The sequence below is a fragment of the Triticum urartu genome, chromosome 2A, assembly GCF_056163025.1.
Source record: "Triticum urartu cultivar PI428250 chromosome 2A, HENAU_Tu73, whole genome shotgun sequence".
Taxonomy (NCBI): Eukaryota; Viridiplantae; Streptophyta; class Magnoliopsida; order Poales; family Poaceae; genus Triticum; species Triticum urartu.
In genome coordinates, this window is record NC_141874.1 from 111,284,690 (window position 1) to 111,356,778 (window position 72,089).

At 45.8% G+C, this 72,089-nt stretch overlaps 1 protein-coding gene and 4 non-coding genes across 5 annotated transcripts; all 5 read right to left on the bottom strand.

The window, feature by feature from the left end:
- Positions 1–38,771: 38,771 nt before the first annotated feature.
- Positions 38,772–38,891, bottom strand: LOC125541995 (U5 spliceosomal RNA). The gene has a single exon (XR_007297781.1). It is a non-coding gene; the product is annotated as a U5 spliceosomal RNA (small nuclear RNA).
- Positions 38,892–56,014: 17,123 nt separating this feature from the next.
- LOC125542002 (U5 spliceosomal RNA) lies at positions 56,015–56,134 on the bottom strand. The gene has a single exon (XR_007297787.1). It is a non-coding gene; the product is annotated as a U5 spliceosomal RNA (small nuclear RNA).
- A 6,093-nt stretch (positions 56,135–62,227) lies between these two features.
- Positions 62,228–62,343, bottom strand: LOC125542007 (U5 spliceosomal RNA). The gene has a single exon (XR_007297792.1). It is a non-coding gene; the product is annotated as a U5 spliceosomal RNA (small nuclear RNA).
- Positions 62,344–63,554: 1,211 nt separating this feature from the next.
- On the bottom strand, positions 63,555–63,674 carry LOC125531262 (U5 spliceosomal RNA). Its single transcript, XR_007293128.1, has one exon. It is a non-coding gene; the product is annotated as a U5 spliceosomal RNA (small nuclear RNA).
- Positions 63,675–64,415: 741 nt separating this feature from the next.
- LOC125531261 (serine/arginine-rich SC35-like splicing factor SCL33) lies at positions 64,416–68,556 on the bottom strand. Its single transcript, XM_048699265.2, has 6 exons — positions 68,403–68,556; positions 67,155–67,309; positions 65,899–65,976; positions 65,073–65,231; positions 64,895–64,975; positions 64,416–64,780 (listed from the first exon to the last, which is right to left on the bottom strand). The coding sequence occupies exons 2-6, from the start codon at positions 67,301–67,303 to the stop codon at positions 64,630–64,632; spliced, it is 618 nt and encodes a 205-aa protein (XP_048555222.1). The 5' UTR covers positions 67,304–67,309; positions 68,403–68,556; the 3' UTR covers positions 64,416–64,629.
- Between the last annotated feature and the right edge of the window lie 3,533 nt (positions 68,557–72,089).

A 72,089-nucleotide genomic window follows, 5' to 3' on the forward strand; every position in this document is an offset into this window, starting at 1 on the left:
ACTAAAACTCTGTTTGCTTATCTCTAACTACCCCTAAAATATCCTAAACTGGTTCTCGTAACATGCAAAAACTGAGCTTTTGAAAAAACGACTATTAGTAAAAGCTAATTTTCCTACAACAAGTTATGACAAAACCGAGGGTAATTACTCGCTATCCAAACAACCACTAAACATAATAGTATGATAATAACATTTTAATATCATATGAGTAAAACATTTAATTTCTTCCGGCTTCATAATTTTTTTCATATCATACGATAACAATCATTTATTTACAAATAATAATATTTGCAGGGGCATGCACATTATTCACAACAGTACATCAATATAAAAAATATTAACAAAATTACGCTGTCATTTTATACCTTAGCTCCAATATGGATGTGCTTGCGAATGCAATTAAGAGTCCAAATAGTTCGAATAAATATCCGTCACCAGTACTATATGAATAGAGTCAACCTATTATCATATGAACATCAATATTAAACATGGATTTTTCTTTCTGCTATCAAAAGTATGAAAATAACACTTGCATGTATGTGGCCATCACCTCAAAAGGGACAGCGAAGATGGAAACACAATTTCTTCAATCACGTCATCTCCTCCTTGTTTGCTACTAAGATGAATTATTTTACCTAATTACATACATCATCAAGTACATTAGCACATATTCGTAACATATAAAATTTAGATTATTGCGACATAACAAAGTAGACCTACAGCCTCCTAACTATAGACTTATAAATAAACATACCACATGAAATAACATACCACATGCAATGAACAATTACAGTACAAGTGTTTCTTAATTACCGTATTAAGATTTCTTGCATGTCAATACTAATGGACGCACCTAACATTGATACAACATCTTCAACCTACTCTTCTAAAAAATATATTATAAATGCTACATCTGTCGTCTGAAATTATTTCTAACCTCTAATCACTAACATTGCATAGCTAATGATGAGCTAAAAGACTAACTAATTACCACCTTGCATGCACAAAAAAATCAATTTATTGCAAAGCTCATACCTTGATCTTCAACTTCGTAGTTCACTTCGCTAGGCAAATCGTACTCCTGAAGCTCTAAATGACTCCAAAAAGTGATGAAATAATGCCTAACAAAATAGATAACACATAGTTATGAACTAAACAAAAAGAGTAAAAACATCATGCATGCAAACGAAACCAACAAAAATGGATAGATCTTACCTTCGTCTATCTTTTCTTCAACTTCAACATATTCAAAATCGAACTCTAAATCGCCCTAAATCACGAGTGAATGTGCCTACTGAGTTTTTCTTTCTCTCTGTTCTTACACACTCAGAAGGTAGAAGAGGATGCCAGTGTGCTTGCGCACGGAGCAGAAGCATACTATATAAAAGGAAGAGGATCCCTGTAGTGTCGGCACAACAGGTTGCCGCAGCCTCGGATTCCCGCAGCGAGTGATTCCCGCAGTGCCATCGAATCTGCTGAAGCAATAATCAGCGAGATTCTCGCAGTGCCGTCGCACCCGCTGAGGCAAAAGAAACAAAAGCCAGAGTGATTCCCGCCCGTGAAATTCGTCGTCCTCCGCGTGTGGGAATCAGCCCAGTTAGCAACAGCGAGCCCGTGAAATTCGTCGTCGTTGCGCCTGGCAAAGCAACAAAAGTGTCATGCACGGGAATCAGCGCCTGAAAAAATGACGTGCACGGGAATCAGCGCCTGAAAAAGTGTCGCCGCGCGCGCCTGTCGGGCCGCATGCAGCGCTGCCGCCTCACCCGGTGGCGGCCGGGCCCGCTGTCTCGTCGCGCGCGCAGCAGGCCGTGTCGGCCGGGGAGCGACAGCGGCAGCAGAAGCCGCCTCACCCGTTGGCGGCAGGGCCCACCTGGCCCGGCCCGTTCCGTCGCGGCACACTGCACTGTACGAAGGCCGTTGTGCCCCGCGCGGCCGCCTCCTGCGGTGGCGGCAGTGGCGGAGCCACCTCCCGGCTACCCGGGGCAGCTGCCCGGGCTCAGCCATGCACTCTAGTTTGAATAATAGCAGTAAATGGAGAGCTAATCACCATATTATAGGGGCAAACAACTGATAGACAGCAGCTCCGTGTATTTTGCCCCGGCTCGCCGGCCGAGCTGGCTCCGCCACTGGGTGGCGGCAGGGCCCGCCGCCTCATGGCGTGGCGGCAGGTGACACGTGTCGCCTGCCGTGCCTGCCGCCACTGGTGAGGGGGTCTCTTTTGTCAATTTCATCCGCAGGGGATCTTTTTTGGCAATTTCAGTGGACAGAGGGTCTCTTTCGACAAAAAATCACGCGTGAGTGGCCAATACTAGAGTACAACGGCACAACTGTAGTACAGTACGTACATGCAACTGCATGCACGCAGCGCTGGATCGCATGAGTCGCTGGCTCGATCTGTTTCTCTGCCAAAGAGAAGACAAAACTGTATTACTGTACTTGTATTTCGACAGGAACCTTCCAAGAAGCTTCTCTTGCACCTGAATCTTATCGCCGGTGCATGCATGTATCCGTACGGCACCAAATCAGGCAGTAGCCTGTGCGAGCTTAGGGTACGTGTCGTTTGTTTATTTCTGCTCGCTGGGTTGTCTGTGTGTCATGGCCGGTGCACTTGTTTATACTCCTACATGCTGAAGTACGTTCCTTTCGGGACAGAGACGACAGATAGTAACGTGACAAAACCTGCCCAAACTATCGGGGCCAAGCAAAGAAAGGTGATCGATCGAGACCTAGATGGGTCTCTTTTAGTAGTTTTATTATGGGTGGTGACAGCTGGTTTCGTGCCTACGCAATGATCTGTAGATAATAGGCACCGTGTACATTTATACCACAAAACACAGAGTATATACGGGTCGGTGCTAGAAAAGCCAGCATGATTCGATGGAGCACTCTTTATATAAAAGGGTGCTTGGATATGTTTTAGTCTCATGACTAAAAGTAGTGGGACTAAAATTTGCTAGCCTCACCCATGCTTGGATCCAAATACTAAAGAGACTAAAATCAAATTAATGAGCATTTATTATCCTCCAAACCCTTCAATCCAGAACTCGCATGTGTTAAAGAGAGGAGTTAAATGAGAAGAGAGAGGACTAATCCACATTTTAGTAGGGGTACCTTGACTAAAACATTTTAGTCTCAAGACTAGTTTTAGTCCCTCTTTAGTCAGAGATGCTTGGAACTTTAGCCTCTTAAAGAAACTATTTTAGTCAGACTAAAATAAGTCCCTTGGATCCAAGCACCCTCTAAGAGTAAAGAGTGCGTACTAGCAATAACAAAGATCGATCCACCAAATAATTGGTGATGATATGACCTACTGTAGCAGTGAATGCAGTCGAGCTGTGCAATTATCCGTGCGGGTGCGTGGCATATCTGTAATGAGGCTGTATCACTGTACAAGTGTACATACATAGTATGGCTCTGGCCTCTGGGTACGAATTGTTTATGAGAGTTCGTCCAGCTTGATGCTGTCGTTGGTGTGGTCTTCTCTGGTGGCCAGTTGTTCCGGCAAGATGGGCACAGTCTGGGCGCATCGTCCTTGCACTTGCAGCGCCGACGAGTTCAGGTGCCTCCCACGGTATCTCGCGGGATCTTTACTGGCGCAGGACTTCGTGAAGCCGCATCATCCTCCACGTCGCACGCGCATTCCTATATTTTCTGGGCCAGAGTGTAGGCGCCGTATATTGAAGACTGACATATGAGCCTCTCTGATCAGTAATACTAAAAAGTTGCCAATGCAAAAAAGAGTAATAGGAAATTGTCTGGTTCTTGCCGAAGCTAATGATTTTTTTAGAGACAAAAAAACCAGCTATTCTCATGTGAAAATCCCGGATGAAAAGTGTTGCTCAACCTGGCGGTCAAACAACGACTTTTATGCTTCTAAAAGTTTTGGTTTCTAGCCGGTGATGATTTAGCATCTCTTTTCAGCTGGAAACAAACCATTCCAGACAAGGTACTAGGTGTGGATGCAAGGTCGGTACTTGACCCGTGCTCGCGGTGGTCAAAACCCAAGAAGCAGATGTGTACTAGATGGGTCGGCCACCTTTGCAGGTATTATGATGAGTTTGAGCCTGTGAGTGAGCACATGCACGCAGAAGAGAAACAGCAGATCCGAGCTGGTGTTGGATTCAAGGGGCAGGGTTGAACAAGTCAAAGCCCTCGATCGTCCCCAAGATAAAGGACGAATGTACGACCGACCAGCGACGTACTAGTACTGTATGGTGCTACAGTCGTGCAGATGCTCCATCTGGCTACAGGCGCAGCTGGACATCACATTGGATACCCATCCCCGTAGAAAGAGTTCGCCGGGATTTCCCGAATCTGATTCCTGGTAATTTAATGGACCTGGACATGTTTCCGGAATCTTGGGGAGACTGAGACTTTGTTAAGTTCAAGATATTTGAAAGAGAGCCGAGCTCACATGACTCATGAACTGAAAAAATAAATTGGATTTCATAGACAACAGATATGTTTGTGCTCTTTTTTAAATACGGTACAGCAGCATATGTCTACAGTCACGTACATACACACACTCATATGAAGCACGCCCGCACAATCTAACCCTATGAGCACCTCCGAGATGCTGAGCCGACATCATATTTTAAAATTGACGAAGTCACCACATGTGTCTCGTAGTCGACGGCAACATCTCCTCCATTGAACGAACCTCGACATAAATCTTGAAATAAGTGCAGGAAATGCAAGTGACAGTGTCAAGTTTAGGACTTCGAACCCTGGTGGGCTGGTTCCATCACAAAGAACCTAACCCCTAACCATATGAGTTACGCCCAGTTCGCGCATGCTTGTGTCTTCTAACTGCATGCAAAATTTCATGGAGAACCCCTGTAAAAACAAGTTTCATGGAGAAAAGACATGTATTTTGGTCTGGGCGAAAAGGAAAACATAACCAATATTCCAAAAGGAAGCTTCTTAGAGCACAATTTTTCTCTCAGACCAATAAGTGTGCTTTTAAATCAAGAAACATGACGTTTCTTGACGAATAACTAGATGAAGTTAGAAGACATGAACTTGTTTGTTTCCAATTCTTTTTTAAATTTTATTGTTGACAAGGAACTATGTGAGCTCTGAAGCCAAAACACCTTCTCCAAGATTGAGTGAATATTTGGATTGGTGACAAGGAAAATAATGATCCTAACATGGGTTACGAATTACGATCCATTGTAAAAAATAAAAGCAAATATCACCTTCCGTATTTTGGAAATAATGTAAAAGAATGTGCATGTAGAGAATAGCTACACTCATGCCCATGTAAATTTTGGGTAAAATAAAATTGTTAATGACCCATGCAAATTTGGCATAGAAATATTTGCATATTAATCTAAGTAGAATGATCAGTTAGCCTATTAGCCTATCTGTTGAAGACTACCTCATGTTAAGATTTTTGCACAACTCACTTAAACGGTCATATGTTCTAACTTAAAGTTTACATTGACATATCTAACATCATATTTGTTCTTCATAATATTTCGTAACTTGCTGATATTATTATTTTTTCCTTCTGAACTTGAAAAAAATGCACATCATCATAGAGAGAATTAGGATACCTTATATTTACAACCTGTTCAATAGATTGTGTGTACTTCCTGATGTAGAGCCTAGAAGATCGATGAAAATCTTCCTTACCGAACTCGTATTTGCCAAATTTCAAAAGCGGGGAATATTCAAGCGATGGTTTTAGAAAGATGATCATATGTGCAACTCCATGCATCGTCTTTAACCCATTTCTTATTCTTGTATAACTCTTGCTTTCTACTTCTTCGTGGTACCCAAGCAAAACCTCTAAAATTTTCTTGAGAGTGTGGTCTATGAAAATTAGTCTGGTGAATACATAATACCTCAGTTCCCATTGTTTTTCTTCTTGTAGTATTTGGATCATCCTATATAGGTCTTTTTTTAAAAGGGGCATAACCCTCGGCCTCTACATCAGAACGTGCTAGCTCCGCCTCGACACCGGGCGCACAGGGGTGCTGTCGCGTCTCGGCCAGAGATACCCTCGCGGAGAGAGGATGAGAGCCCACCATCCGCCGTCCGTCGGGCGAGCTTCGCTCACCGGCCTCCCCCGGCGTTGGTGGGGAAGCAGGGGGGAGGGAGGGTCAGGTGAACCGAGCCGCCCCTGGAGGCGACTCAATTAAGATATAAAATTCAAATAAATAAATTAAGATGAATATGCACTATTATCTTGTTGCAGCCATGGTTGTTTGGGTTGTGGCTTCTTCTTGGGCATAACATACGTGACCTGCTCCTTATCTCAGTCTGCGGTTGCTGAACTCTGATTTATTTTCTTTTTTACAAGAAAAAACGGAGGAGGACCCCCGGCCTCTGCATCTGGACGATGCATGCAGCCACTTTATTAATTATTCATGCAAGACCTTACAAAGTTATACAGCAGTAAGACTAAAGCCACCGTCTAGGCAACATCTGTCGCTACTCCTGTCCAGTTGATATAGAGATGCTGATAGTCTGGGCCTAATACCAAACAGACCTCGCAGGCAAACTATTATCTAAGACCTGAGGTCCCAACCAGAACGCCTGGCGGGTATGGACCACCAACCAGTCCAACGCACTTCTCAACCAGAACGCCTGCTGGGTATGAGGCCGCTGCAGCCACCTGCCACCAATCCATCTTCAGTGATGTACTGTTGCATCAACCTTGCCCGGTCTTGTTGCCATCGACACCACCACGACGTCAGACAGCGCCACCTCCCTGCGCGAGTCCATCTCCGCGCATTAGACGTCGAGTCTCCACGGCGCCATGCTGACGAGATCCGCCGCCATCAATGTGTAAGCTGAAGCACCGCTCCACCAAAAAGCCTTCCCGCTGGTCCTTCGGTCCGTGTACACCTCCACGAATGACGCCCCCAAGAGGGAAACGACATCATAGCGCCGGCGTCATCTGATCTACTGATTTAGGTTTTCCTTGCAGGTAGCATAGAGTGGCCTTGAACTTCTCCACGGCGATGCCTTCAATAAGGGAACGACGCAGACAGCGCCGCCACCGCCAGCCTTGGCAGCTAGCCGAGAGCAGGTTTTCATCCAGATCTGTTCGAAGATCCTCCCTCAAACATCTCATGCACGGACTGCCGCCATCTCTACCGGGGACTGGATGAAAGGAATCCAGGCTGCAGCCGCCTGACCGGCCATGGCACCACCACGGTGCCTATAGCCGACGCCGTCAGGCCCACCACGCTCGCCAGTAGATGCACACCGGAACCGTCGGCCCTCCCGGGCCCATTTGGGCAAGACCAGATCGGCGATCTCGACGGCCACCACAGGGGCAACTCCGCCGCGGGGAGGTTGCGCCTCCGCTGACGCCGCCGTCACGCATGCCGCAGGGATCCCGCCGCTCCTTGCCACCGGATCTCCGTCGAACGATGCGCCGCCGCCGCCCGGGAAAAACGTCTCCACCGTGCGAGGGATAAGGCCCCGCCGCCGCCATCCTAGGCCAGGCTTCGCTGGTGAGACCTCAAGCGGCGGCTGTTGGTGTCAAAACCGGCGGATCTCGGGTAGGGGGTCCCAAACTGTGCGTCTAAGGTTGATGGTAACAGAAGACAGGGAACAGGATGTTTACCCAAGTTTGAGCCCTCACTATGGAGGTAGTACCCTACTTCTTGCTTGATTGATCTTGATGAATATGAGTATTACAAGAGTTGATCTACCTCGAGATCGTAATGGCTAAAACCCTAGAAGTCTAGCCTATGTGATTATTGTAAGGGCATATTTATCCCTAAGGTGTTTTGGTGATTGATGACAATGCTTTTGCGGACTAATCGTGTTCCTTGAGTTTCCCAGACGTTTCATCGCTAGGCACAAGACGTTTTGGTGCCCCTCGAAGACTGTTGAAGACGACATTTTTTCTATGTTTCTTTTTGGTGGATTTGAGTCATAGGAAAGCCGTACTATTAAGAGGGGGTCCATGTCGGAAAGGTTTGGGTGGAATCATCACGTACACGTTTTCCTCCTTGTCCCCTCCTTTCCCCTGCACATTGGAGCATCCTCCGTTGATCCTCTTTTCCTTGTCCTGGCTGCTGTTGTTGGGCTTGCGGTAGTACTGCTCCTTGTTGAGCGGTAGTACCGCAGGCACCCGCGGTAGTACCGCACCTCGGTGCAGTAGTACCGCAGGTGCCCACGGTAGTACCTCTGGAGCCGCAGCTGGTAGGTGGATAACGGTTGGATATTCGTCCTAAGGTATAAAAGGGGTGTCTTCTTCCTCTAGTTGACCACCTCTTCCAACCCTAAGCTCCATTGTTGCTCCAAGCTCCATTTTCGTCCGATCTCACTCCCTAGCCAATCAAACTTGTTGATTTGCTCGGGTGTGGTTGAGAAGGCCCCGATCTACACTTCCACCAAGAGAAATTTGATTCCCCCCACTAATCCCTTGCGGATCTTGTTACTCTTGGGTGTTTGAGCATCCTAGACGGTTGAGGTCACCGCGGAGCCATAGTCCATTATAGTGAAGCTTCGTGGTGTCGTTGGGAGCCTCCAATTGAGTTGTGGAGATTGCCCCAACCTTGTTTGTAAAGGTTCGGTCACCGCCTCCAAGGGCACCAATAGTGGAATCACGGCATCTCGCATTGTGTGAGGGCGTGAGGAGAATAGTGGCCCTAGTGGCTTCTTGGGGAGCATTGTGCCTCCACACCGCTCCAACGGAGACGTACTTCCCCTCAAAGGGAAGGAACTTCGGTAACACATCCTCGTCTCCACTGGCTCCACTCTTGGTTATCTCGTGCCTTTACTTGTGCAAGCTTATTTGTGATATATCTCTTGCTTGCTTGTGTTCCTATCTTTGTTGCATCATATAGGTTGCTCACCTAGTTGCATATCTAGACAACCTACTTTGATGCAAAGTTTAAATTTTTAAAGAAAAGCGAAAAATTGTTAGTTGCCTATTCACCCCCCCTCTAGTCAACCATATCGATCCTTTCAATTGGTATCAGAGGATCATCTCTTTATTAAGGACTTTATCGTCCGAAGAGTATGGTTGACGTCGTAGAATGTGAGGAGGAGAACTCCGGTGCAAATCCGGTATCTTCTACGGGAGATGTGGGAACCGCGGTCTCTCGTGAGGAGTTCAATGTGGCGTTGGACACATTGAAAACCTCCATGACGACCGAGGTCAAAAGCATGTTTAAAGATTTCTTAAAAGAGCTTAAACTTTCCACCGCACCGTTGAAAGTGGCTGATCCCGCCAACAAGGTGACGGATGCTACCTCCGACAAGGGGGAAGCTACTAGCGAGAAAGCCCTTCCTACTAGTGGTAAGAGTGGCACCGGCATCTTTGCCCATGTGGAACCTCCACTTGTCTATGGTGGACCTCTCCCTTCCACTCATTTGAATCATGCCGGGCCGGCCCCTAAGATTGAGAAGAATGTTGAATTTGACTCTTGGGTCTATCGTTTTAAGCGTCATTTAAATCATGTGAACACTAGCCTTTGGAGAATCATTGAAGAAGGTTTCTATCCGCATGACCGAAGCAACTTCACTCCTAGAGAAGCCGTGGATAATCAATTCAATGAGAATGCTCTCTTCATCATTCAAGAAGCTATCCCACCCGAAGACCTTCCTCATCTCCGGCCTTACTCCTTGGCCAAAGATGCTTGGCGCCAAGTGGTTTCCCTCTACCGGGGAAGCGCAAGCATTCAACGCTCCAACTATGAAGTGGTGCAAGATGAAGCCGATGAGTTTGCAATGAAAGAAGATGAAGAACCTCGTGAGCTTTATCGGAGGGTAACCAAACTCGCGGTCTCACTCCGAGATCATGTAAGCAAGGACACGGATGATAATTGGATCAAGCGCAAATTCCTCAAGGCAATGATGCCCTACCACAAAGCCATGTCCTCCGTCATTCGTCAAAGGCCGGACTTCCACACCTTGTCCTCAAGTGATGTGTTGGATGAGTTCGTTGCTATGAGCATCTTGGACAAGACCGCCGACAATGCGGTACTTCGCTCTCAAAGAGTAAAGAAACCCAACCTTGCTCTAAAGGCCAAGGTTAGTATGGAGGAAGAGGACGAAGAGGAAGAAGAGGAGAGTAACCTTGAAGATACGAAGTATGCCTATCATGAACACATGGCCCTTGCTTCAAGGCAATTTTGGAGCAAGAAAAACTCAAGGCCCAACTTCAACAAGAACATTTCAAGTGGCACAAAGGGCAAGCAACGAGTGAGGACTTGTTTCAATTGTGGCAATGTAAGTCACTTTGTTGTGGAGTTCCCTTATGAGAAGAGGGAAGACAATGGTGGCAAGCTCATCTGAAAGGACAAGGCCAAGTAGTTCCCCAACAAGAGCAATTTCACCAAGAAGACTCCTCTCAAGGCATTGGTGGTACAAGAAGAGTACAATGAGGATGATGACGATGATGAAGATGGTGAGTCGGTTGCCATGGCCTCCATTGCCATTGCGACAACTCCACGGGTGTCTCTCTTCGACTCACCCAATGAGAGCATCACCGCCAAGTGCCTCATGGCTAAAGCCACCAACAAGATAACCCCCAACATCAAAACTACCATCAGTAATCATCCCTCTTCGACGGATAGCATTGATGAACATGAGGGAAATAATGTGGAGGTGAATGAGTTTGAGGCCTTTATGGGTAAACTCAAGGGTAAATCCAAGAAGCACTTTGTTGCTCTCTTGGAACAACTTGGTGAAGCCAATGACATGATCGAGGCTCACGAAGATACCATCTCTAAGATGGGGGCATAGTCGTGACTATGCCGATGAGATTTCAGATCTTTCCAATTCTCTTGAGGAAGACCGTGGTCTTCGTTTGGCTCTTGAGGAGTCTCACAACGATGATCATGCTAAATTAAACAAAGATCTTGATCATGCACTTGTTGTTCCTCGTGTGCTAAACTCCGAGAAGGCAAAGCTTGGAGTTGATCTTGCTAGACTCAAAGAGGAGTTTGACATTCTCGACAAGGCTCACAAAGTCTTGAAGGGTGTTCATGCTACCCTCAAGGAGTCTCATGATCAACTCCAAGTGAAGCTAACCAAGGAGAAAGCCATTTTTCCTCGTATGGTGTTAATGGATAATGCAAATGCTACTAACCCTTGTTGTGAGCATGTGCATCTTATTGAGGAGAATGTTCAGTTGAAGGAGCAACTTGAGAAAGGCCTTGTGTCATGCATACAAGGTGAGAAGAACCTAAACGACCTTTTGAGAAATCAAAAGGGAATTGTGGCCAAGGAGGGGATTGCGTTCGCACCCAACCCCAAGAACAAGAAGAAGGATAACAAGACCAAACGACCTCCTCCTCTCAAGCAAACGTTTGTGAAGGAGGGAGAGAGTGCTTCCAAGGAGAAGAAGAACAATGCGAAGGGTGACGGTGTCAAAAAGGGAAATGTCACCCCTCCCAACAAAGCCGGCGACTTTAATCCTTCTTATGTGTTATGTCGTGCTAGTGATGGGCATGTCTATGCCAAATTTGTTGGTTCTTCTCATGAGTACATTGAATGGTCTATTTGGGTTCCCAAGACCCTTGTTACTAACATGAAAGGACCCATTACAAAATGGGTACCTAAAACCAAGCATTGATCTCTTGTAGGTTGTGACGCCCGGATAATTAAGCTACAGTGAACCTCGGCTAATGATGCCATGTCACCTCGATTTCTATTGCTAATCTCGCATTAGTTCGAAACCAATTCAAATTCAAATTCGAATTAAAGGCAAACATCAAAAGTTTTTAAATATTAAAAACCAAATGTTCGGGTTGTGCCAGTTAATGCATAGAAGGTTATGATGAAGAATCCACATTTTTAATAAATGCACTAAAAAGATTTAAACGGTAGCAAAAACATTATTTCAATGCCTTTGGTAATTTTATAAAACACTAAACTATTTTATTTTGGATTAAAACCTTTTGTGGCAGAGGGTTATTTTGAAACCTTATTTTAGGAGCTATAGTCATAATCTACTAAGTAAAAATAATGTGGAATTAAAATTTAAACAGAAAAAAAGTAAAAAGATAAGTAATAAAAGAGAACAAAACAAAACAAAAGCAGAACCCCCCCCCCATTTCCCCCCCAGGCCAACTGGCCCAGCTACCGACCAGCCCAGTTGGCCCAGCCGGTCGACCCCCACTTCCTCCATAACCCCCCGCTAGCCCAAACCCTAACCTAACCGCACCCGATCCCCCCCCCACGAACGAATCCCTCTCCTCCCTCTGTTCCTCCCGGTCTAGATCGGGGGAACTGCCCCCGACGCCGCCAGTTGCCGCCCGGCCGCGCCTCCGTCCTCCCCCGCGGAGTCACCTCGCTGGCGCCACCCCTCCGGGCCTCCGTCCTCTTCCTCCTGCACCGCGTCGTCTTCCCGAAGCTCCCCGCACGCTCCTCCATTGCGTTCGCCGTCGTCCGCCGCCGACCCCGTCTCTCCGTCGCCGGTCATCCCCGAGATCACTGCCCTTGACCCTACGCCCAATGGTGAGGCCCCCGGCCTCTTCCCCTCTGCCCTCCGCCCTCGCACGCCGTTAGCCACGACCACGTGTCGCCGCCACCCCGTGCCCACCGTGCGCAGCCACCGCGCCCGTCCGCGCTCACCCCAGCTCCCCCGCTCGCGCCCAACTTCGTCCGCCTTGCCGCAGCGCATGCCGCGCCTCGCCCCTGACTCGCTCGCCTGCTGCATCCTTGCTGCCTTCTGCCGCTACCCGTGCCTGCTGTTGCCGTTGTTGCCGCTGCGCCCCGCGCGTGCAGATGCCTGTGCTGCCACCGTCGACCCTGCCGGGGCTCCCAGCGCCCTGCGCCACCACTACCATGGCTCCCTGGAGCCGTCCGCCGTGGCCAGCCATCGCGCAGCATGCACGCTCACCACTGGCTGCGGTCGTTGCCTTGCGCCAGCGGCCGTCCTCGCCGGCCCCGTCCACGGCCCCTGCCCGCCGGTCGGCGCCGGCCGCCCCTGCTGCGACCGCTACGGTGCGCCCAGGCAGGCTGGCGCCCGCGCCCGTTTGCCCGCTTCGCCTAGCGCCCGCAACCTCCCCCTGGGCCACTTACATGCGGGCCCCCCGCGCCCTGAGACGATTTAAAAAATATTAATTAATTAATTAAAAATAAATAATAAGTAAATAAAAATGTTAATTAACTAATTAATTAATTAACTAAAATAGTTAACTTAATTAATCCTCATTAGGTTAATCTAATCACTAATTAACCTAATTAACTGTTAGTTAATTAAACAGAGTATGACGAACGGGACCCACCTGTCAGGTTGACCAGGTCAACTGCTGACGTCATGATGACGTCAGGAGGCACTATTTTGGGTAATGTTGATTTAATTAATTAAATAAATCCTAATAATGATTTAAATCTTTTAAAATTAATATAAAATAAACCATAGCTCGGATGGAAAAACTTGGTACATGAAAGTTACTCAGAACGACGAGACGAATCCGAATACGCAGTCCGTTTGACCGCCACATGTCCCTAGCACAACGAAAACGCAACTTTTCCTCTCCGGTTCATCTGTCTGAAAACGCGAAACACCGGGAATACTTTCCCGGATGTTTCCCCCCTTCGCCGGTATCACCTCCTACCGTGTTAGGGCATACCTAGCACCGCGTATTGCCATCTTATACTTTGATTGCTCTGTTATTTATTGTGTTCCCCTCCGTTACTTCTTTCCGTTAGACCCCAAGACTGCCGGCGACCCCCCAGTTCGACTACGGTGTTGACGACCCCTCTCTCTTTCCAGAGCAACCAGGCAAGCCCCCCCCCTTGATCACCAGATATCGCCTACTCTTCTCTATACTGCTTGCGTTGGAGTAGTGTAGCATGTTACTGCTTTCCGTTAATCCTATCCTGATGCATAGCCTGTCCTTGCTACTATTGTTGTTACCTTTACCTGCAATCCTAATGCTTAGTATAGGATGCTAGTTTATCATCAGTGGCCCTACACTCTTGTCCGTCTGCCATGCTAAACTACTGGGCCGTGATCACTTCGGGAGGTGATCACGGGCATATACTATATACTTTACAGTGTTACATTACATGTGGTACTGTTCGGAGATGGGGGCTGAAGGGGCAGGTGGCTCCATCCAGGTAGTGGTGGGCCTAAGTTCCCGACGGCCCCCGACTGTTACTTTGTGGTGGAGCGACAGGGCAGGTTGAGACCACCTAGGAGAGAGGTGGGTCTGGCCCTGGTCGGCGTTCGCGGATACTTAAACACGCTTAATGAGATCTTGGTATTTGATCTGGGTCTGGCCACTGGCTTATACGCACTAACCATCTACGCGGGGACAATTATGGGCACTCGACGTCGTGGTATCAGCCGAAGCCTTCATGACATCAGCGACTGAGCGGCGCGCGCCGGGTTGGACCGCGTAACGCAACTTCCTTTGTAATGGAGGTTGCTAGGTCTGCTCACCGGCCGCGTACACAATGTGCAGGTGTGCAATGGGCGATGGGCCCAGACCCCTGCTCCATAGGATTTAGACCGGCGTGCTGACCTCTCTGTTTTGCCTAGGTAGGGCTGCGACGTGTTGATCTTCCGAGGCCGGGCATGACCCAGAAAAGTGTGTTCGGACAAAGGGGATCGAGCGTGTTGGGAAATGTGGTGCACCCCTGTAGGGAAGTTGATCTATTCGAATAGCCGTGTCCCTCGGTAAAAGGACGACCCGAAGTTGTACCTTGACCTTATGACAACTAGAACCGGATACTTAATAAAACACACCCTTCCAAGTGCCAGATACAACCGGTGATCTCTCTCTCACAGGGCGACCAGGGGAGGATCATCGGTTAGGATTATGCTACACGATGTTACTTGCTGAACTTACCATCTACTCTCTTCTTCTGCTGCAAGATGGAGGTGGCCAGTAGCGTAGTCTTCGACAGGACTAGCTATCCCCCTCTTATTCCGGCATTCTGCAGTTCAGTCCACATATGATAGCCTTATTCCTTTTGATACCAATGCATACATATGTAGTGTAGCTCCTTGCTTGCGAGTACTTTGGATGAGTACTCACGGTTGCTTTGCTCCCTCTTTTCCCCCTTTCTATACCCGTTTGCTGCGACCAGACGATGGAGCCTAGGAGCCAGACGCCACCGTCGACGACGACTACTACTACTTGGGAGGTGCCTACTACTACGTGCAGCCCGCTGATGATGACCAGGAGTAGTTTAGGAGGATCCCAGGCAGGAGGCCCGCGCCTCTTTCGATTTGTATCCCAGTTTATGCTAGCCTTCTTAAGGCAAACTTGTTTAGCTTATGTCTGTACTCAGATATTGTTGTTCCCGCTGATTCGTCTATGATCGAGCTCTTGTATTCGAGCCCTCGAGGCCCATGGCTTGTAATATGATGCTTGTATGACTTATTTTATTTGTAGAGTTGTGTTGTGATATCTTCCCGTGAGTCCCTGATCTTGATCGTACATGTTTGCGTGTATGATTAGTGTACGATTGAATCGGGGGCGTCACATAGGTGTTTGCTTCCGGTGGGGGGTCATGGTTGCTCGATGGTGGAGCTACAAATCATATGACCGGAAGCAAGGACTTGGTGGTGGACGTGCATAAGATTCCATCTATTCCCACCAATGTCGAGTGGGGTGATGCCTCATCTTCTAAGGTATTGGGACTTGGCAAGGTTGTCATCTCTCATGATCTCGCGATCGAGAAGGTCATGCTTGTTGAGTCCCTTGCATACAATTTACTTTCCGTTCGTCAACTTGCAATCATGGGCTTTGCCACTTTCTTTGATATTGATACCGTGGCCCTCTTGTGGAGCAAGACTCTTAAAGTAGCCTTTGTTGGGCATGTCGAGAACGGTCTATATGTGATTAACTTTTCAGAGCGACCCACTAAGACCGCGACGTGCCTAATGGCTAAAGTTGACGTGGGATGGCTTTGGCATCGCCGTTTAGCCCATGTCAATATGAGATCTTTGCAAAGTCTTCTCAAGGGGGACCATGTCCGTGGACTAACAAATGTTAGTTTTGCTAAAGATCGTGCCTGCAGTGCTTGTATCGAAGGAAAGCTTCATGAGAAGGCTCACCCTCCCACGACTATCATTTACTCAAAGAGGCCTTTGGAGCTCCTTCACTTGGATCTCTTTGGGCCTCCATCCTTTGATAGTCTTGGGGGTAGGAAGTATTGCTTGGTGATTGTGGATGACTACTCAAGATATACTTGGATGTATTTCTTCAAGAGGAAGAGCGAGACCCAACAAACCATCATTGACTTTGCAAATGAAGCACAACGTCAACACAATGCAAAGATCTTGACAATAAGAAGTGAAAATGGCACCGAGTTCAAGAACTACACCTTGGATGAGTTTCTCAGTGATGAGGGGATCATGCATCAATATTCCGCACCTTACACCCCTTAACAAAATGGTGTTGCGGAGAGGAAGAAGGACGTTGATGGATGTGGCAAGGACCATGATGGCGGAGTTCAAGTCTCCATACAAATTTTGGGCCGAAGCCATCAACACCGCGTGTCATGCATCCAATCGGCTCTACCTCCGCAAGGGCTTGAACAAGACTCCATATGAGATACTCACCGGTAACAAGCCCAACCTTAAGTACTTTCGGGTGTAAGTGTTTCATTCTCAAGAAAGATGTTCGGTTGTCTAAATTTGAGGCTAGAGCTTATGAGGGCATATTTTTTGGTTATGCTACAAACTCTCATGCTTACCGTGTCCTCAATAAATCCACGGGACTTATTGAGGAGACATGTAACGTCGAGTTTGATGAGAATAACGGCTCCCAAGTGGAGCAAAGTGGCACATGTGATGTAGATGATGAAATTCCTCCTCAAGCCATAAGAAGAATGGGTGTTGGTTTTATCCTACCCATTGAGGAACCCCTTGTGGCCGAAGGAGAAGGACAATGCTCCACTCAAGTGGAGCCATCACCAACCCAAGGCCCACACGCTTTCGAAGAACAAAGTGAAGGCCCTCATCCTCGTGAACAAGACCAAGGGCAAGATTATGCTCAAGTCGGTGTTGACACACCAAGTGATGCCCAAGGTCAAGTTCTCTTCTCCGAGCAAGTTCAAGATCAAGAACAAGCTCAAGACGTCGCTCAAGATGATCAAGTGACCGCTCCTCAACTCACCACCGAGGAGGAATTGGAGCGGCGGGCCGCCAAGATTGCTTCCAAGCTCTCCACCAAGGGTCATCTCATGAAGAATGTACTTGGAAGCATTCAAAAGGGGGTAAGAACTCGTAGACAATTGGCAAACTATTGTGAACATCACGTGTTTGTCTCTTGTGTTGAACCCCAAAAGGTATATGAAGCACTCAAAGATCCGGATTGGCTTAATGCCATGCATGAAGAACTCAAAAACTCCGAGTACAACAAGGTGTGGAGATTGGTGCCAAGGCCTACGGGGAACCACAATGTCATTGGAACCAAGTGGATATTTAAGAACAAGCAAGATGCTCATGGGACCATCATTCGCAACAAGGCAAGATTGGTGACACAAGGCTACTCCCAAGTCGAGGGTATCGACTACGGTGAAACCTTTCCTCCCGTTGCTCGCCTTGAATCCATTCGCTTGTTTATTTCTTATGCTTCTCATCATAACTTTAAGTTGCAACAAATGGATGTGAAGAGTGCTTTTCTTAATGGTCCTATTAATGAGTTGGTCTATGTCAAGCAACCCCCCGGGTTCGAGGATCCCTACTTTCCCGATCATGTGTATCAACTCGATAAGGCACTCTATGGGCTTAAACAAGCCCCACGTGCGTGGTATGACCACCTTACCGAGTTGCTACAAGATCGTGGGTTTGAAGTTGGGCTAATCGACCCCACTCTTTTTACTAAGAAGGTCAAAGGGGAGTTGTTTGTATGCCAACTATATGTTGATGACAGTATCTTTGGTTCCCCTAACAAAGCTTTCAATGAGGAATTCGCCGCTCTCATGACCTCTAAGTTCAAGATGTCTTCCATGGGAGAGTTAAAGTTCTTTCTAGGGTTCAAAGTGAAGCAAAGAAGAGAAGGAACCTTCATCAACCAAGCCAAATACACTCAAGACATGCTCAAGAGATTCAAGCTAAGTGATATCAAGCCGGCTTCCACTCCAATGCCCACCAAGTGCCAACTTGATATAGATCCCAATGGTAAAGCGGTGCATCAAAAGGTATATCGCTCCATGATTCGATCCTTGCTTTACCTTTGTGCATCTAGACTGGATATCATGTTGAGTGTGGGAATTTGTGCACGGTTTCAAGCTGCACCTAAGAAAAGTCACTATGTGGCGGTCAAGCGAATCTTTCGATATTTGGCTCATACCCCAAACTTTGGCTTATGGTACCCAAGAGGAGCAAACTTCAAGCTTGTAGGGTATTCGGATTCCGATCGGGCGGGAGACAAAGTGGATAGGAAGTCCACTTCCGGAGGGTGCCAATTCCTTGGTTGTTCTTTGGTAAGTTGGTCTTCCAAAAAGCAAAGTTGTGTGTCTCTCTCGTCCACCGAAGCCGAGTATGTAGCGGCCGGTAGTTGTTGTGCACAACTCTTATGGATGAGGCAAACTTTAAAGGATTACGGTGTCATTTGTGACAAAGTGCCTCTTTGGTGTGACAATGAAAGTGCCATCAAGATTTCTCTCAACCCGATGCAACACTTCAAGACGAAGCATATTGAGATTCAGTATCACTTCATCCAGGATCACATTAGGCGAGGGGAGATCGAGCTCAACTATGTCAACACTCATGATAACCTTGCAAATATTTTCACGAAGCTGTTGGATGAAGCAAGATTTCGCGAGTTAAGGCATGAGCTAAATATCATTGATTCGAGCAATGTTGCTTGAACCCTTGCACACCCCACCATACTCAACTTGTTATCTTATTTAGATGTAGGCATGGACATAGGGGGAGTGATGTTCTCTCAATGAACTCTCCCTCCCCCCATTATGCATAAATTGATCAAATCTTTCATATTAGCCATTTTTGATGGTACTTGTGCTTCAAAGACGAGTTTTGGTCATGGTCCCAAGGATAATTCTTCGCGGTACCATACCAATTGACTCAAACATAGGTGGCTCCGGCCACCGCCCTCTCTTTGGAGAGGTTGTGGCTCGTGGTCGTCTCTTGTTGTCGCTTTGCCCCTTCTTCCCTTCGTGTTTGAGTTTGTTGTGAGGTGTCTTGTTCGTTTGAAGTTTCCTTGTGAAGATCTATCTTTTGTTGTGTTTGGAAATGACTTCTTCTTGAGCTCACGGTACTACTGCGGCCTGCCACGGTACTACCGTGCGTGGAAAGTACGGTACTACCGGCCCAGCGCGGTACTACCGCCTGGGAGAGTGGTACTACCGCTTTGGTGCGGTTCTTCCGCCCAAGCGGTACTACCGCGATGATACGCGGTACTACCGCACTGTCGGGGTCGCATGGGGATAAGGACGGGAACAGGGGGTTCTAACTCCCCCATACCCATTCGTCAGTTTTCCCCACTTCGTCTCTCTCTCTCTCTCTCTGTGTCGCTCAAGAACAGGGCCGAAGTCCCTCGCCGGATCTCCGTCTCCGGCTGGTCTCCTTGGATTCCGACCGGTGGGATCATTCCCCACCACTTCCTCTTGCCATGGACCAAGGTTTTTCCCGAAATCCCTCTCTTTCTTGTTGGTTCTCTTGTCTCTAGGTTTTTGGGGAGATGCTTGTGTTCTTGAGATTTTAGGCCAAGTCTTTGCAAGAGAAGGTTGTAGGAGAGTAGTGTTGCGTAGAAATTATACTTGATATATTGTCCCGTGGTAGATTTGATCAACCGTAGTTCCGCCGTGGTTTCGCGCGTCTTCTCAAATTCAAAAGTAGGTTCGGATCTGACGCGATGCGGTACTACCGTGCTTCTGGTGCGGTACTACCGCTTGTCTGGTACTACCGCCCGTTCGGTGCGGTACTACTGCACGCTCCGTGGCACTAAGGTCTTACTACCGCTCCAAGCCACGGTACTACCGTATCCTCACACGGTACTACCGCAACTAGGAGCGGTACTAAAATTTTAGTACCGCACGACCAGGCGGCACTACCGTTGTTGTCCCATCTTCCTCGTGGCAGTTATCCCGTATGCTTTCTACTTGTTTCCCTTGCTTTGCCGTGGTCTTTGCATTGATTCTTCTCGCTCTTTGTGTGTGCTTTCTCTTGTGTCTTAGGTGGTGGCTCTCGCCGTTCCAATCCCAGTCGTGACACTGGCTCCAAGCGTCTGCGCAATCCTCAAGATGAAGCACCAGAGGGCTCCAGTGCCCCCAAGCGCAATGTCAAGACCACTGCCAGCAAGCAAAAGGAACCCACTAAGGGCATGGACGAGATTCCCCTCACTGAGTACATCGAACGCCGGAAGATCAAACCCTATGTGAATGCTCGTGCTATCCTCAGAGGCACTAAGTTGTTTTGGACCAAGCAGCAGGCTCTCATTTATCTGGATGTAATCAAGAACAAGAAAAACACCGTTGGTGTTCGCCCCCACGCCAATTCTGAGTCTGCTAACAAGAACAAGCTTCAGCCGTACTATGTTGAGAAGGTGCTTCCCAGTGGCAAGTCGACTTGTGTGTTGAACTCTTTTCTGGATATCATGCATCGCATCTTCCGCAACACTTTGTTCCCTCGCATTGGCGACAAGGACAAGGTTCATTCCTATCTGGTGGACATGATGCTCCTGTGCGTGGAGGCACGTACGTCTCAGACTCAGCCACTTGATGTCTCACACATCATGTGTTGTGAGCTTCGGTTTGCGGTGTACACCCGCAAGGTACCTATCTATGGACCATACATGTTTCAGCTGATCTCCACGACTTGGGAGAAGATGTACCCTGGTGATGAGTTCCTTGCTCCAGACTGGATTCGGCATGAGTCCATCAGTCTCCGTGTCAAGCCCAACTGGGCCAACACTACTACTCGTGCTGAGGCGTCTGCTGCTGGGAGGGCTGTTGGTGAGGAGGAGGCCGGTGCAGAGGATGTTGCTGAGGACCGTGCTGCTAGGTCTTCCCAACCTTCCTCTGAGCCGTCGTGGGCCAAGAAGCTGAAGGACAAGATGAAGACTCTCTTCTGCATGCAAGCGAAGGGGCAGTACAGGACTCACGTGGCATCCAAGGAGAGTCGCCGCCGCGACAAGAAGGTCATGAGGCTCTTTGGAGAGGATGTCTCTGGCGGTTCTGAGGATGCCATCACGCCAGAGGCTGCATGGATGGCAAAGCAAGGTTTCAAGTGGACTAGTTCTGAGGAGGACATCGAGGAGACCGTCCCCGCCGCCGAGTCTGACGAGGAGCACGAGGAGCATTGGGATGATTTCTCTGCCTGAGCCACCCCTTGTGTGTAGGTGTCCTCTCTGCCTTTTTGGCGTCTCGATGCCAAAGGGGGAGAGAGTGTAGGGATTTGCGTGCTTGCGAGTCGTGTCGTGTTTGGTGTTTGCTTTGTCGTTTGGACCTCATTTTCTTTGGTTTAGTTTGCGCCTTTGAGACTTATCCTTCATATGGTGTAAGACATATACACTCTATTCTATCCTAGTGAGCTTATGTTTGTGCTACTTGTTTTGCTCGTATTTGCTATCTTATCTAGTGTTAGCCTTACTTTTGCAAGATATGCCTTGTCTCTATAATATAGAGGGAGCTTTGATCTTAGTATGTGTGTCGTGCAGTCCAAAGCACCCATCTAGGTTAGCACACATCTAGGGGGAGCCCGTCTATATTCTAGAGAGGAGGGGTTACATTTGCTTAACCTTATTTCCTCTGTGCAAATCCCGTATTGTCAACATTCCACCAAAAAGGGGGAGATTGTAAGGGCATATTTATCCCTAAGGTGTTTTGGTGATTGATGACAATGCTTTTGCGGACTAATCGTGTGCCTTGAGTTTCCCAGACGTTTCATCGCTAGGCACAAGACGTTTTGGTGCCCCTCGAAGACTGTTGAAGACGGCGTTTTTTCTACGTTTCTTTTTGGTGGATTTGAGTCGTAGGAAAGCCGTACTATTAAGAGGGGGTCCGCGTCGGAAAGGTTTGGGTGGAATCATCATGTACACGTTTTCCTCCTGGTCCCCTCCTTTCCCCTGCACTTTGGAGCATCCTCCGTTGATCCTCTTTTCCTTGTCCTGGCTGCTGTTGTTGGGCTTGCGGTAGTACTGCTCCTTGTTGAGCGGTAGTACCGCAGGCACCCGCGATAGTACCGCAAGTGCCCACGATAGTCAGGGCCGACCCTGGGAGGGTGGCAGGAGGGCGGCCGCCCAGGGCCCCCGAAATCTAGGGGCCCCCTCCAGGGTTCGCAAGGAGCCCATGGCCCAGATCATAAGGAGGCATCGACCTAGACGCACACGCACGAAGAAATCCCTGTTTTCCTTCTTCCCATCGTGAGTTCGCCGCTTCATGACGATCCTATTCCCGCGAGGGCTCCAATCGCGAGTCTCGACGCCAATGTAGATCGCTCTCCGTCATGCGGTCGGCTGGTCTTCCTCCAGGTCCCCTGTCTCGTTGTGTTATCCTCCGCTCGTGAGATGCCTCTCATGTGCAAGACGAAGCCACCCCACTTATAAGGTCATCCCTAACCTCCTCTTTCTAGTTGGTCATGTTCATATAGTGCAGCAGCAGTCAGATCTTAGAAGGTCTCGCATATGATGCAGTACAAAATTTTAATTTCGTGTGCCCGTTGCGCTATTTTTTACTTCAATCTGGACTTTGTTGACACAACACCAATCGCCTTATCTATTGAAAAAGTTACCTGCTATGTGTTTGATTGTCGTTCTTTGCATTCTCTCTCCAAATCATATGACTGCAAATTTAACTTAAAAATTGGAAGAAGGTCTCAGCTATACACACATAACTTCAATCCAAACATGGTTATATAATAAAGCCACTCAGACTCCCGTAGCCGTCGGGTAGGTAAATGATCTTTTATTGTTGCAAATGGAGCTTTTAAACTTTGAACCTTTCATCTTGATGTTTATCCTCTATCAGGTATTCGATTTGTCTAATTAAGTAAAGGAATACACTATTTACAATTCTCGTTTTATTTTGAAATAATAGACAATAATAAGTTAGGTAAAGGAATGAATCTAAAAAGAAATGAGATTATTAGTATGATCTTTATAGTAGGGGCCCCGAGTTGCAATTTTGCCCTGGGCCCCTGAAATATCAGGACCGGCCCTGACGGTAGTACCGCTCCTCTGGAGCCGCAGTACCGTGGCCCCCAGGCCAAGTACCGCTCCTTCGCGGTAGTAGGGGCGGATGTAATTTTTTACATCCGCGCCACTGCGGTAGTACCGCATCCCTTGCGCGGTAGTACTTTCCGCGGCCTGGCTCAGCTGCCAGGCAGTAGTACCACTCCTCTGCGGTAGTACTGTGTCGGATTTTTGCTTCTTCCATTTACCAGCGGAAGTAGGCACGGATGTATCTTTATCCGCGCTCTTCCCAGGCTAGGGGTTTCCTGCCTTGCGGTAGTACCGCAAGGGGGAGCGGTAGTACCGCGCCCACGGCAGTACCGCCCTCAGCCCTTGTGCTACAGGTCTACCCTAGCTGCTGCTGCTGCTGCGGTAGTACCGCGGGTCCTCACGGTAGTACCGTGTGGCCTTGCGGTAGTACCGCTTGTCAGCAAGCGGAAGTACTGCGTGGCCCTGCGGTAGTACCGCTGGTCTGGGCGGTAGTACCGCTGGTCGCGGGCTGGTAGGTGGATAACGGTTGGATATTCGTCCTAAGGTATAAAAGGGGTGTCTTCTTCCTCTAGTTGACCACCTCTTCCAACCCTAAGCTCCATTGTTGCTCCAAGCTCCATTTTCGTCCGATCTCACTCCCTAGCCAATCAAACTTGTTGATTTGCTCGGTTGTGGTTGAGAAGGCCCCGATCTACACTTTCACCAAGAGAAATTTGATTTCCCCCACTAATCCCTTGCGGATCTTGTTACTCTTGGGTGTTTGAGCACCCTAAACGGTTGAGGTCACCGCGGAGCCATAGTCCATTATAGTGAAGCTTCGTGGTGTCATTGGGAGCCTCCAATTGAGTTGTGAAGATTGCCCCAACCTTGTTTGTAAAGGTTCAGTCGCCGCCTTCAAGGGCACCAATAGTGGAATCATGGCATCTCGCATTGTGTGAGGGCGTGAGGAGAATACGGTGGCCCTAGTGGCTTCTTGGGGAGCATTGTGCCTCCACACCGCTCCAACGGAGACGTACTTCCCATCAAAGGGAAGGAACTTCGGTAACACATCCTTGTCTACACCGGCTCCACTCTTGGTTATCTCGTGCCTTTACTTGTGCAAGCTTATTTGTGATATATCTTTTGCTTGCTTGTGTTCCTATCTTTGTTGCATCATATATGTTGCTCACCTAGTTGCATATCTAGACAACCTACTTTGATGCAAAGTTTAAATTGTTAAAGAAAAGCTAAAAATTGTTAGTTGCCTATTCACCCCCCCCCCCCCTCTACTCAACCATATCGATCCTTTCAATTATGATTGTCTCTGCCTCTACGGACTAAACCCTCCGGTTTATATAGACACCGGAGGGGACTAGGGTTATACAAAGTCGGTTACAGAGAAATGAATCTTCATATCCGAACGCCAAACTTGCCATCCACGCCAAGGAGAGTCCTATCCGGACACGGGTAAGAGTCTTCGGTCTTGTATCTTCATAGCCCGTCAGTCCGGCCCATGTCCAACAGGTCGGACTCCCGAGGACCCCTTAGTCCAGAACTCCCTCAGCGGCAGGACGGATGAGGCGAGGGGAGGGAGTCTAGGGCCGGCGGCGTGGTCACCCCCCGTGTCTCCTAGGGTTGGCGATGCGGGGGTGGGTGCGGGGGTCCTATCGAAGGTCCCGTCCCTGAACTCTGATGAGGTAAAACAACCACCGAATCTAGTAGAAGTTTCTTAGCCAAAGGCGAAAAAATAGGCAAAACCTGATTTCAAAAGCTAAATTCTCATAATCCACCTTGATGCCAAACACCGCACATTTGAAAGTTTCCAGCATTTTTTTGTTTTGTTTAGGAGCCTAAATGTTATTCCCTCTATCACGCAATATAAAAGCGTATTTTTGTACTGGTTTAGTGTCGAAAACGCCCTTACATAATGGAACGGAGGGGGTATTTTATCTTTGATTTGGCCAGTGAAATCCAAAGCAGAACTAGACAAATTTCCACTTTCTGGAGCTAGCTTATGAACATGAGTCGATCTAATATATCCCAATGACCTACTAGTTTAATGTAGTGCACACAATTATTTGCACAGATCGATCGATCTAGATCAAGCAATCACCTACAGGACAGCTGGGAAAGGCAGCTTCAGCATTCATCTCCAATTCACCGTTCCAAGATCTTGATGCTGATCTATGCTATGCATCATCCCAAAGAACCGGAACTACTCCCTCCGTAAACTAATATAAGAGCGTTTAGAATACTAAAGTAGTGATCTAAACGCTCTTATATTAATTTACAGAGGAAGTAGTATATATCTATGTGCCATTGGGTTAAAAGTACACCTCTAACCCGTCTGCCTTAATAATACACAAAAGAATACAAAGAAATCCCAGACGAGTAGGCAGGCTGGAGGAGGAGATGTGGATTGGGATGAGCCACTGGCCTGCCCTCTGCATGAACTGTTCTATTGGATATAATTAGTCACCAGCACTAATGACAACTGAAAGTACTATTAAGCTACTGCATGTAGCAGTATAGTAATAGTAGCATGGTTTGGTATTGACAATGGCGTGTGTACGTAGGGAGGGATCAAGAGGCTCCAGCTTGGCCAACGACGGGTCCAGCTGTTGCTGCATTAATCAACGATTAGGAGCCCTTCTTATTGTCTAGTCGTAGACTAATCGCAGCGTGCAGTACGCATTTGGGGGCTGCGATATCCTAGTGACATGTGCAGCTAGCTTCATATGCTTCCAATATTCTTCGTTCTTCGGGAGACGACTCGCATAGAGAATACGTTTCCTGTGAGATTCGTATGTGTTGTTCCGATCATCCTTTGATTCGGTAACAGCATCGAGAGTCTGCAGCGTGTGGTTTACAAGGATGATGAGATGGCCATTCGACCGCCAAAGATCAAATGGCCAATTATTGGGCCTATCTGTGCTTAAATCTGAGATTATATCCGGCTGTATACTTAGCTATCGATTGACCGCTCGGACGTACACCGCGAGCATCATGTACTACAAGTTATATGGCCGGTCTCGATCAACGATGGCATTCCATGATGGATATAGTACCTGTAGTCTGTAGAAGATTGAATTTGCCAAGACAAGGGCTCCTCACTAATTAAGCCAAGCCAGAGGCCAGAAATTCTGATGAGGTGAGCGTATGACAGCGACCCAGCGCTCATCTCATTATCCACCGCATCTTGTTTTGTTTTTCAGGAGAAGTTAATCCTTTTGCATCGGGGATGGGTGGATGGAAGGATGTTAACGGGCTAAGGGCATCTCCAGCCGCGTCCCCAACAGGGCTCCTCAGTCTACTTTTTCAGCGCCGGCGCCGAAAAAACGGCCCAGTCACGCCCCAGGACGCTGAAAATCGCCGGTTTGGACCTTTTTTCCGCCCGGCGGTCACAGGCCGAACCCGGCGCGCTGGGAGCAGTTGGGGGCTCCGGCGCTAGGGAAAAGCACGCCTGGCCCACACCGACAGGGGAGAAGTCAAGGTTTTCTTCCCCCGACTCGCCTCGCACCCCCCGCGCCCTCGGCCACCACTAGCTATATCCCGGCGACGGCCGCCGCCCTACTCCGCTAGATAGCCATGCCCCGCCGGAAAATAGCAGCGCTTCGCCGCGGCAGCCCCTCCCACAGCAGCTAGGCGTTTCCGGCCGCGGAGGCGCGGTTTAACGGCGGGTACACGCCCATCGAGCGCAAGGTGTTCGGCGTTTTGCCTGCCTCGGCGATGGACTCGGATGAGGAGGAAGAGCTCGCCGCGCTGCTGGAGGAGGAAGCCGCGGCCGACGTCCAGGAAGAAGAGCATCTCATGGTGCTCGCCGCCCTCGCCCAGCTGTTGGCGAGCAATGAAAAGCCGCGGCGAGGTGGCTCGGCGCCGGGGCGGATGAAAGCAAAGAACCGGCATCGTTTCCAAGGCTACTCCATGTTCTACTCCGACTACTTCGCCGATGCTCCATTTCATGGCGAGAGAACATTTCGGCGCCGTTATCGGATGAGCCGAAAGCTCTTTCTCAGGATTGTGAATTCCATCCGGGAGTTCGACAACTACTTCAAATGCAAGATGGATTGCACTGGCGCTCTTGGATTCACCTCCATCCAGAAGTGCACGACAGCGATGAGGATGCTTGCATCTGGAGCTCCCAGTGATTCACTCGACGACTATGGGCGCATGGCCGAGTCCACTAGCATAGAGTGTTTCTACAAGTTCTGTCGGGCAGTGGTGGCAGTGTTTGGGCCACAATACTTGAGAACACCCAATGCGGAAGACACTGCTCGGATCCTAGCCCAGAATGCAGCAAGAGGATTTCCTGGAATGCTTGAAAGCATCGACTGCATGCATTGGAAATGAAAGAATTGCCCATTTGGTTGGCAGGGGATGTACAAAGGCGTCAAAGGCAGTTGCAGTGTGGTGCTTGAGGCGGTAGCCACACAGGACCTCTGAATTTGGCACTCCTTCTTTGGTATGCCATGAACTCACAATGACATCAACGTGCTGCAGTGCTCTCCTGTTTTTGCCAAGCTCGTTGAGGGTCATTCTCCTTCGGTGAACTTCGAGATCAATGGGCACCAATACAATAAGGGGTACTATCTAGCTGACGGCATCTATCCGAGATGGTCGACATTTGTGAAGACGATCTCAAACCCTGTGGCAGGAGGCAAAACGCCTGGTTTGCGAAGCTTCAGGAGGCTTGCAGAAAGGATGTCGAGCGGACATTTGGTGTGCTCCAATCTCGATTTGCTGTTGTTCGGTACCCGGCTCAGACCTGGTCCAAAGATCAAATGTGGGAGATTATGACTTGCTGTGTCATCTTGCACAACATAATCATCGAGAGCGAGCAAGAAGACCCAGTGTTTGACACTGAACCATACTACAGGCAGGGTCCTCTAGCCGAAATTGATCACCATCTACCGGCAACTTGGACAGCCTATCTCAGTATGCGTCAGGAGATCCGAGACCCACAGGTGCATCATCAACTGTAGAAAGATCTGATTGAGCACCTATGGAGGCTCAAGGGGGACGCCGTGTGATGAAATACGAGTTTTTATTTGTTGAACTATATTATTTGTATTGAACTATTTGTTGTTGTACTATTTTGTTGAAGTATTTGATTTTTCTGTGATGAAATATGTGATAAGAAATAATTGTGTTGATAATTGAATGCCGAGACACGGCGAAACCACACCGAATATGGGCCTATTCTCGCCCATATGGGCCCTTTATTCGCCGAAATTGGGCTGCAAAACGGGCCAATTTCGACGCCTGGGGGCGACGACTGGACGTAAAACCGCTTCAGCGCCGATTATATCGCCGGCTCACCCGCGGGGGACGATTTTTATGCGTCCTGAGAAGGCCAACAGCTAGAGATGCCCTAACTAAGCGAATTGACGGAATCTCTCGTCCGACCCCGACATTTGTTTCTGTCGAGATCCCTAACGAGGTCAACACGCGTCTTCGTGGTTCACCCCGACATTTTTGTTTGCATGAAAAACGTTTACTGCCTGCCTACCACGTCATGACATGACCCAGCGTCTAAACGAGGGCAAACCAAAATGTAGGGAGACGGCAGCTTAGCTCACGTGAAATCCATGTGCCTCGGCTCGATCGTAAGGCACGGTCGTGCATGGGCAACCTACAAAATTAAACTAGGATGCATCAACATTTTTTCTTTTTTTCTCGGATTTTAAGCTTCCTTGAATTTTAAAACTTTGTTACGCTTTTTAATAATATGGCTGCATGCATCGACTGATGCAGAGGCCGAAGGTAATCCTCCTTTCAATTTTATTTTTTAAAACTAGCGATCGGTGCGTCGCTAGCTCATCTTAGCACATACGCATGCATGCATTCGTACGTTGGAGGGGCCATGCATGACATGGAAATTCAACGAACATCGTTGCATTGTCTTCCTCACAGCCGGTGCCAAAGAAAGGCAAAGAATGATTGAGCTGATGGGTGGGGGGGAGCTAATTTCAATTCGTTGCATCCATCCGTGCGGCGATGGATCCATCAGTCGAATTAATGGTAATGGGTGATCGATCTGGCTGTGGCTGACCCCATAAGCAAACAAAGCTAAGGTAAGTTAAGCTACGTGCGTGCGTGGTTGATCCATCGTGGTTCATACGTTCATGATTGCATGCTTGCATGCATGCATTGAACCAGCAACACCGATCCTGCATGCATGCCTATACGTACGTCCGTGCCCGTGTCAGATCGAATTCAACTCAACCACATGTGTAGCTAGCAGCATGCCAGTGTACATGCGTAATCATCTACTCTACCAGCTTAGCTGGACGTCTTCAAATTTTCCGTCGACTGACCTCTAGCCCATCGCATCATCTACTCCATTATATCCATCTTTATATGAGTTTTTTTCCTTGTTTTTAGAAGATGGAATTAACTGTCGACAAGATCAGCTGAAACGCTGACTAATCAAAATAATTAGCATAGGCGTGCACTCATTTTGCATCCATGATCCATCTATATGATACTCCAGCAGACACACTGGCGTACGTGTGTCGCCCAACCATGGAACAATGTTGCTGGCCGGTACGATGCTACGCAACCGCTACGACCCCACAACCAGAGACAGACACTTCCTGCAGCCACGCAGCTATCATGTGCCCTAATCCTGCTGGGAAAAGATTCCCGGTATGCAGACTTTCAGTACTTACGTGATTATTCCATGATCAGCCTAATTTTGCCGATCACGACTAATTTGGTCTGACCGATCGATACAACGACACAACTGTGGTACAGTACGTACATGCAACTGCATGCACGCGGCGCTGGATCGCATGAGTCTTTGGCTCGATCTGTTTCTCTGCCAAACAGAAGAGAAAACTGTATTACTGTACTTGTATTTCGACAGGAACCTTCCAAGAAGCTTCTTGCACCTGAATATTATTGCCGGTGCATGCATATATCCGTACGGCACCAAATCAGGCAGCTTATGCGAGCTTAGGGTACGTGTCATCTGGTAATCAGCCTTTGTTTGTTTATTTCTGCTCGCAGGGTCGTGTGCCATGGACGGTGCACTTTTATACTCCATGCTGAAGTTCCTCTCGGGAAACAGACGACCGATAGTAACGTGACAAAACCTGTCCAAACTCCGGGCCAAGCACACAAAGGCGATCGATCGAGAGTTTTTTTCTTTTTTTTAGCTTGATCGACAGCTAGATGGGTCTCTTTTAGTAGTTTTCTGGGTGGTGACAGCTGGTTTCGTGCGTACGCAATGATTTGTAGATAGGCATCGTGTGCATTTATACCACAAAATACACGGAATATATACGGGTCGGTGTTAGAATAACCAGCTTGATTTAATAGAGCGCTCTTATTTATACCAGTGCAATAGTACATAAGATCAATCGATCTATCGATCAAATAATTGGCGCTGATATGAATTATAGCAGTGAATGCAGTCGAGCTGTGCAATTATCCGTGCGTGTGCGTGGCATATCTGTAATGAGGCTGTATCCAGGGACGATTCTAAGGGGGGACCAGGGGGGGCTAGACCCTCCTTAACGATCTCGTCACCCCTTAATAGCGATTAGGTATCACGTATAATTTTATTCGTACACACAAAATTCTGCCCCCCCCCCCCCCCCCCCCATGATCCATCGGGCATCCCACAACGAGAGGCCTAGAGCCCATGTACGTGGCCAGTGGCCCTAATACGTGGAAAAATAAAAAATAAAAACAGCCCACGTAGAAGACAAGGAGTCTGGAAGCAATACGCACGACCACGATGTACGCAAAAAAAACGATGTACGCACGATCGTTTCGTTTCCACAATGTGCTCGCTCGCCGTTCCTCAGTTCGTGCGATTGGAGAAACTTCCTTGGCGCCGCCGCCTGCCCAGTAGATCTAGATCGTCCACCTCTCCATCGAATCTCTCCATGCCGAGGAGGGAAGGCCTCCGTCCGACCATCCCCGACGGCTTGACTCCCCGCCGTGCCGATCCGCAGACCGCAGGCGCAATCCGGCCGGCCGCGCACACACGGATGAGCGACCAGACGATCAACAAAAGGTTAGTTTATTTTGAGTATTACTCCCTCCGTTCTATAATATAAGAATGTTTTTTACACTAGTGTAGTGTTAAAAATGTTCTTATATTTTAGAACAGAGGGAGTAGATTAGTCCGTGTCTTAGAATCTAATTGTAGAAATATATGGACATTAAAAACTAATCAGATATTCTTGTATTGTCCAATTATGTGTGTGTAGACATACAGAGGAAGAGAACTCAGTCAATTCATATATTTTTCAAGCCAATTGGTTCAAGCTTTCAGTATTTGCCTTATTTTGATGTGTTCCTTAAAAACAATAGAACTAGAAACTAGAATATAGAAAAATCAGAAAAAAATAACCGTCAAATTATGGGTTTGTAGCCATGAAGAGAAAATGTTTCGTTGAGAACATTTTCTAGCCAATTGAAACTAGTAACGAATTTTGAAGAAATTATCTACTCATGATTTTCATTCGATTAACAAATATGCAAATTATTCATATTGTAGAACCGCGGCAATATTTTGAGTATTTAGACCCCACGATATTTACTATGCTATATGTCTATATGATTGTCTCTTATATGATTGTGATCGACTCTTGTACTTTAAGCCGCCGCCCCCCCTATCGCTATTTTCTGGCTCCGTCCCTGGCTGTATCACTGTACAAGTGTACATACATAGCATGGCTCAGGCCTCTGGGTACGAATTGTTTATGGGAGTTGGTCCAGCTTGATGCTGCCGTTTGGTGTGGTCCTCCCTAGTGCATCGTCCGGCTAGATGGGCACAGAAGATCCGGGCACATCGTCCTTGCACTTGCAGCACCGACGAGTTCCGGCACCTCCCACGGTATCTCGCGGGATCTTTACTGGCACGGGAGTTCGTGAAGCCTTTTCATCCTCCATGTAGCACCGCCTTTCTTTATTTTCTGGGCCAGAGGGCAGACGCCATATATTGAAGACTGGCATATGCGCCTTTCTGATTAGTAATAGAAAATTTCCATTGCAAAAAGGAGTAATACTAGGAAATTGTCCGATTCTCGCGAAAAGCTAATAATTTTTCTAGAGACAAAAAACCAGCTATTCTCATGTGAAAATCCCGGATGAAAAGTGTAGCTCAACCTGGCGATCAAACGACGCCTTTTATGCTTCTAAAAGTTTTGGTTTGTAGCCCGTGATGATTTAGCAACTCTTTTTAGTTGAAAACAAAACATTCCAGATAAGTACGTACTAGGACCTAGGTGTGGATGCAAGGTCAGTACTTGACTCTTGCCCGCGGTGGTCAAAACCCAAGAAGCAAATGTGTACTAAATGGGTCGGCCACCTTTGCAAAGATGATGATGAGTTTGAGCCTGTGAGCACATGCACGCACAAGAGAAAGAGCCAGAAGATCCGAGCTGGTGTTGGATCCAAAGGGCAGGGTTGAACAAGTCAAAGCCCTCGATCGTCCCCAAGAAAAAGGACGCCGTACCCAGCCGTGGTACGTGCTTGTACCCCCGTAGGCCCGTGCGACCGACCGGCGACCCACCGTGGTGCTGCAGTCGTGCGGATGCTCGATCTGGCCGCAGGCGCAACTGGAAAATCACGTTGCATCCCCGTGGAAAATGTTCACCGGAATTTGCCGAATCTGAACTCCTGGTAAATTAATGGGGCGAGGGCAGGTTTCCCGAATATTGGTATATGGACCTGATGTAAATTTTACTTCTAATGTTCTACTTTGACAGTTAATGGATATATCTGAAGTTTTCTCGTAAAAAAAAAGGTTTCCCAAATCTTGGAAAAACAGAGGCATCGTCATTCTTTTTTCTTCTTTTTTTTGGGAAAGAGACATTGTTGTTCGGTGCAGAGGAACGGTGCCTCAACTCTAGACATTTTTTTTAACATAGTACATACGCAAACCTTCATATATACGCGAATACACTCATCCCTATGAACGCATACACGCACACCGTACCCCTATGAGCACCTTCAAGAGACTGAGCCGGCGTATCATCTTCACATTTTTGAATTCACCGTAGGCGTCTTTCGTCGACGGAAACGTCTTCTCCCAGTGAAAGTGCGTCGCCAAAAATCTTGAAATAAATCTAGAAATAATGTGAGTATTAGAACTTGAACCCTGATGGGCTGATGATACCACTGTCCCTCTAACCATTCAACCACAGGTTGATTCGCAACTCTGAACATTTGAAATACAGCCCACTCACATAATTTAATATGGGTTTTTTTTGGTAAGAAACATGTTTGTGTTTCTCTACAAGCGCATGCAATTTTTTTGGAGTAACGGTGTCTGCTTTGATCTGGGCAAAATAAAGAAAACCTGTACTCTGGAAGGTACTCCCTCCGCTTCCAAATATAAAACATTTTAGTGTATGTTCATTCATTTTATTATGTATGTAGTTAATATTTTGAAATAGCTAAAATGTCTTAAATTATGTAACAGAGGGAGTAAGCGTTTAGAGCACAAAGTTTGTTTTTCTAGTCACACAATATGTTTGTTCATGAATTTAAGTCTTTAATGGTTGGTAGGAAGTTTGTTCCCTGGATTATTCAGAGCATATTTAGCAGACCCCTTAAAATCACAAACTGCAAAACTGAGATATGGGTTGGAAAAAGTGCATTTTAAGGGTTCATTTTAGCTGCGGCCGAACAGATACTGTAAAACAAACTGTAAAACTGGAATAAAAAGCTCCTTCCTCCAGTCCGGCCGTTGCCGCCCCTTCCCCAGCCGGCCACGCCAGTCGCGTCCAACCCCGTCGGCCACGCCCCATCGCCCGCCGGCCGCACCCCGCCCCTGTCGGCCGCGCCCCATCACCGCGCCGGCCGCGCCCAGCCTCGCCGGCCACGCCCCGTCGCCTCCGTCGTCCGCGCCCAGCCTTGCCGGCCATGCCCCGCCGCCTCCGCCGTCCGCGCCTTACTCTATTGCCAGCCGAGTCGTGCCCCTTTGCCTGCCGTGCCGGGAGGATTCCGGCGGCCAGGCTGAGGTCATGGGAGTCCACGGCTATGTCGAGCTCGTCCAATTCGAACAGGCGGCGATCGATCGCGGCGCCTAGCGGCCTTTTCCGATGTGCGGTGATGAATTCCGACGAGTTTAGGGCGGATTCCGGCAAACTCCGCGACGGCGTCTTTGCTCCGACGAGGTTCGACCGGTATACGGGGCCCCCTAGATTCGGCCTTCTAATCTCCAAAGATAAGGGTTTCGGGTGTGCATTTGCAGTGGCCCTTAAAAAATTTACGGGTTGGACCACTTTTACGGTTTCTGTTCTAGACATTTTTTCGCCCAAAATTGTAAAACGCAAAAAAATTACAGGTTTTACCACTTATGCGGGGTCTGCTAGAGATGTTCTCATAGGTCTTAAAATAGAGCAAGTCATAGGTGTGTGGCTTGACAGAGGACCCTCATGAGCCTCATCTATCGCGGTTCTCATGCTTGTGGATATTAACTCTATCATCTTCGAATAAACTATTGTTGATCTTGCAAAAAAGGATATGAAAGTGTTTATTTAAAAAAAATCATGTTTTGAATTTATTGTCCAGATGGGAGCATGTGAGCTTGGAAGCCAAATGCTTTCCCCAGGACCAAGCCGGGGCTGACCCTACTGCAATTGAGGCACATTGAACCTTAACAAAGTAACATATATACTTTTAAGAATATATATCGTATATCATGAATAATATGAAGGCATAACAATAAAAAATCTTAATTTTAATTAGCAAATAAAGTCTCATAATGTCATCTATATGTGATTATATGATGCAAATAATGATTATAAGATATATGTACTCAATTATAAATAACTATTGAATAAATACAACGTGGTGAAGTGCGGTGGGGGGGGCATATGCCCTCTGTCCATGTTGATTTATGTTATGCAAATCAATTTTCTTATAATTTATTGAAGTAGATATTGGGGCACCGACATCACGAAGGATGCCAACACAATTACCAACACGCGCTTCTACTCCAACCACCTCTTCAGCGTGGACAGAGTGGTATGCACTTGCAATTTTGTGCTTGAGGTCGACAATGTCGGGTGAGGCGTTTCCCATCCTCTTATCCAAGTGCAACAGTCGACAAATTATATCATTAATCAGCACCTCGAAATCGTACACCACATAAATATTGTTTGAAAAAAGGACAAAAAAATAGCAATCTCCATTGAAGCCTCTCACTCTCACTATCTCTCGGGGTTGTTTAGGTAGGAGTATTTAATTTCCCTACGTGTTTATGGTTGTAACAAACTTTATAAAATAAATTTACTCAACTATAAATAACTATTGAATAAGTACAACATGATGAAGTGCGCTGGGGAATATACCCTATGTCCATATTGATTTTATGTTGTGCAAATCATGTTTTTGTAATTTATTTAAGTATGTAGTCATATTAGACCCTTATTTAAGATGGAATATACCCGCCTTTTGCCATGCCCTAGGGCCGGCCCTGGATCAAGCGAATATTTGGGTTTATAGTATTGGAAAATACCAGTCCCAACATGTACGATCCCTTGGCAAAATATGGGGAGTTTTTCACCTTTCATATTTCAGAACTAATATCAGAGAAACATACGAAAGCAGAGAATTGCTAAACTCATGCCCATGTGAATTTTGCGTAAAGATGAAATTGTTAGCGAATGTGCAAATTTGATGCCGGGAAATCTCATCGTTAATTCAGATAGCATGTCTTATTGCAGATACTCGTTTTATGACTTTGGTCATGTGTTCTAACTATAATTTACATGGACAGCCCCACAAAAAATGATATAAATGTATCGTGAAATGCAATGCAACTATGGTATGCAGATGTGTGTATGTATGTGAAACTTCTATGAAATTGTTATGGTTTTTGATTTTGAAGGCTGCAAAACACATTTTAAATTCCACCATTGAAATTAAAATATAGGAGATTCTACATTAGAAACCGCCTACAATACTGACCAGGGCGGTTCATGGTCAGAAACTGCCTTCGGTAAGAAAGTAAAGCGTGTCATTCTATAACCGCCTTCAATACCCATGGCTAACAGCGACTACTGCTTAGAGGCGAGACTCTACCACTATAGGTTATTGTCCAAAAATAGTCTTCGGTGCTCTTGTTCTTCTTGTAGTAATAGCTATGCATCAACAATCCATATACATTGGGTCGAGGCTTAATCTCTCCCATCAAAAGGGGAGTTTGCTGGTTTCTCTTCCACCCCTCTCACCAATAAATGCCCCCTTTCACCGATTTTTTTAAACCACGCGATAACCCACATTATTTTTATTCTGCAAATCGACCCCCACCTCCTCGTTTCTAGCGGTTCATGTTTTTTCCTTATCTTTGCCTATGAATTCCCTTCCCGTGGCATATCTCAATCTCAATCCAATAAAAAAAATTCTACGTTGAACCACTAGAATAAAGCTACCTCTGTTGCAACGTACGGGTATTTAGCTAGTTAAGACAAATGTGCACTGTTCTTTTGTGGCAGTCATGTTTGTTTGGGTTGTGGTTTTTTCGGGACCATTACATACGGCTTGCTATACTATGATGTGGCAAAATAGCCTCAAAACCAAGGGGAAGTTTGGTAGCCAAAAGCAAAGGTTAACCTGATCTGAATATCTAAATTATCACAATCCACCTCGATGCCAAACACAACCTTAGTATGAAAACATTTGAAATTGTTTTGTACACTTCCTCCGTTCCTAAATATAAGTCTTTGTAGAGATTCCACTATGAACCGCATACGGATGTATATAGATGCATTTTAGAGGGTAGATTCACTTATTTCGCTTCGTATGTAGTCCATAGTGAAATCTCTACAAAGATTTATATTTAGAAACGGAGGGAGTATTTCCCTTTTGTTTGAGGGCCTATTTGTTATTTTATCTTTGATTTGACCAGTAGCAGAACTAGACAAATTTCCACTTTCTCAAGCTAGGTTATGAACATGAAGCGATCTAATATATCCTCATGGCCTACTAGTTTAATGCAGTGCACACAATTATTTGCACAGATCGATCCAGATCAAGCAATCACCAGCCACCACCTCTACACAGGACAGCCAGCTCCAGCATTCATCTCCCAATCCACTGTTCCAAGATCTTGATGCTGATCTATGCATCATCCCCAAGAACTAGAACTATATATCTATTGTGATGTTAGGTTAAAAGTACACCTCTAGCCCCTTTGACTTAATAATACACAAAAGAACGCACAAAAAAATCCCAGATGAGTAGGCAGGCAAGAGAGGGGGACGTGGATTGGATTGAGCCATTGGCATGCCCTCTCCGTGAACTGTTTCATTGGGCGTACGAGTATAATTAATCACCACCACCACTGATAACAACTGATAGTGGAGTATTAAGCAACTGTTTGTAGTAGTATAGGAGCATGATTGGGTGTTAAGAATGGCGCGCGTACGTAGGGATCAAGAGGCTCCAGCTTGGCCAAAGGCGAGTCCAGCTGTTTAGCCGCATTAATCAACGATTAGGATCCCCTTTCTCGAGTCGTAGACTAATCGCGGCGTGCAGTACGAGCATTTGGGGGCTGCGATATCCTACTGACATGTGCAGCTTCATATGCTTCCAATATTTTTCTTTCTTTGGGAGACGACTCGCATAGAGAATACGCTTTGCTGTGAGATTCGTATCTGTTGTTTGATTCGGTAACAGTTGTTTGTAGTGGGATGCCAAATACAAAATCATGCACACTATATATCCTTGTCTACAGATCGATCTTATTGTACTTGATGCCACGGTACACGCCATCGAGAGTCTGCATGTGGTTTACAAGACAGTCGCAACGTTGAGCGTTCTAGATCAGTCGATCGCCTAATTAAGATCAAATGTCTAATTATTGGAAGCTCTCTATGGTTAAAGCTGATCGCTAACCCATCCTACCGATCGATGTAGCTATCGGTTGACCGCTCGGACGTACTACGTCGGCTTCGCGGACAAATTAGACGGATCGGCCTGTCTCACTCTCGCACCGCAAGCATCATGTACAATAAGTTATGTGACCGGCCTCGATCAACAACCGCATTCCATGATGGAAATAGTACCTTGTAGTCCGTAGATGGTTGAATTTGCCAAGACAAGAGGCTAGAATTCGCATGAGGTGAGCAAGTGACAGCGACGCCCATCTCATTATCCTCTGCATCTTGTTTTGTTTTCCAGGAAAAGCTTATCCTTTGGCATGAGAGATGATGGATCGACGCTAATGGGCCAACTAAACGACTTGACCGGATCCCTCGTCCGACCCCGACGCCTGTTTCACTCCAACGAAGGTCAGCACGCGTCTTCTTGGTTTGGCTGGCTTCACCCCGACATTTGCATTGCACGAAAAAGGTTTTACCTCACCATGAAATGACCCGACGTTGTGACAAGGGCTAAATGAGACGTTGGGGGCAGCGTGCCCTCATGTGAAGTCCACCTGGCTCGGCTCGGCTCACGCACGCACGTTCGTGTGTGAAGGAGACTTGGGCTACAGATGTCGCAGTTCGTAATTTATGTACTCGCTCACAGTCCAACATTCATGGCACACATACCAAATTCGCAGGCGAGCTTCGCATGTTTTGGTCTTCCAAGTGCCAAGGCCCCCACGCGATGGTCGGCAGTAGCGCTCAAATACACCATGAAATTTGTATAATTCAGATTTGACAGGGCATCAGGACAGAAAGGACACTCTTCAGGTTTAGGGTATTTTGTCCAAATGTACAACAGTACAAAATTTTGAAATTCAGTTTTGTTGGGACCTTCTCACAGGGAGAAGACACCCTTCAAAAATTAAGGTATGCTGCTTAGTGTGGCGTGCACACGGTATTCTTTAGTAAAAGGCGAAAGAATAGTTCGCTTTGTGCTCACCACGCAGCTGCGTGATTTCTAACACTAGCACCACATCCTCTTATATAGCCCAGCTCCCTCCCCTCGCTCCCTTGGCCAGGCGAGGTGGGACTAAACCAAAACAGCGCTCCGCCTCTTCCACTTAACTCCCGTGGCACATGCTTCTCCAGCAAAGCCAACAGGACAATGTGGGCCAACCGGGTGACCAGCCCACTCGAGAGGCAACAGACCCGTCGCCTCACACTTGTGCGCTCTTTTTGAGTACGGCCCACACAACAGAATTTGATCCGCTTCTCGAAAAAAATAACTGAACCTCGCAACACATTCCTTCCTGAGCACTATGTAAAATCGTGTGTTCTTTATTCTGCTATATATGTTGTGAACCCAGGAAACAATGTGTATTATTTGGTTGGCAAAGCTGCCACCACTCGCTAAATGGAATGGTACTCATAACAGTAGCAAGGATGTGGCTCTACTCGGCTTTAGAAAAACAAAACGATGTCGCTCTAACATCATATGAAACCATCAATAGAAACATTTCACCCCTGTTCAAGAAAAAAAAAAGAGGAAACATTTTACAACTGCATTTGATTGGGCAAAAGGTAGAGCACAGAAAGGCATTTCACAAGTATGATGACAGACGGTTTCTTTTCTTACTGACGATTCGAGTATTCGCTCGGAAACACAGGTTAACAGCTGGCAGAAACAATATAGGCTAATTCGCAACGATTTGTTTGTTATCATAGGGAAACTACAGCGGCTTCTTTCTCTCGAAAAAGATCTTCAGATGCCACAGCTGCAGCCCTGCCACGGACAAGCAGATGCAGAGCTAGAGGAAACTCAGCCACCCCATCCTCGAGTTTGTCTGCCTGTTGATGTTCTGCATTTCCTCCTCCCTGCACAAATGACAGATAAAAAAAACTTGGTTCCGGAATCGCGTCTCTGGTTATCATGGAATGAAGTTTTACCGGTGCCAAAAACTATACTAGGGGGACGAATGTCAGGTCGAAAACTTGATCTGGGAGTATCATCAAGTGAAATTTTACCAGTGCTAGAAATAATAGGCAGTATTGTACCTTTCACGAAGATAAAACATTTCTTCATGCATAGATTTGATGCTATCATCCAGTTTCTTCAGCTCTAGTTCCATCATCTGCAACACGTAAAAATACAAATGCATGAACAGCTGATCCTACGATGAAACAATATAGGATAGTACTACTGCAGCCATACTGCAGTAATATCACTGTATATTACAGCCAAATACTAATTTAAATCATTTTTAACATTGCTGTGGAAGATCTATGTATTTTAGTAGTATTGGTGATGTACCACATGTTCTCTCCAGAGGTATAGGCATGACAAACAAAATGGTGACTTAACCATGTTAATAACTTATGTTCATAATTAGAACCATGTTAATAACTTATGTTCATAATTAAACTGTACTCACAAAACCAGATATATTTTTGGGGCTTATTTGATGATTTTATGAGCAGTGTTCAAAAGATACCAAGAACCCCTACTGCCTACTGTTTGAGAACCAACACTAGCCAACACAGTGATACACGTTACCAGCAATGATATGTCAATGCGCAATTATTAGATGGACAATGTGTTGGTATTGATCTAGAGGCCCAATGGGCCAAAACGAAAATAAAAGACCAGAAATAAAGTTACGTTAAAGAGAGAAACAGGAAGGCCACGAACCAACGTTCGTACCCCTCGATCTCAACTTACGCGCCCTGATCGGGGGCACCCTAACCAACTATGGTTTTGGTCCCCTGTCGCCAGCGCACATAAAAAGATGGGGGAGCAGCCGGCACCTACGCTAGACAAGTTCTCGTACGGTTTACTCCTGCTCCCCACATCCCTAAACCCTAACCGATCTGGGGGAGCGCTGCACGACGGGAAGATCATCTCCAAGCTCTGCCCCTGTCCCAGGGCAGTGCCGGTGGCGCCCGGAGGGACGCCGCTACCTGCAACAAGCAACTTCACCGAGCATGCATCAAGCCTGCATCGAGCAGGCACGGGACTTAGCACCGTCGACACCAATGGCTACTTCCATTGGTGGTAAGAACCTAAGCCATCTCTCTGATCTGTGCTATTAGGTGATCTAATGCCTGGCTTACGATCTGTTAAGTAGATCCTACGGGATTATAAACGATAACAATGGTATCTTGAGCATGGTTAAGCCTAGATTAGATCCCTAAGATGAACTGTTTAAGTTTGATGATCCTGATTACGTACTGATGATTAAGGTTAAGGATAATGGTTCATGATTAAGGCTAGATTGCCCTCTGTTGAAGTCAATGTTTAATCTCTAGGGTTATGTGGTTTCGGTTTAGATCTAACTTGCTACGGGATTAGTGTTAATGATTCAATAATGATGATTAATTCATTCGGTTAGTCTAACAACACCATGCTTCCGCATCAAGATATGTGAATTAACACTGCTTTTAGTCCCTGTTAGCAATTAGATTGAACTGGCGAAGTTAAAGTCAGCCGAACCCTAACTCTAGAAATTCCCCAATTTTGGAACCCTAGAAAGTCAAAATCATGCCTCAAATTGAAAGAAATTAAACAAAGGAGGGGCTGGATCTTACGTTTGTTGAGCATGACGGCCTTCGGGTCCGACGGCCACCGCCGTTGGGGCACGGAATGGCCGGAACGCCGCCGCCCCTCGGGACGGCGAGCGGAATGAAGCAGCAGCCGCCGCTGCTGCGCTCACGCACGCGCGCGTCGCTTGGCCTCTAGATCAATACCAACATTCTCCCCCTTGATCGTTAGGCTCAATGACTTTTGTCCATTAATCCTAGCCCAATAAACAAAAAAACACCTTTTCTGCGGGCTAAGACAACTTGGGTCGAAGCCCAGCCGCGAGAACGTATGCCCGAAGGCCTGCCCTGAGCCACCCGTCGCTCTTGGCCGTTCGATCGGGCCGATGGCCGTGATCGTCCCGCATGGAGCAAAAACGAGCGAGGGTCAAACCCTAGCCCTCATTTCCCCATCTCCTCCCGATTTCCTCGCTCACTCCAGACGAGCGGCGACCGCGCGGTGGCTCGAGGCTCGCCGGCCATGGCGGCGCGGTGGCTGCCCTCGCCGGAGCAGCGTGCGACGGACCGAGTCCTGCGCGCTCCTCCGGCGAGCGTAGCTCCAGCGTCGCGCGCACGGCGACTTGTGCGGCGGAAGGGAGGTCATTTCGCCGACTGCTGCGGCGCAGGCGTTCGATGGCGACGGCGGCGTGCAAGGCGCGGAGGCCAGGTTTTCTTAAGTGGCTGAATAAAAAGGGTAAGGATGAGATCACTCTTGTAGATGAATCTCTATATGTTGATTTTTCTGAATCTACATGGTGGATTGACTCAGGTGGACTGTTCATGTCGCGAATTCTTTGCAGGGATTCCATATAAGCCACACCCTAAAGGGAACAAGAAGACTTAATGTCGCGAATGGGAAGGAGGCTGAAGTTGAAGCCGTGGGCTCCCTTACCTTGAAGTTGCACACTGGTTTCCTACTTCAGCTCAAGGACGTTCTTTATGTGCCTACTTTGAGTAGGAATTTGATTTCAGTTTCATGTTTAGATGATTTTAGATTTCATTGTACCTTTGGGGAGAAACAATGTTTTTTAAAGTATTGTAATAAGGATGTTGGTCTCGCCGTCCGACGAGGCAAACTTTATATGTTAAATCTTTCCGGTTATCCTATGTGTGTGAATCTCTGCGAAATGAATATGAATGAACGCAATCATAAAAAGAATGTGAGAAGTATCAATCCTTCTTCGAAATTGTGGCATCGTCGCTTGGGCCACATTTCGAGGGGGAGAATGGAACGATTGATTAAAGAAGAAATACTTCATCCGCTAGATTTCTCTGATGCGGGCAATTGTATTGACTATATTAAGGAAAAATATGTGAAAACAATTAAGAAAGGAGCAGTAAGAGCCACATCGGTCCTTGAACTTATTCATACTGACATATGCGGACCTTTTAATGTAAAGTCTATGGATGGTTTTGATTCTTTCATTACCTTCACAGACGATTTCTCTCGCCATGGCTACATTTACCCCATACATGATCGATCCGAAGCTTTGGACAAATTTAAGATTTATAAAGCCGAGGTTGAAAATCAACTCAACCTAAAGATCAAAGTAGTACGGTCTGACCGCGGGGGAGAATATTATGGCAGGCATGCTCCTTATGGGCAAATTCCAGGACCGTTCGCAAAATATCTTGCTGAAAATGGAATAATTGCCCAATATTCAATGCCTGGTGAACCTCAGCAAAATGGCGTAGCTGAGCGTCGCAACCGCACTCTTATGGATAAGGTACGTAGCATGCTTAGTCATGCGAACTTATCAGTAAGCCTTTGAATGGAGGCATTGAAAACAGCTGCACACATCCTAAATCTTGCTCCAACTAAGTCAGCACCGAGCACACCTTGCGAGATGTGGACGGGAAAGAAACCGAGCTTGAATTACTTACGAGTGTGGGGCTGCCCGGCTGAAGCTAAAGTATTCAATCCACATATTAAGAAATTGGACCCAAAGACAGTTAGTTGTTTTTTCATTGGGTATCCTCATAGAGGAAAAGGATATCGCTTTTATTGCCCAGGTCATACCACCAAGTTTGTGGAAACTAGGCAAGCGGTGTTTTTTGAGGATAATGAAGTCACTGAGGTTAGGGTGATTGATCTTGAGGAGAAGCGGGTGTACGTTCCATCCCCGACTATCCAACAGAACTTTATCCCTATGCCTAATATGCACGAGACACCTACTGGTGATCCTGAACCTGAAGTGGATCCTCAATCCGACGAGGAGCCTCAGCATAATGAAGATCCTCAACATGATGAGGATCCTCAGCCAAATGATGATCCTCAACCCAATGTTAATCCTCAACCTTCTCGGGCAAGAGAAAATGCACATACTAATGAGCCTACGAGAAGATCACAACGGGAAAAGAAAAAGGCCATCTCTAGCGATTATGTCACTTTCATGTGTGAGGATGAAAATGACATAGGGAAGGCACAAGATCCGACCTCATATAAAGAAGCCACTAAAAGTGAAGACTCGTCCAAATGGTTGGTAGCCATGGAAGACGAATTGAAATCTATGAGCTCGAATGATGTTTGGGACTTAGTAGAAGTTCCTGATGGAGCCAAAAGGGTAGGCTGCAAGTGGGTCTACAAAACCAAATATGATTCCAAAGGGAACGTCGAAAGGTTCAAAGCAAGACTCGTAGCAAAAGGTTTTACACAGAGAGAAGGAATCGATTATAAGGAGTCCTTCTCGCCTGTGTCATCCAAAGATTCTTTCAGAATTGTCATGGCACTTGTAGCTCATTATGATTTGGAGCTGCATCAAATGGATGTCAAGACGGCATTTCTGAATGGTGACTTAAAAGAAGAAGTTTACATGACTCAACCTAAAGGTTTTGTCGTGGAAGGAAAAGAACACATGGCATGTCGTTTAAAGAAATCCATATATGGCTTGAGGAAAGCTTCAAGGCAGTGGTACCTAAAGTTCGACGAGATTATTAGAACTTTTGGTTTTAAAGAGAATGAAGTGGACAACTGCATATATGTTAAATTTAAAGGCAGTAGGTTCACATTTTTAGTCCTATATGTGGATGATATTCTATTGGCTTGCAGCGATAAAGATATGCTCCATGAGACCAAGAGATTTCTGTCCTCAAAATTTGACATGAAGGATCTCGGTGAAGCCTCGTATGTCCTTGGCATCGAGATTCATCGAGATAGGTCCAAAGGAACATTAGGACTATCGCAAAAGGCATACTTTGAGAGAGTACTAAAGAAATTCAATATGCATAAATGCTCTTCCTCACCTGCCCCCATAGTTAAGGGCGATAAGTTTGGGACATTCCAATGTCCGAGGAACCAAAATGAAACTGATCAGATGAAGTCGGTTCCTTATGCTTCAGCTGTCGGAAGCATCATGTATGCTCAAGTATGTACATGCCCTGACTTAGCTTTTGTAACCGGGATGCTTGGCAGATTTCAATCTAATCCAGGACCGGACCACTGGAAGGCCGCAAAGAAAGTCTTGCGTTATATGCAAGGTACTAAAAATTTCATGCTTACATATAGAAAGTCCGATAACCTGGAAGTTATTGGTTATTCAGACTCTGATCTTGCCGGGTGTGTGGATAGTATGAAATCCACGTCAGGTTATATATTCACACTCGCTGGAGGAGCCATATCGTGGAAAAGCTCCAAGCAAAAGATAGTTGCCTCATCTACGTGTTGGGGAACGTAGTAATTTCAAAAAAATTCCTACGCACACGCAAGATCATGGTGATGCATAGCAACGAGAGGGGAGAGTATGATCTACGTACCCTTGTAGATCAACAACGGAAGCGTTGACACAACGTAGAGGAAGTAGTCGTACGTCTTCCCGATCCGACCGATCCAAGCACCGTTACTCCGGCACCTCCGAGTTCTTAGCACACGTACAACTTGATGACGATCCCCGGGCTCCGATCCAGCAAAGCTTCGGGGAGGATTTCCGTCAGCACGACGGCGTGGTGACGATCTTGATGTTCTACCGTCGCAGGGCTTCGCCTAAGCACCGCTATGATATGACCGAGGTGGAATATGGTGGAAGGGGGCACCGCACACGGCTAAGGAACGATCACGAGGATCAACTTGTGTGTCTATGGGGTGCCCCTTGCCCCCGTATATAAAGGAGTGGAGGAGGGGAGGGTCGGCCCTCTCTATGGCGCGCCCTAGGGGAGTCCTACTCCCACTGGGAGTAGGATTCCCCCTTTCCTAGTCCAACTAGGAGTCCTTCCATGTATTAGGAGTAGGAGTCAAGGCAAGGGAAAAGAGGAGAGAAGGAAGGAGGGGGCGCAGCCCTTCCCCCTAGTCCAATTCGGACTAGGCCTTGGGGGGGCGCCCAACCTCTCCTATCTCTTTCCCCTAAAGCCCAATAAGGCCCATATACTCCCCGGCGAATTCCCGTAACTCTCCGGTACTCCGAAAAATACTCGGATCACTCGGAACCTTTCCGATGTCCGAATATAGTCGTCCAATATATCGATTTTTACGTCTCGACCATTTCGAGACTCCTCGTCATGTCCCCGATCTCATATGGGACTCCGAACTCCTTCGGTACATCAAAACTCATAAACTCATAATATAACTGTCATCGAAACCTTAAGCGTGCGGACCCTACGGTTCGAGAACAATGTAGACATGACCGAGACACGTCTCTGGTCAATAACCAATAGCGGGACCTGGATGCCCATATTGGCTCCTACATATTCTACGAAGATCTTTATCGGTCAGACCGCATAACAACATACGTTGTTCCCTTTGTCATCGGTATGTTACTTGCCCGAGATTCGATCGTCGGTATCCAATACCTAGTTCAATCTCGTTACCGGCAAGTCTCTTTACTCGTTCCGTAATACATCATCTCGCAACTAACTCATTAGTTGCAATGCTTGCAAGGCTTATGTGATGTGCATTACCGAGAGGGCCCAGAGATACCTCTCCGACAATCGGAGTGACAAATCCTAATCTCGAAATACGCCAACCCAACATCTACCTTTGGAGACACCTGTAATGCTCCTTTATAATCACCCAATTACGTTGTGACGTTTGGTAGCACCCAAAGTGTTTCTCCGGCAAACGGGAGTTGCATAATCTCATAGTCATAGGAACATGTATAAGTCATGAAGGAAGCAATAGCAACATACTAAACGATCGGGTGCTAAGCTAATGGAATGGGTCATGTCAATCAGATCATTCAACTAATGATGTGACCTCGTTAATCAAATAACAACACTTTGTTCATGGTTAGGAAACATAACCATCTTTGATTAACGAGCTAGTCAAGTAGAGGCATACTAGTGACACTCTGTTTGTCTATGTATTCACACATGTATTATGTTTCCGATTAATACAATTCTAGCATGAATAATAAACATTTATCATGAAATAAGGAAATAAATAATAACTTTATTATTGCCTCTAGGGCATATTTCCTTCAGTCTCCCACTTGCACTAGAGTCAATAATCTAGATCACATCACCATGTGATTAACATCGATAGTTCACATCATCATGTGATTAACACCCATAGTTCACATCGCTATGTGACCAACACCCAAAGGGTTTACTAGATTCAGTAATCTAGTTCACATCGCTATGTGATTAACACCCAAGGAGTGCTAAGGTGTGATCATGTTTTGCTTGTGAGAGAATCTTAGTCAACGGGTCTGCCACATTCAGATCCGCATGTATTTTGCAAATTTCTATGTCAACAATGCTCTGCATGGAGCTACTCTAGCTAATTGCTCCCACTTTCAATATGTATCTAGACCGAGACTTAGAGTCATCTAGATTAGTGTCAAACTTGCATCGGCGTAACCCTTTACGACGAACCTTTTTTTCACTTCCATAATCGAGAAACATATCCTTATTCCACTAAGGACAATTTTGACCGCTGTCCAGTGATCTACTCCTAGATCACTATTGTACTCCCTTGCCAAACTCAGTGGTAGGGCATACAATAGAGTTGGTATACAGCATGGCATACTTTATAGAACCTATGGCTAAGGCATAGGGAATGACTTCCATTCTCTTTCTATTTTTTGCCGTGGTCGGGCTTTGAGTCTTACTCAACTTCACACCTTGTAACACAGGCAAGAACTCTTTCTTTGACTGTTCCATTTTGAACTACTTCAAAATCTTGTCAAGGTATGTACTCATTGAAAAAACTTATCAAGCGTCTTGATCTATCTCTATAGATCTTGAAGCTCAATATGTAAGCAGCTTCACCGAAGTCTTTCTTTGAAAAACTCCTTTCAAACACTCCTTTTATGCTTTACAGAATAATTCTACATTATTTCCGATCAACAATATGTCATTCACATATACTTATCAGAAATGCTGTAGTGCTTCCACTCACTTTCTCGTAAATACAGGCTTCACCGCAAGTCTGTATAAAACTATATGCTTTGATCAACTCATCAAAGCGTATATTCCAACTCCGAGATGCTTGCACCAGTCCACAGATGGATCGCTGGAGTTTGCACATTTTGTTAGCACCTTTCGGATTGACAAAACCTTCTGGTTGCATCGTATACAACTCTTCTTTAGTAAATCCATTAAGGAATGCAGTTTTGTTTATCCATTTGCCAGATTTCATAAAACGCGGCAATTGCTAACATGATTCGGACAGACTTAAGCATAGATACGAGTGAGAAACTCTCATCGTAGTCAACACCTTGAACTTGTCGAAAACCTTTTGCGACAATTCTAGCTTTGTAGATAGTAACACTACTATCAGCGTCCGTCTTCCTCTTGAAGATCCATTTATTCTCAATTGCTTGCCGATCATCGGGCAAGTCAACCAAAGTCCATACTTTGTTCTCATACATGGATCCCATCTCAGATTTCATGACTTCAAGCCACTTTGCGGAATCTGGGCTCACCATCGCTTCTTCATAGTTCGTAGGTTCATCATGATCTAGTAGCATGACTTCCAGAACAGGATTACCATACCACTCTGGTGCGGATCTTACTCTGGTTGATCTAAGAGGTTCAGTAGTATCTTGATCTGAAGTTTCATGATCATTATCATTAGCTTCCTCACTAACTGGTGTAGGTGTCACTGAAACAGTTTTCTGTGATGTACTACTTTCCAGTAAGGGAGCAGGTACAGTTACCTCGTCAAGTTCTACTTTCCTCGCACTCACTTCTTTCGAGAGAAACTCCTTCTCTAGAAAAACTCCGAATTTAGCAAGAAAAGTCTTGCCTTCGGATTTGTGATAGAAGGTGTACCCAACAGTCTCCTTTGGGTATCCTATGAAGACATATTTCTCCGATTTGGGTTCGAGCTTATCATGTTGAAACTTTTTCACATAAGCATCGCAGTCCCAAACTTTAAGAAACGACAGCTTAGGTTTCTTGCCAAACCATAGTTCATATGGTGTCGTCTCAATGGATTTAGATGGTGCCCTATTTAACGTGAATGCAGTTGTCTCTAATGCATAACTCCAAAACGATAGTGGTAGATCGGTAAGAGACATCATAGATCGCACTATATCCAATAAAGTACGGTTATGACGTTCAGACACACCATTATGCTGTGGTGTTCCATGTGGCATGAGTTTGTGAAACTATTCCACATTGTTTTAATTGAAGACCAAACTCGTAACTCAAATATTTTACTTCTGCGATCATATCGTAGAAACTTTTATTTTCTTGTCACGATGATTTTCCACTTCACTCTGAAATTCTTTGAACTGTTCAAATGTTTCAGACTTATGTTTCATCAAGTAGATATCCCCATATCTGCTCAAATCATCTGTGAAAGTCAGAAAATAATGATACTTGCTGCAAGCCTTAATATTCATCGGACCACATACATCAGTATGTATGATCTCCAACAAATCTGTTGCTTGCTTCATTGTTCCGGAGAACGGCGTTTTAGTCATCTTGCCCAAAAGGCATGGTTCGCAAGCATCAAGTGATTCATAATCAAGTGATTCCAAAAGCCCATCAGCATGGAGTTTCTTCATGCGCTTTACACCAATATGACATAAACGACAGTGCCACAAATAAGTTGCACTATCATTATTAACTTTGCATCTTTTGGTTTCAATATTATGAATATGTGTATCACTACGATCGAGATCCAACGAACTATTTTCATTGGGTGTGTAACCATATAAGGTTTTATTCATATAAACAGAACAACAATTTATTCTCTTACTTAAATGAATAACCGTATTACAATAAACATGATCAAATCATATTCATGCTCAACGCAAACACCAAATAACACTTATTCAGGTTCAACACTAATCCCGAAAGTATAGGGAGTGTGCGATGATGATCATATCAATCTTGGAACCACTTCCAACACACATCGTCACTTCACCCTTAACTAGTCTCTGTTTATTCTGCAACTCCCGTTTCGAGTTACTAATCTTAGCAACTGAACTAGTATCAAATACTGAGGGTTTCTATAAACACCAGTAAAGTACACTTCAATAACATGTATATCAAATATACTTATGTTCACTTTGCCATCCTTCTTATCTGCCAATCACTTGGGGTAGTTCCGCTTCCAGTGACCAGTCCCTTTGCAGTAGAAACACTTAGTCTCAGGCTTAGGACCAGACTTGGGCTTCTTCACTTGAGCAGCAACTTGCTTGTTGTTCTTCTTGAAGTTCCCCTTCTTCCCTCTGCCCTTTTCTTGAAACTGGTGGTCTTGTCTACCATCAACACTTGATGTTTTTCTCGATTTCTACCTTCGTCAATTTCCGCATTACGAAGAGCTTGGGAATCGTTTCCGTTATCCCTTGCATATCATAGTTCATCACGAAGTTCTACTAACTTGGTGATGGTGACTAGAGAATTCTGTCAATCACTATCTTATCTGGAAGATTAACTCCCACTTGATTCAAGCGATTGTAGTACTCAGACAATCTGGGCACATGCTCACTAGTTGAGCGATTCTCCTCCATCTTTTAGCTATAGAACTTGTTGGAGACTTCATATCTCTCAACTCGGGTATTTGCTTGAAATATTAACTTCAACTCCTGGAACATCTCATATGCTCCATGACGTTCAAAACGTCTTTGAAGGCCCGATTCTAAGCCATTAAGCATGGTGCACTAAACTATCAAGTAGTCATCATATTGAGCTAGCCAAACGTTCATAACGTCTGTATCTGCTCCTGCAATAGGTCCGTCACCTAGCGGTGCATCAAGGACATAATTCTTCTGTGCAGCAATGAGGATAAACCTCAGATCACGGATCCAATCCGCATCATTGCTACTAACATCTTTCAACACAATTTTCTCTAGGAACATATCAAAATAAACATATGAAAGCAACAACGCAAGCTATTGATCTACAACATAATTTGCAAAATACTACCAGGACTAAGTTCATGATAAATTTAAGTTCAATTAATCATATTACTTAAGAACTCCCACTTAGATAGACATCCCTCTAATCTTCTAAGTGATTACGTGATCCATATCAACTAAACCATAACCGATCATCACGTGAGATGGAGTAGTTTTCAATGGTGAACATCACTATGTTGATCATATCTACTATATGATTCACGCTCGACCTTTCGGTCTCCGTGTTCCGAGGCCATATCTGCATATGCTAGGCTCGTCAAGTTTAACCTGAGTATTCCGCGTGTGCAAAACTGGCTTGCACCCGTTGTAGATGGACGTAGAGCTTATCACACCCGATCATCACGTGGTGTCCGGGCACGATGAACTTTGGCAACGGTGCATACTCAGGGAGAACACTTCTTGATAATTAGTGAGAGATCATCTTAAAATGCTACCGTCAAACTAAGCAAAATAAGATGTATAAAAGATAAACATCATATGCAATCAAAATATGTGACATGATATGGCCATCATCATCTTGCGCCTTTGATCTCCATCTCCAAAGTACTGTCATGATCTCTATCGTCACCGGCATGACACCATGATCTCCATCATCTTGATCTATATCAATGTGTCATCACGTGGTCGTCTCGCCAACTATTGCTCTTGCAACTATTGCTATCGCATAGCGATAAAGTAAAGCAATTATTTGGCGCTTGCATCTTATGCAATAAAGAGACAACCATAAGGCTTTTGCCAGTTGCCGATAACTTCAACAAAACTTGATCATCTCATATAACAACTTATATCTCATCATGTTTTGACCATATCACATCACAACATGCCCAGCAAAAACAAGTTAGACGTCCTCTACTTTGTTGTTGCAAGTTTTACGTGGCTGCTACGGGCTTAAGCAAGAACCAATCTTACCTACGCATCAAAACCACAACGATAGTTTGTTAAATAGACTCCGTTTTAACCTTCGCAAGGACCGGGCGTAGCCACACTCGGTTCAACTAAAGTTGGAGAAACTGTCACCCGCTAGCCACCTTTGTGCAAAGCATGTCGGGAGAACCGGTCTCGCGTAAGCGTACGCGTAATGTCGGTCCGGGCCGCTTCATCCAACAATACCGCCGAACCAAAGTATGACATGCTGGTAGGCAGTATGACTTATATCGCCCACAACTCACTTGTGTTCTACTCGTGCAAATAACATCAAACCATAAAAACCTAGGCTCTGATACCACTGTTGGGGAACGTAGTAATTTTAAAAAATTTCCTACGCACACGCAAGATCATGGTGATGCATAGCAACGAGAGGGGAGATTATGATCTATGTACCCTTGTAGATCAACAACGGAAGCGTTGACACAACGTAGAGGAAGTAGTCGTACGTCTTCCCGATCCGACCGATCCAAGCACCGTTACTCCGGCACCTCCGAGTTCTTAGCACACGTACAGCTCGATGACGATCCCCGGGCTCCGATCCAGCAAAGCTTCGGGGAGGATTTCCGTCAGCACGACGGCGTGGTGACGATCTTGATGTTCTACCGTCGCAGGGCTTCGCCTAAGCACCGCTATGATATGACCGAGGTGGAATATGGTGGAAGGGGGCACCGCACACGGCTAAGGAACGATCACGAGGATCAACTTGTGTGTCTATGGGGTGCCCCCTGCCCCCGTATATAAAGGAGTGGAGGAGGGGAGGGCCGGCCCTCTCTATGGCGCGCCCTAGGGGAGTCCTACTCCCACCGGGAGTAGGATTCCCCCTTTCCTAGTCCAACTAGGAGTCCTTCCATGTATTAGGAGTAGGAGTCAAGGCAAGGGAAAAGAGGAGAGAAGGAAGGAGGGGGCGCAGCCCTTCCCCCTAGTCCAATTCGGACTAGGCCTTGGGGGGGCGCCCAACCTCTCCTATCTCTTTCCCCTAAAGCCCAATAAGGCCCATATACTCCCCGGCGAATTCCCGTAACTCTCCAGTACTCCGAAAAATACTCGGATCACTCGGAACCTTTCCGATGTCCGAATATAGTCGTCCAATATATCGATTTTTACGTCTCGACCATTTCGAGACTCCTCGTCATGTCCCCGATCTCATCTGGGACTCCGAACTCCTTCGGTACATCAAAACTCATAAACTCATAATATAACTGTCATCGAAACCTTAAGCGTGCGGACCCTACGGTTCGAGAACAATGTAGACATGACCGAGACACGTCTCCGGTTAATAACCAATAGCGGGACCTGGATGCCCATATTGGCTCCTACATATTCTACGAAGATCTTTATCGGTCAGACCGCATAACAACATACGTTGTTCCCTTTGTCATCGGTATGTTACTTGCCCGAGATTCGATCGTCGGTATCCAATACCTAGTTCAATCTCGTCACCGGCAAGTCTCTTTACTCGTTCCGTAATACATCATCTCGCAACTAACTCATTAGTTGCAATGCTTGCAAGGCTTATGTGATGTGCATTACCGAGAGGGCCCAGAGATACCTCTCCGACAATCAGAGTGACAAATCCTAATCTCGAAATACGCCAACCCAACATCTACCTTTGGAGACACCTGTAATGCTCCTTTATAATCACCCAGTTATGTTGTGACGTTTGGTAGCACCCAAAGTGTTCCTCCGGCAAACGGGAGTTGCATAATCTCATAGTCATAGGAACATGTATAAGTCATGAAGGAAGCAATAGCAACATACTAAACGATCGGGTGCTAAGCTAATGGAATGGGTCATGTCAATCAGATCATTCAACTAATGATGTGACCTCGTTAATCAAATAACAACACTTTGTTCATGGTTAGGAAACATAACCATCTTTGATTAACGAGCTAGTCAAGTAGAGGCATACTAGTGACACTCTGTTTGTCTATGTATTCACACATGTATTATGTTTCCGATTAATACAATTCTAGCATGAATAATAAACATTTATCATGAAATAAGGAAATAAATAATAACTTTATTATTGCCTCTAGGGCATATTTCCTTCACTACGATGATGGCAGAATATCTAGCATGTTTTGAGGCCACCGGGCAGGCTGTATTCCTAAAGAATTTCATTCCCGGACTTAAAGTGGTTGACAGCATTTCCAAACCACTGACATTGTACTGCGATAATGAATCCGCAGTTTTCTATGCGAATAACAACAAGTCAAGTGCTGCTGCCAGGCACATTGACCTAAAGTACCATGTTGTTCAACATAGAATTCAGAATCAAACTATTAATGTTAAGCATATCAGTACGACACGTATGCTTGCGGATCCGCTTACTAAAGGCTTACCACCCAATATATTTCGTGAGCATGTAGCCGGCATGGGATTATTGGAAGCCTCTTAGTTCTGGAATTATGGGACCGCTAATATAAACCACTCCCAATAAGTAAAATGTTTCCTTTTCGAAATAGGATGTGTGCTATGAATATTGAGGTTCAATGGCTTTTTCATCGGCTGTTGTAACACCTTACTCTGGTATATTATTCCTATGGAGAATGGACAAAAGTCATTGAGCCTAACGATCAAGGGGGAGAATGTTGGTATTGATCTAGAGGCCCAATGGGCCAAAACGAAAATAAAAGACCAGAAATAAAGTTACGTTAAAGAGAGAAACAGGGAGGCCACGAACCAACGTTCGTACCCCTCGATCTCAACTTACGCGCCCTGATCGGGGGCACCCTAACCAACTATGGTTTTGGTCCCCTGTCGCCAGCGCACATAAAAAGATGGGGGAGCAGCCGGCACCTACGCTAGACAAGTTCTCGTACGGTTTACTCCTGCTCCCCACATCCCTAAACCCTAACCGATCTGGGGGAGCGCTGCACGACGGGAAGATCATCTCCAAGCTCTGCCCCTATCCCAGGGCAGTGCCGGTGGCGCCCGGAAGGACGCCGCTACCTGCAACGAGCAACTTCACCGAGCCTGCATCAAGCCTGCATCGAGCAGGCACGGGACTTCGCACCGTCGACACCAATGGCTGCTTCCATTGGTGGTAAGAACCTAATCCATCTCTCTGATCTGTGCTATTAGGTGATCTAATGCCTGGCTTACGATCTGTTAAGTAGATCCTACGGGATTTTAAACGATAACACAATGTTGCAGATAAGCTATCAAACACCTGGTTTCAGAGAGATAAAAAGAATCAACAGGCATCGGGTCTCCTTTTTGCATTCCTTTTCCTTTTTTTTGTGAAAATATGTGCTTATGATGAAGTAACGGAAAATGGCTGCATGTCAAAATTAAAGAATGTTCAAACTGATCACGTTTCAAATTCATATGTTGCTCTGCAACAAAAGCTTGTTTGGCATATAAAACCTTTGTTCAGTGAGAATCTAACTCTAAATCACACCTTACATTGTGTGCAAGTGATATTCACAATTTAAATACAATAACACACGGAACCAAGTAAAGAAAATGCCTAATAGAATATACAGAAGTCAATGTTGTAACCTAATTCGTATACATGCTCTTGTACAAGTAACAAAGTGAACGAAGTACTCCCTACAGAGAGAGTAGAACATATTTACCACTAGACTAAGAGTTAGCTTAACTAAAGTAACCACTGCACTACTCAGCATCTTCTCCAAACACACTAATATGCAAGAAACAATTGACTTGCAAGAACTGTCTCATATTCTTAAACTCCTTGAATCAAAATTTAAAAAAATCCAGATGCATACTACAACCAACTCAGGCCTAAGGGACTAATCTACCACTTCACAGGCTGACCCCTCTACATAAAGTAGAAATGCCAGAAGAGAATTGATTCAGGTGCGCTCAGAATGACCAGTGTCTACTACAGAAAACCGCATGGCAACCCAATTGAACAAGCAAACTATGGAACTCAACTTAAGTATATAAATGACTAAATTTACAAGAGACCACGGTTTCCACACGAGATATTAACAGACGCTGCAAGCCTACCCTGTTCTAATTTCAGCATACCCTAGAACTGAATAACTCAATCAAAAACTACAAAATCTACATAACTGTCCTAGAGACGTACACACTGAAATTGCTCCCGAACAGACGAACTTGCAAAGGACTCAATGTGGAGTTGTGGACACAAGTACAGATCAATACAAATTCTTTCATTTTTTGGTCTTTTATTCCCCTGATGAACTGGAGTTTTAAGGCAATCTCATCAGAACGAATGGAACTTCAAAATGCCAAAGTTTTTATCTCGTAAAGAAGCCCAGCAAAAACTTGTTGAATATGATGATATTCTACAGTACTAAATTCATCAAAAATTTAATTCAGATTTGGTGGGGCCTCCTCATATGGAGAAGACACCCTCTAAAAATTAGGGTATGCTGCTGAGTGTGGCGTGCACACGGTATTCTTTAGTAAAAGGCGAAAGAATAGTTCGCTTTGTGCTCACCACGCAGCTGCGTGCCTTTCATCGCTCGCGCCGCGCGCTCTTATGTAGCCCAGCCCATGGCCCTCTCTCCTTTGCCCAGGCGAGGTGGGACTAAACGAAAACCATCTCTCCCTACCATTCTTTTTTTTTGTTGAGGACAATGAAAGCCCACATATGCATTTTATGGTTAGGTCGGTCTATGCATTTCAAGTTGGTCAGCCCAAAAGGAGTGACGCCAGTGGCCCAAGCTGTGCCCTTCGCGCAATCGTGCGATGGCCTGCGCGTGGAAATGTTTGCTGCCTGCGAGCGCGGCCCCGATTTGCCTGGAACACGCAGCGACGGGGTTTCGTTCCCAAGTTCAAACGCAAGAGTAAGAATCTGATACCAGATGAGGTCAGTGCATAGGAGAGACTTGCACCAAATGAGCTTGAATTTTAGAAGCTGGAAGTGGTATGACATTATTTCAGCTTGGACAGTAGGCACAGTGCCACGGAGGCTTGTGGTTCGCATCCTTATTGTCGACCAAGCCTTTTTATCTGTCGGGCTGTTCATCGAGCTGGTGCTTACATGTGGAACATGCTGAAATGAGTCCATCGCACCGAGTAGTATCTGCTGCGTTCAACCGTGCTTGCCCGCAACGATTTATGTAGTCATCTTTATTTGTACGCTGAAAACTCATTTACAAAGTTCATAGGCCCTCTTTTCTTTAACAGAACACATGCGGTTTGACATAAATAGTCTTTGGTAATACGCCAGGGTGATCTCTATGGAAATCCACAGATAGCATGCTTCACAAAGCGAGATAGCAGACTAGATTACCACGAGCTAGTCCTTTACACTTCTCTTCATCCACTAGCAGAAAGCGATTAGCATGTTCGGCGGGAGTGAAATAGATCAAGGAAGACTCCGTCTCTAGCAGCTTAGGCTGAAGACGCAACATGAGTTGAAGATGCGCTGAACTGGCCGCTCATTCATGTAGAACTTACCAGCAACACGTACAAAAACAGACGAACATTTAGGAAAATTCATTGACAACAAAACGAAAATTTGAAAATCAGGATTTTGGGGCCTCCTCACAAAGAGAAAACACCATTCATTCAAAAGCAAAATGTTTTAAATTCAGATTTGGTGGGGCCTTCTCACAGAGAGAAGACGCCCTTTAAAAATTGGACGCGGCTAGCCAGCAACCGTTGGCTGGCTAGCGGTCCACAGCACACACCCTAGAATTAGTAGTGGACCTCTTTCCGGATCCAGCTGGCAAACCCAAAAAGGAAAGAAATGGCCCCCTATGACATTAACTACTGCACATGGCCCCAGGGGCGAGTCTGTCACAATATTAACTACTGCTCCCCCTATGACATTAGCCTGCCTTGGCTCACGCTGACGCACCAAATCGTCCTTCCCTTTCCTAGTCGTAACCCCCAAACCTCCCCCCTTGACCTCCCCTTCTCCATCTGTTCCTCTCCTCCATTGCCACAACTGTTGCCCCCGTTTTGGTGGGCCATGGACCTGAGAGGTGAGCTTCCATCTTGTTGTGCCCTCTCAGATGCTTCTCTTTTACAAATGCCTGTGGAACGAAGGATTTATTAATGAAGGAATATACAACAACATGGCAGTTAATGTTTGCGAAACTGCAAAAAAGAACTACCGAGACAGCATGCAAAATAATGTGTGTTTTTTGGGCAGGTTGGTATGATGTGCATGCAAGTCTAGAATGATTTCCAGGCAACTCGTGCTGAAAACACATGGAAACCCCTCTCTTGAAATTACTATTCTAGTTTATGCTTGAATTTTTTGCAAGTATCTGCAGAGTGTTGTAGGTTGCGCGAGGCTGTTGTTTTTTGGTTGATCTTCAAACTTGTCAAAGCTTTTGGGCAAGTTGAGTATATGTGTAGGCAATCAGGGAAAAAAATGCAGGCAACTCATGTTTCTTGTGTGGTAGAAAAATAAATTAAGGAAAAAAGAGGTCTTCAAAGTTACAAGGTTTGGCTTTTACTAGTGAATTTTGGGGCAAATGTCTTGTTGAACTACATGTTTCGCAATTGTAGTAGTAGCTGCTGTGTTTCGTTGTGAATTTCACTACTGGATTTTGGGCAATGTATCTATCTGGGGATTTGCTCTAACTGTAGCTGCTGTGTTGGTTGTGTTTCTAGCTATTCACATATCTAGGCAAGTTTCTATAATGTTTGGGCAAGTAGGGAATGGTTTACGGGCAACTCATGTTTTTTTAGTTGTGTGAATAAAAACAAACATAACCCTCTTGAAGTTCTGGTTTTAGCTTGTGCATTGGATTTTGGACAGGTGTCTCCTAGGGCTGGTGTGTATGCATGTGAAAAAAGAGATTGATTTATAGGCCACCCATGCTCAAAACCCCAAGAAGCAAAAACAGATAAAAATGTTTCACCTTTATATGGATTTCTTCTAAGAAAAAACTTGCATATAAAAATTCAGGCAAAATTGGACCATATTTTGCTCGTTTAATATTTAACTAACCAACCCACACATCGAATCAGAATGACCTGGCGTGTAGAGGAGGAAAAGAAAGAGCAGGTTTTATTTTCTTTCTCACCTTGTTCATCCTGATTGCAACTATTTTTTTAGTGTTTTTCCCTTGTTTCTTCTGGCATGAGCAGCCAGTATTGATTTTACTACATCTATTGCAAAAAAAAGGTAAAAAGGAATTAGTGAGCAACTATAGCGGGTTTTTAAGCAAATCAAGTATTGACAAAAAGCTAGTCCTGTCTGTACATGAAAACTGTTTTGATTTCCTTTCTCCAACTACTGGCTGCTGTACATCCAGAGAAACCCTTGATGCTTTTCTTAAGTTGTTTTTGGTACTAGGATTGTGTTGAGAAAACAAAAAAGAGCAGCCAAGTTCTAGGATTTGTTTAAGAAAAATCACTGTTGGTAGTAAGCAACTCCACTATTTTTTTGCTGAAATAAAAAAGTTGGATATCTTTGTGCGAAGCTTACCAGGAAGTGGATGTTGAACCTTCTTGCTTGGGCTTGTGCACAAAACCTCAAAAAATGTTGCTTTGACTTTATAATTCAGTGAGGCCCTCCAAACGGAACAAACAATCTGTTTAGGCAAAAACGTCTACAAAACCATATTTACAAAACTTAAATGATTTAGGCAAGAACTATTTACATGTAGACAACTTATCCGATTGGAAAACACAACTTTTGTGCAAAATAAAATCTTTTTTTTGCTAAAAAAAACTTTGGGAAACTCGCGCCAACCTCTCTAGCAACCAACTATCATACATCGGGCAAATTTTGGGCGAAAATAAAACCCAATGTTCTCATCTTTGGGCAACTCACGCCAGCATCTCTAGCAACTAACTATCATGTGTTGGGAAAGTTTGGACACTTTTGGCTCAAAACATTGACGATTCCAGCCCCCGCATCTCGGCAGTGGATCTTTGGGCAACTCATGCCAACATCTCTAGCAACTAACTATCATGTCTTGGACAAGTTTTCGACACTTTTGGCTCAAATCATAGACGATTTCAGAGCCCGCCTCTCGGGAGCGGATCTTTGGCAACTTATGCAGGCATCTCTAGCAACTAGCTATCATGCGTTGGGCAAGTTTTGGACACTTTCGGCTCAAGTCATAAACGATTCCAGCCCCAACATATTGGGGGCGGATCTTTGGCAACTTACGCTAGCATTTCTAGCAACTACCTATCATGAGTTGGGCAAGTTTTGGATACTTTCGGCTCGAATCATCGACGATTCCAGCCCCCCATCTCGGGACCGGATCTTTGGGCGACTTACACCGGCATCTCTAGCAACTAACTGTCATGCGTTGGGCAAGTTTTGAAAACTTTCTGCTGAAATCATACCCGATTCCAGCCCCCCACATCCCCAAGTCGCAAACCACCGCCGCGCTCAAAATCATCGATTCGCCCATAAACATGGGACCCCCACACCCCTCTTCAACCTCCCTATTCCGCCTCTATCACATAGAATTGTAGATGTGAGTAGAGAAACACATGCTTAGGGGGTCGATTTCGAGATACTTACAACGATTTGCGGCCTAGTTCCTCGACCACTCGAGACAATGCTTTCCCGGATCTAGCTCCACCCCACTAGGTGGTCATGCCGCACAGATGGCACTGCCCCCTTGGCTCTAGAAGAAAGCATTTTTTTGGCTAGAACCCAATGCGCACAAATATTATAGATTGACTAGAAGAAAGCATGTTTTTTGTCTGCACACTTTCTCGGTCTAGAGTACAGTCCACGACTTCTTACTTTTGCTTGCTTAACAGAAGTGCCATTCCTATCCGCCCTAGCCCTCTCGTCCCCCCATCCAACAACCGCCTCCCAGCATGTTGCCTGCAAAAATTCCACCTCGGCGTCCCCCCTCCCGTCGCGCGCATTGTGGATCGAACACTTTTCATCGTCCACAATGTGGACCTATATTGTGTGAACATCAAGTTGTGGTGTGTCCCCTAGGAAATGTGCATTAGTGATTGTAAGCAAGTAGTGCTCTAATCTAAGCAAATTGCATAGTATATACAGGCAACTCAAGGTTTTGTTTAGAAAAAGGATTAAAATTTAGCAACTCGTACTGGGTTTGTATGCAATTCCCATAGATTCTACAGCCACTCATTAGCTTGCTTGCGGAAGAAAAATATTCTGGAAAAAAACATGAATCTATATTGTGAGGAACTCTATTTTAACTTGTGTGGACCTATATTTGGTTCGTTGAAAAGAAAATGTCCTAAAAAATCAAGTTGTGCTGTGTCCCGTGGGCAAATGCGTTAGAGGTTGCCGGCAAGTTGTGCTCTGATCTAAAAAAATCAAGATGTACTATTTTATCTACTGCCCAGTACAAGGTATGATGGAGGAAGTTAAGGATTTTATCCAGTTTTTTATGATGTGTAACTAATGGATATCCCTATTGAGAAAACTGAAATCAATGGACACCTATTCAGAAAACTAATTGCAGTTGACAAAAACAGTGCCAATAATGGATTGATAAAAATCTTGACAAAATACACAAGCATGTAGACAAACAGCTATTAGGCAAAACCCCTGACAAATAGCAGGCAAGTAAGAAAACAACTATTAGGCAAAAGTTCCCAAGGAAAAGTATAGCAGATTCTAGTCGGGTAATTATATCAAGGATATCAATGTCATATACTCCGTATATCACTACAGAAAGTCTGACAAGATATCTCAAAACTATCTCATGTTACTCATAGGATGCAATTACTTCCCCCTCGGTACTAGCAGATGGATCAAGCAAATCTCATACGGGTAGCCTGGCAGATCTCATTACAGAAAACGGGCAACATCTGCTACATCTACATCCTCTGCTACTCCCCTCTAAACTACAGTTAGAATAGTTTACTCTCTCTCTCTCTCTCTCTCAAGCCCCTCGTTGTGCATCTCACGAACCACAAACCCCAATTATTCACGCATTTAACGCTCCTATAACCAGTCCCTTGCGCGGACACGACACCTCATCTCGCACACGCATCCCCGTCGGTCACCCTCCTGCAGTGAAAACCGGCTGATTTACTGCGAAAAAACTGCTGAATCGAGAACGAGTTGCTTACCGGAAATTTGCGGCGATTGCACGAGCTCTTTGACGGCAGCACGAACCTCGACACAGCTCACGCATCGCCTACTCGTACCTCCACCTCCTGTTCGCCGAGCTCTCGACTGCTGCGCATGCAGAAGCGGCGCGCCCCCTTGCCTCATTCCGTCCTCCGCATGTATTCGTTGCCGCGCCTACGAAATCATCACCAGCGCCCCCACTCCTCCGCCTTACAATCACCGCAGAAAAGGCTCCACTCGCGTGGAATCGCTCCGCAACCCGCGAAATCGGCCGGGGTCGCTAAGGAAGGAGAGGAATGGGGAATTGGCGGATCTGGAAGACTGCCCTGTTGCGGTTGCAGATGGATGAGTGCGGTGGTGGGGAAGGAAGAAGTGGGGTGGGTTGGGGGGAGAGGTGGTTTGGTGGGGACCGAAGGCTGCCGCTTCGGCCTAACACGAATGAGCCGACCATGTGGCACCTGGGGCGAGGGACGAAAACGACCGCGCGACACCTGAGCGATCGATCGCGATCCAACGACGCAGACACGCGTGTGCTCTGTAAGACAAACGAGCCAGCGAGCACTTTTTAGGTTTTAGGTTAAAAATTAGGGTATGCTGCTTAGTGTGGCGTGCACACGGTATTCTTTAGTAAAAGGCGAAAGAATAATTCGCCTTGTGCTCACCACGCAGCTGCTTGCCTTTCACCACTCGCACTACGCCCTCTTATATAGCCGAGCTCCCTCCCCTCTCTCCCTTGCCCGGGCGAGGTGGGACTAAACGAAAACCATCACTACTCTGCCTTGGCTCCTCCCCTACCGTGTCAGCAAAGCCCACAGACTCTTTTTTATGTTGAGGACAATCAAAGCCCACATATGCATTTTACATGTGGCTACTCTGCATTTCAAATTGCTCGGCCCAGAAGGAGTGACGCCAGCGGCCCAAAGGAGCCGTGCCCTTCGGGCGATCGTGCGACGGCCTGCGCGTGGAAATTTTGCTGCCTGTGAGCGCACGGTAGATTCGCCTAGAAGGCTAGAGCACGCATGGAGGGGATTTTTGTCTCAAAAAAAAAACGCATCGAGGGGATTTCATTCCCAAGTTGAAACGCAAGAGGAAGAATCTGATACTAGATGAGGTCAGTGCATAGGAGAGACTTTGCACCAAATGAGCTTGACTTTCAGAAGTCGAAAGTGCTATGACAGCATTTCAGGCTTGTGGTTCGCATCCTTTGTGTCGACCAAACTCTTTATCTGTCCGGCTGTTCATCGAGCTGGTACTTACGTACATGTGGAACAAGCTCATGTATCTGCTGCGTTCAACCGTGCTTGCTCACAACGATTTATGTAGTCATCTTTATTTGTATGCTGAAAACTCAGTTACAAAGTTTGTAGGCCCTCTTTTCTTTAACAGAACACACGCAGTTTGACATAGTCTTTGCTACTACGCCAGGGCGATCTCTATGGAAATCCACAGATAGCATGCTTCACAAAGCGAGATAGCAGACTAGATTACCACGAGCTAGTCCTTTACACTTCTCTTCATCCGCTAACAGAAATCGATTAGCATGTTCGGGGGAGTGAAATAGATCAACGAAGACTCTGTCTCTCGCAGCTAGGCTGAAGATGCAACAGGAGTTGCTTCGGCCGCAGAGAGGATGCGTAGATGCAGACAAATACTGAACTGACCGGCCATTCAGTCTGTTTGTAAAGGAAACAGTTGGAGCTTAACGAATGACGTCTTTCTTTCTGGCATGAATTAAAACCAGCAACTAGTACAAAAACAGAGACGCATTCAGGAAAGAACTTATAAGAATACATGAAAAATATTTGAAAATCGGGATTGTTTGGGTCTTCCTGAGGAAAACACACCGTTGAAAAGCAAAATTTTGAAATTCAGGCTTGGTGGGGCCTTCTCACAGGAAGAAGACACCCTTCAAAAATTAGCGTATGCTGCTTAGTGTGGCGTGCACACGGTATTCTTTAGTAAAAGGCGAAAGAATAGTTCGCTTTGTGCTCACCACGCAGCTGCGTGCCTTCCACCGCCCGCACCACCCGCTCTTATGTAGCCCACCTCCCTCGCCTCTCTCCCTCAGCTAGGCGAGGTGGGACTAAACGGAACCATTTGGACGCCCTCTGCTTGCCCTCCGCTGCCCCAGACGCACGTTACGTCGGGCCTGGAATGTCAGCCCAGCAGCAGTGACGCGAACGGCCCAAACCAGCTGTCCATGGCGTCCTACGCGGCCTTTTCCTTTCGCGATCGTGCGACGGCGCTTGCGCGTGGAGGGAAATTTGTTGCCACCTCTTCACTTGCCTTAAAAAAAACCTCTCTTCGTTCATGTACGATGCGTCTGTCTATCTGGCATTGTGTGCTTTTGTGTTCACGATCACCGGCCATGGAAATGATGCACGTCCATGTTTTTTTGTGTTCACGGAGAAACCGATGCACTGATCTTGCAGGAAAGAAAACATTCTTGTGCAGGTATTCCCATCAAAAGGGTATATAGAATTCAAAGAAAAATGGAGCGTTACAGCTGGTGAAAGAATGGTCTGTTAGAAATTATAATCTGTGCATAGGTGGGACTTTGCACAAAATGAGCTTAAAATTCAGAAGATGACAGCATTCCAGCTGGGACAGTTCCTTGTTTGAATCTTTTTTTGTCGACCAAACTCATGTGCTGCTCTGCTGCCAACTACTCCCTTCGTCTCATGTGTCAAAAACGTTCTTAGGGAGTAGCATTTACCCCGGCCCAGTGTATGCCCGTGACGAATATGCAATGCAGAGTCATTTTATTTATGCGCTAAATAATCTAGTGCAAAAGTACAGAGCCGCAGACACAGTTTGACATACTCTTGCTGATACACGACGGCAATCTTCTCTCTATAAATCCACGGGTAGCGCGGTTCACAAAAGCGATAGCAAACTTAGATTCCCACGAGCAAGTCCACTACAGTTCTAGAGACCCGAGCAGAGCTACTGATGCTTCATCCGCTAACCGAAATCGACCTCTCTCTTCGTGAGGACCTGCCGTACTTCCCATCCAATGGACTCGCACTCCTCGATCCGCTGGGCGAGCGGGAGCGCGAGGGAGACTCGTCTCTGAACCTCCGCCTTGCGGGCCGAGGTGATGGAGACCTGTCAAAAGGCAGCAGGTTCAAAGCATCATTAGGTGGAGAAAAAGATCAAGAATCATACTGTATTAAAGTCTCCAGCAGCTACACTGAAAGCTGGAAAGAAGAGCATGCACACCTTGAGTAGCTTCGGCCGCGGTAAGATGGCCGCCCCCTTGGGGAAGGAGAGTGCCGCCGATCGTAAGACCGACCTCTGCTACTGCAGGATGTGCAAACAAACAGTCAATTGAGTGGCCGGCATTTGGAGTTGAACTAATGACAAGCTACGTGTGGGTGCAAAGAAACAAGCAGCAGACCTTTCTCTGGTTCTCATCTCAGCAGGCTTCTTTCTGTTCTCCTGTGCAAAAACAACTGCAACTTCTCTACCAAGAATGACCTGTCCATCCATGTAGTATTTTGCGTCTGCCGCATCGTTGGGATCAAAGTACTGCACAAACCCAAATCCCCGTGGCTCCCTGCAACGGACCCAACAAAGTAGAAAGATCATATCCATCCTTAAAAAGGGTTAAAAGCTTATGGCCCTGAGCAATATAACAGAATTTCTTCAAAGCAGTACACAGCAACCAAACCAGTGTCAACTTCCAATAGTCAAAGACACACGCAGATTTAAGTAAAACAAGTAAAAAGTGCACTCGGCTGCTGACCTTGCACTTCATAAGAGTTCTAATACAGACTTCGAACTCTTCATGATCACTTGCAAATCTCTTAAACCTGTAACTATATCTTCCGTTCTCTTCAATAGTGATCTTAGTTGCATTTGTATGTCTCTTAACTTGCAAGTCTCTATTTCTTCCATTCTCTTCAACAATAATCTTTAACTGCATGTTTCTTAACTTGCAACTTCTCTATCTTTCCTTCTCTTCAACAGTACTCTTAACACTTGTCTTCAAAAGATTACTTCCACTGTTAATTCCAAGGGGTTCACAAAAGTATTTAATGTACGCTGATACAACTATATTGCAAACAACTATCTTGAGAGGTGGATTATCCTATGGCTAAAGCGGCATGTGCTATCCTACAAGCTCGAATAGCAAATATGGATATGGCAGTATGTTACTGCAAAAAATTGCTAATATCTGCAGTTGTAATGGACAATGAACAGGTCTAGATAGAGTGCCTTACTGAGTATAGTAATCCCTTGGAATATATACGTCTTTAAGACGACCAAACTGTGCAAATGGCCGGCGAAGGTCATCTGGCCTGCATTCATAATTGATGATGAGTTAAAAAGGCTAGGAGGAAAGAAGAAACTCACATCACTTACATGGAAAGAATAAAAAAATTGATAACATAAGAAACAGCAAGATAGGAAGGGAGAGACGCGCACAGACGAATGCCAGTTAAGCAGCAGATAGCAAAAGGCAACACATATGACTAATGCCTATTCAAGGATGCATTTTGAGGTTTATCCCTATTGGTTAGTGCTGATCCCCCACATGGGAAGGCATGGGGTAACAACCGAAGATGGACTCATTTTAGTACCACCAAGTTATATTCAAAACTAAATGTATAGACTTAAAAAACTATCTTAGTTGAACATGAATACATCCATGCTTTAAAATAGAATGAGGATAGAATGTCAAAAATGCATTTACCATATTTTCTGAATACATCCATGCTTTAAAATAGAATGAGGATAGAATGTCAAAAATGCATTTACCATATTTTCTGAATGTGTTACACCAAGGTGAGTTTAGGTAGGAAATTCCACAAATAATACACCGGATACGAAAATGCATGCTAGTTTGGCCTAGGAGAAAGTTTAGCTAACATATACTCCCTCCGTCCGCGAATAAGTGTACATCTAGCTTTTGTTCCAACTCAAAGTTTTAAAATTTTGACCAACTTTATAAAAAATAATAGTAACATATATGACATCAAATTGATATATTATCAAAGTACAATTCAAAACGAATCTAGTGATACTAATTTAGTGCCATAAATGTTTTTACTTTTTTCTAGAAAGATGGTCAAAATTTTAAAACTTTGACTTAAGACAAAAGCTAGATGTACACTTATTCGCGGACGGAGGGAGTATGACAAATTGCTTATTCTTGGATGCATTTTGAAATTGATGCCTCATTAGTGCTGAATCCCCCACATGGAAAGGCACAGGGCAACAACCGAAGATGGGCTTATTTTATTGTACCACCAAGCTATATTTTAAACTAAATGTATATACTATTAGACTTACAAAACTATCTTAGTTGAAGATGAACACACGTTTCCTCATCAAAATAAAATGAGGATAGAATGTCACAGATGCATTTACCATACTTTCTGAACATGTTTAACACCAAGATGAATTTAGGTAAGAAATTGTAGAAATATAAATACACATGCTAGTACTAGCCTGGGAAGTTCTGTGGAAACCTTACCTGCAGTCACGACGAAGGTTCCTGACCAAAAGACTGGTTGGGAGATCTCTACCCCGACCATCATAACGATCACGGGGACTTGGGCTACGGGCCCTTCCCCTGTAGCCTCTCGGTGGTGGGGATGGGCTGTAGCTGTAGCCTCTCCTCATATTGGTCTACAAGAAAACAATAAAGCATTATTACTAAAACAATTCCATGCGCCACAAAATGACCATACTAGCCTATTTGGTGCAATGAAGATTAAGCAAGGCATAACCTAACCATCAAGCATTAACTTCAAGGGATGTTCGAATAGGGAGAAGATTGTAATGATCGTTTCGTGCTCAAAACATCATTATTTTGTCCATTGTACAAGATGTCATCGCTTCATCATCACATGTTTTCTCATTTAAAATTTAATACTCCCTCCGTTCACTTTTGTAAGTCGTTTCAGACAACTCAAAATAGGCTGTTTTGCATATTGTCTGAAATGTCTTCAAGGTCTTATAAAAGTGAACAGAGGAAGTAATAATTTATAGTTACATTGATGCAAACATTAGTTGCTAGAGATGACACTAAAACACAAGTATGTAAGTTTACATAATGGCCTTCCTAAAATTAACTTATATGACTTCGCAGGGATAGTTCACTACAGATTTCAGTTATTTTGTCTGATCTTCATGAAGTATAGAAAAAAACAATAACGAGCACAAGCTATCATCTAAAAGACTAACACCATCAGGCCCGCTGGGTCAAAGGGCGAACAGGACGTTTTAAGTACCCCCACAGTTAACCAACCTATCAGACTCGTGGGAGTATCTCTTAGGAGATCACAAGAATACTTCCTCGAATCAACACAAGGGAATGACAAACAGGTTACGATGAAACATTGACTACCCCACAGTTATTGTGCGCATGAATGAACATGAACACTGGCAACCAGAAATTCAGAGCAACGACCACACTATATAACGGCAACGCTGCCGCACCGAATTTGCTTCAGACCTATCCAGACAGTCTAACGAACCAACAGATCTGAGGCGCGATTACAACCGCAATCCATCATCCACTTACATCTTCTACCATGATTATAGCATGAGCGGAATCGTCAATCAGGACCGGCAATAATTTTTGGAATATAAACTGCTTAAATTTCCACGGGGATCACGCGAAATCCGGGATCAGGAATACATCGCAGTGATTAGGTGAACTATATCAGACGGATGATCACAGGCAACCAAGCTACCAAGCAAATCGAGCGAAGCTTACCGCGGACGGGGAGGATCGATCGGAGTGGCGCCGCCAGAGGGGAGGAAGGAGACGAGATCAAGGTTCGCGTGGAGTCCGGAAGCTTCCCGAGGCGACGGGGAGTGGCGCTGCCTTTATCGACTGAGCCGGTGTCGCGCAGACGTTGGATCGGGACACCCGTCCTAACTTGTGCGTTTGGACGGTGATGGATGCAGTGGGCCGAAACCGTTTTGGGTCATAGGTGGATGGGCTTCTCTCCCCATTTTTTTTAACAACAATAAGTGTCACAATTTTGAACTAACTCCAATTCAAAACTGCGACATTTTTTTTACATCCAATTCAAAACTGCAACACTTATTTTGAATCGGGGGAGTAGTATTTTTTTTAAGAAATTGTTGAAAATAAAGGTCAAACGAAACAAAAGAAAATGATGAAATCACACATAAATGGATATAGAAAATTCAAAGAACTCAAGAGTATCAAACATACATATAATGTCGAGTCTCATATGACTTGTCAAAATTTCCCTCGACAACAAAAAAAATTCGTGTTCAAAGGGATATAAATTGGTGTTTTCTTCCGCAAACATCTTTTGTACAAAATTGTACACTAAACTAAAGGAAAAGATAGAACCGGATCATACACCAATTTTTTCTAGAAAAAGTATATGTTGACATTGCTTTTTTACAAAAAAATTTGAGCATCAGTACAGACACAAGCGCTCATATACACGCGCATACACTCATCCCTATAAATGCACACACGCATACCCTACCCCTATGAGCACCTCCGAGAGACTGAGCCGGCATATCATCTTGAGATTTACGAAATCGCCGTAGGCGCCTCGTCGTCGACGGAAACGTCTCCTCCCACTGAAAGCGCATCGCCGGAAGTCCTGAAATAAATCCAGGAATAATGCGAGCACCAGGATTTGAACCCCTGGTGGGTTGGGGATACCACTGTCCACCTAACCATCTCAACCACAGGTTGGTTCGCTATAAAAGATATATACATTGACATATCTAGATCTAGATTGTTTTGTATTTTTCGTTTGCAACTAGAAAGTACTCCCTCCATTTCGAAGTTCTAGCTTTGTTATAGGTCAAACGTCTTTATATTTGACCAAGTCCACAGGAAAATGTGTTAATACCTACAACATTGAGTCTATTTTACTCGGAAAAAAACATCAAATCTATTTCGTAATGAATATAACAAAATCAATTTGATGTTTTAACTATTGATACATCTCCCTATCGGTTTGATGAAAATTAAGAAAATAACTCAGTATAAAACTAGAGCGTCAATTAATTTGAAACGAAATGACTATTGTTTTACAAAATCAATTTACACATGGCCCTATGTGTCTTATGCAGCAGCACATGCTCTGGCCCTATTGTTTTACAAAATCAATTTACACTTCGGAGCTCCCCCAGCGGCGCATGTCGTGCTCGATGGCGAATCATGCATCCCAGTTCGGTGAGTCCGCCGGGTAGTGTGGGTGGTGGCGGAGCTAGGGTGTGAGGCCAGCATGGCGATCTCCGCCGCCCGTGCGCGGTCAGACTACGATACTATCGACACTTGAACCCTGTCGGGGTTGAGGTGCCAGCCGTGCGGGAGGTTCGCGTCTAGCCACGACTTCGGCACATGATGCTCCCAAAGGTAGTGGCACCGACGGACGGGGATGTACATGCGCTAGCGTACCGGCCGCGGCTGCGGCACCATTGTGAATTGGCCGGGTGGCGCGTCAACAACGAGGCGGCCTCGTGTCGTGCTTGCCACACTTGAAGAAATCAATGGTGGCGGCGGCTAGGGTTGGTGTCGGCCTGCCAGGGGCAAGAGGAAGGAGTGGATTGGAGATGAAAGTGGATGAGCCGACCCCAACAGCACGCTTGCAATTCAAAAGGACGAGCATGGACTGCTTTTCTGTGGTTGATGTATGTGCCCGAGCGCACGCGTTGAATTTAAAAGGACCAGTGAAGGTTGTTGTCCGGGTCCAAGGCGGACACCGAGCAGTTGTGCACGTGTCCATCTCGTGTTCGCATGGACTCAAATCTGGTACAAAAATAAGACAAGAATGTGTCAAGACAAACAATATTTACGTTTGAGTCGACACGTTTGGCCGTGATTTTTGACCGCGTGAACCCGAACAGACACAAGCGAACCAAATGCGTGGCCGCGTTGGAGTTAGCCTAAATAAACTGAGGTGGGTTAGGAACACTACATCCTGTGGCGATCCAAGCGATGGAGATGGAAAGCTCCAGAATGGCGCGTGCCCACTCTGATCCCCGCGACAGTCCACAGAATGCCGCACTCTATCGGGACGCCGTTCGTGGTCGATGTGGTAGTACCAACGACACATGCCACTATCTTCCCTCCACATGTCGAACAAACACTCCATTGACACTCTGAACGGTACCAGAGATAATTGACAGGATGCAACAGGCGTGACGAACTTTGTAGAGCGAAAAGCTCTGCCTACTTTTCGTACTATTATCTCCACCCACGAACGCCGTAGCACGAGAGATAAATAAGTCAGAAGATGCAAGAGGCGAGGCGAGCATGGTAGCACGAAAATCTTCACCCACGTTTCATAAAAAAGAAATGTTTTTTCAAGGAAAAACACATAATAAATAGTTTAATTATGCATGTCAAGTAGGAGTATTTTTTTTAATATGCAGTCATGCCCAGATTGCGCATAGCTTTGCATATCATATCATGGGAACTTTTCGTGCTGAAATTTCCTTTCAAGGGAGCAGAGTAGTTCATCCCGGCAAAGCCATTGCTCTTTTTTCATTCTCTTTTCCTTTTTGCGAATATTGGGCAGAGACATCGGACCACTGAAAAGTGCATGCATGCCTAAATATACTTTTTTATTGAATTCTTTCTACTCCCTTCAAAAAGAATCTCACACGCAGGAGGGCTTTGTTTTTGGATGTTTTTTTTTGAGTTTTTCTAATGTTTATGTTCTGCTCAAAGAGATGAGATGGCGGCGGCTGTTTGTGTCCTGCTCAGAGAGATGAGACGGCGGCGGCTCTCCGAGGATAGAATAAGATTCTCCCCACCTAGCACCCGTCTCGGTGATGCGTCTAGCGTCATCGAAGGGCGTGTGGAGATTTGTCTCCAACGGATCTCACGGGATTTGATCGACGTTTGTCTTCCGTGGATCCAAGTGGATCCGGTCTTTGTTCATGTGTACAAGTTGGATCCTCCTATTCTAAACTTTCTCTTCAACGGCGGTAAAAACAGGTTTTGTCTGGCTCCAGGGAGAGAGGGGCGACGACGACGGCGCGCCTTTGCTTGCTTCAGTGCTTATAGTTGTCGCTAGGTGGTTTATGAATCCGCACGTAATATTATTTCTGACATTCGTTGGACCGATGATGAATAGATTGATAATTTTCTTAAGAAAAAAAGAGTCGAGCGTGCGTTTTTCTTGCAGGAACAGATGGAAGCACCGAGTATTTCGCAGCGCAGTGTGGCTTGTAGGCCACTGCTGCATGTAGCGTGGGTGCACTTGAGGAGGTGCGTAAAGGACACGCGCACATACACGTCACGATACGATCAGGCACCACAAACCAAAGCCAGAAAAGAAAGCCGGCCTACTCATATTCTTTTCCTCGAGCTTCCGTGCAAGACGAGGGTGAGTGCGCTCTCAGCCGTTACACCAGCAGCTCCTCCTAGCTCTTCCTTAAAGCATTACTAGTAGAGCTT

What these genes read in the sequence shown, in the direction of transcription:
- LOC125531261 (XM_048699265.2), bottom strand. Translation starts at nt 67,303, where the DNA reads ATGAGGAGAGGCTACAGCTACAGCCCATCCCCACCACCGAGAGGCTAC. An exon ending in GAGATGAGAACCAGAGAAAG is followed by an intron (nt 64,976 to 65,072) that starts GTCTGCTGCTTG and finishes CACATCCTGCAG; the next exon opens with TAGCAGAGGTCGGTCTTACG. An exon ending in CGCGGCCGAAGCTACTCAAG is followed by an intron (nt 64,781 to 64,894) that starts GTGTGCATGCTC and finishes GCCTTTTGACAG; the next exon opens with GTCTCCATCACCTCGGCCCG.